The sequence below is a fragment of the Artemia sp. Qi Xiang Cuo genome, chromosome 7, assembly GCF_049724085.1.
Source record: "Artemia sp. Qi Xiang Cuo chromosome 7, ASM4972408v1, whole genome shotgun sequence".
Lineage (NCBI taxonomy): Eukaryota > Metazoa > Arthropoda > Branchiopoda > Anostraca > Artemiidae > Artemia > Artemia sp. Qi Xiang Cuo.
Genome location: NC_142800.1, coordinates 66,101,992 through 66,174,080, shown reverse-complemented (window position 1 = coordinate 66,174,080; position 72,089 = coordinate 66,101,992). Strand labels below are relative to the sequence as shown.

The window sequence follows — 72,089 nt, the reverse complement described above, 5'->3', positions numbered from 1 at the left end:
TATACCCGCTATTATTATCCCTTGTTTAAGAATAATGGTAAATATGTAAATTAAAGCTCAGGAAAAAGGCTCAAATATCTATTTTTTGCCAACAGAAGTTCAAATGGCGGATTAAGTCTCCTCTTTAGGGTCCGCTTTGCATACATACTGCCCTTCTGTTTCAAACCCTGAAGAAGTTAGGTCTTGTCTCATAAATACCCTTTATAATAGCCAAAAAAAGCCTAAGTCTCCTACCACTTTCACACGAAAAAATTTGCACGACATAAAAATATTATCTAACCTCCGCAAAGACCCATCTATTAAAATAGAAATCTTTGACTAAACTGCTAACGGTAACGAACAGGAAGTGCTTTAAAAAAGGGTGAGAGTTAATTATAGGCCTCGCGCTGGAGAGCCTTATGTCAAACCAGAGCGGGTTAATAACAACAGCGACGGATGTCTCAGTTAGAGAAAAGATTACAATACAGAAAGTCTAAATTTATCGAGAAAGATAATTATTTCTAGTTGCGAGAATTATCATTGTAAAACATTGGGGGAGGGGTTAGGGTTTTAGGTTAAAAGGAACTTATTTTATGTTTTCTAGCGAGTATAAAGATTGCATAGTGAGGTGTGGGGAGGGGGAGGGGGGACTTATATATACTGGAGGGTGACCAAGGAAAATAATTTTATTTTGAAAATAAAAATGTACTAAAACAGAACTTACATGGTAAATTGAGGTTGCCAATGCTTCAAGCTCATCAAAAATATCCATTCTTGTTATTTGAACTGTGTCAAAATACTTTCAGATAATTTAATCACAATGCATGCCCGTTATATACGAAATCTCAAGAGTGAATTGTTATGTAACGGGTAAAATCATATGTAAGCAAGCCTCTGATTGGCTGAGAAAGGATATGTATCGGACTCGCTGATTGGATGAGAAAGGAAACACGTGATCTAACTGTTTCCTATTCCTGGAAACTCTTAACATTCGCCTCGAGCATGCACTTGGCCAAAACAACAACAACAGCAAATAAATCGACCTTTGGAAATTTAGGTCATTGACCCACTTCGATTATGCAATCATTCTCCCTAGGGAGGCTATGCCCATATATGGTGTAGGGTCACGAGTAGCGCCCCCCTTTCTACTGTTAGTTTCTATGCATACAAATATTGATGTCGCAAAATCTGAGCAATTATTAAAAAATCAAATTGAACAAAATTATCATTAAATCAAAGATTCAGCAACAGGGATAGATTGCAATATTTAAATAAATTAGGTTAAACTTTGTAACAACAATGCAATGTATTTCCAGTTCAATGATTTCTTTTATCGGGAAATAAAAAGTATGCATGCACCTTTATCAGATTTACTGGCGAATATCTATGTAGAACACCTTGAAAATTGGGCTTAAAATTCATATTCATTTAAACACATCTACTGGGGACGTTATATGGATGATGTAATATCATTCTGGAATTAGAGGGAAGATGACAGAAATCTCTATATTGACAGAAATTTACAGTTCAATCTATAAATTGAAAATTCAAATAAAATATCCCTTCTCGCTGTAGTAATTATTCGTAACAACATTAAATTAGATTTTACTATTTACGGAAAACCCTCAAAAAAACAGATATCTTCATTTTAAATCTAATCCCTCCACACAATTTCAAAGATGTGTTGTTACTCCTCTAGTAGATCGTGGCCTAAACATTTGCTCTAAGTTTTATGTCATAATATAATTAAATTTTGTTAGAGTTAACCGTTTGAAAACGGTTATCCCGTCATGTTTATTAATAAAACAATTTCCCGCCGACTAAGAAGACACTCTCTTAAAGTCAAAGATCCTTTATCATGTGAAGATCCTAGCAAGCCTTCAAATATAATCTACCTTCCGTACATTCCAAAAGTTATTACGAATCTAAAAAATGTTTGCAGACAAAATGATATGTATATAGTCTTCACTAGTATTTTAAAAATTATGAATTTCCTAAACTCTGGTAAAGATAAAACCCCAGTTACTCGCCAAAGAAGGTTGTTTATCGGATACCATCTGATTGCGGTAATTACTATGTGGGTAGGTAAAAAGTAAAGAAGGTAAAGAACACGGCACTCGACTTTACAGTCCCTACCAGCGGTGCTGTTCTCCGTTTCTTGGCCCTTCAGCCAGGAAGTGCAATAGGGGGCTGGGGGCCAACCATCCTGTGCTTTCGCACACCCTTCCTTCTTACTTTCCCCAGATTTCTCCAGGTACCCATTTAAAGTTGGGTCGACTTAGGCTGAGCTTACAGAGTCACGCCACTGACCCCCGTCCCAAACCAAATAACTGGGTACACCAGGATTCGAACCCTCGACTTCTTGGACAAAGGATCCTAAATCCAGCGTACCAATCCACTATGCGGGTAAAGCCCATAAAAAAATATAGAAAAACGCCTGCGACAGCATAAAGATGATATAACCACGGCCTTAAATAGTGTTCATAATTATTTTGATTCTACTCTAAAAAAACCATATTTTTGAAAAGCCCATCAATGCAATATTTTTTTTTTAAACGCCACCCTCATTGGCAACGATTTGGGAATTAAACAAGTTGTACGTGAGGCAACTGAAATTAAACTTAAGCTAAATAATGATGAGTTTTTAAATAGGGATATGAGGTAGTATTCACTCAATGCTATATACAGAAATTTAATTAAAAATGCCTTTACAAATTATATTTAAAAACCAATAGCCAATACCGATGAACCTATTACAAAAAGACCTTTTAGGTTAGCTGCTAAAAAGGCAAGAATAAAAAGGCAGCGCGCTAGCGCTGCCTAAGTAAAGAACGATGGGCACAATGTGTTGTTTTTTTTTTCTCCATACCCGGGCACTTCGTATCAAAGGAGTTGTCGTAGAAAGTTCGAAAAGGGCTCATTCGATTGCAAATTGGAGCGGCTAGTGCCCTTTTTAATAGTCGAAAGTGATTGGAGGACAACTAGCCCCCCCCCACGCCCATCATTCCCCAAACACATCCAATCAAAATTATGAAATAGTCATTTTGTTCAGCGTAGATTTCTAGATAGAAAATATCTTTTTGAGGAGGACACCCCCCCCCCCCCCACAACCCTCGAGGCAAGGGTTTAAAGTTATGCCCTGGGGGCATATAAGGTTTTTATAGAAGGTGCTTTCGTAGAAACTTCAAAAAAGGCTCATTCAATTGTAAATTCAAAGGGCTAGTGCCCTTTTTAATAGTCGAAAGTGATTGGAGGGCAACTAGCCCACCCCACGCCCATCATTTCCCCAAACACATCCAATCAAAAGTTTGTGATAGCCATTTGTTCAGCGTAATTGATTTCCATATAGACAATATCTTTTTTGAGGAGAACAATCGCCTCCAACCGAGAGGGCACGGGTTTTAAGTTATGCCCTGGGGGCATATAAGGTTTTTATAGAAGGCGTTGTCGTAGAAACTTCAAAAAAGGCTCATTCGATTAGAAATTCAAACTGCTAGTGCCCGTTTTACTGTGACTAGCGCTTAGCGCTAGTCACAGTCTAAAGTGATTGGAGGGCAACTAGCCCCCCCCCCCCCGCCCATCATTCCCCCAAATACATCAAATCAAAATTTTGAGATAGCCATTTTGTTTAGCGGAGTTGATTTCCAGATAGAAAATATGTTTTTGAGGAGGACACTCCCCTACAACCCTCGGGGCAGGGGTTTTAAGTTTTGCCCTGGGGGGTATATGAGGTTTTTATAGAAGGCGTTGTCGTAGAAACTTCAAGAAAGGTTCATTCGATTGCAAATTCAAAGGGCTAGTGCCCTTTTTAATAGTCGAAAGTGATTGGAGGGCAACTAGACCCCCCCCCCCCCACGCCCATCCTTCCCCAAAATACATCGAATCAAAATTGTGAGATAGCCATTTTTTTCAACGTAGTTGATTTTCAGAGAGAAAATATGTTTTTGAGGAGGACACTCCCCCGCAACCCTCAGTGCAAGGGTTGTAAGCTATGCCCTGGGGACATATAAGATTTTTATAGAAGGCGTTGTCATAGAAACTTCAAAAAAGGCTCATTCGATTGGAAATTCAAAGGGCTAGTGCCCTTTTTAATAGTTGAGTCATTGGACGTAACTAACCCCCTCTCACGCCCACCTTTTCCCCAAACACATCCAATCAAAATTTTGAGATAGCCATTTTGTTCAACGTAGTTGGAAGTTATGAAAACTAGGTCTTTGAGGATGAAAACCCCCCACAGCCCTTTGAGCAAGGGTTGTAAGTTATACCCTGGGGGCATGCACAGTTTTATAGAAAGCGCTGTCGTAGAAACTTCAAAAAGGACTAATTTAATCATAAATTGAAACGGCTTGTGCCCTTTTTAATAGTCGAAAGTAATTGGAAGGCAACTAACACCCCTTCCATGCCCACCATTTCCCCAAACACATCCAATCAAAATTTGGAAATAGCCATTTTGCTCCACGCAGTTAAAGTTCAGGAAATTATACCTTTGAGCAGGACACTACTCTCACAGTCTTCAGAGCAAGGGTTATAAGTTATGCCCTGGGGGCATTTAAGTTTTTACTGAAATCTTTATCGTAGAAACTTAAAAAAGGGCTCATTCGATTGGAAATACAAAGGTCTAGTGCCCTTTTTAATAGTAGAAAGTGATTTGAGGGCAACTAGCCCCCCTCTCTCGCCCACCTTTTCCCCAAACACATCCAATCAAAATTTTTAGATAGCCATTTTGTTCAGTGTTGTGGATTTCCAGATAGAAATTATGTTTTTGAGGAGGACACTCACCCACAACCCTCAGGGCAAGGGTTGCAAGTTATGCTCTGGGGGCATACAGGTTTTTTTCTGAACGCGTCGTCGTAGAAACTTCAAAAAGTGCTCAATTGAAATGGCTAGTGCCCTTTTTAATAGTCGAAAGTGATGTAAAAGGGCTATTGCCCTTTTAATAGTCGAAAGTGATTGAAGGGCAGCTAACCCCCCTCTCACACCCGCCATTTCCTATTTTAATTTTTCAATTTTAGTTTCAAAGGTTATATTTTATTGTAAGTTTTATTTTATTTATATGCGTCGTTTGCTTAGTATATATAGAGTCGAAATATTCTTAAGATTTAAACAAATTTCACTGTCTAAGGCATATTTCCTGTAGTTTTGCTTGTTGTTGTTTTTAGGATGGAACGGCGGTGTGGGCTTCGTCGTTATCCACTTATATTTCAAGACACTGCTTTTCATTTAGCCAGTTTCTTTTCGATTTTCGAGGCTTGCGAAACTCTAACAAAGACGAATATTAGAATATCATTTAAAACAAATCATTTTATTTCTTGAATTTAAATTAGGACAGGAAATATTATTTTATCGTTGGATAAATTATAGTAGAAACAAAGGACAAGAACAATGGGGAGGATATTTAGACTTCTCCCTCCTATCTTGCATAAGGGGAATGGGAAGCTTTTTTCCGAGGGATTTCTCAGAACTTGGCAAGGGGACGGGACTGTGGACGAAATCCACAAAAAACCCTGGCATTTTGGATTTTCTCAAACTCATAGTTTTTGACTGGCAACACTAAAGTTAATGAATCCTGAATCTTTTGGAAACAGCCTCTATTTTCTGTCCGTTTTTAAGTTTTGATGTTGCTCCTTACTTTCAGTTTAAGAAACTTTTTTTATAATTTAATTTCTGATCTTGGGGAGCTAGGCACGGTTGAAGTTGTTTTCACGTAAAAATACCCTCCACCTCTTCTATAGAAAATCCCCCCCCCCCTCAAGACAATTCCATTCCTGTCAACTTTTGGAAGGTGTTTCTTCATTTTTCGATAATCAGGCAATTTTCTCAAACTCATAACTTTTGACTGTCAACACTAAAGTTAATGAATCCTAAATCTTTTGGAAACAGCCTCTATTTTCTGTCCGTTTTTAAGTTTTGACGTTGCTCCTTACTTTCAGTTGAAGGATTTTTTTTTTAATAATTTAATTTCTGATCGCGGGGGGCTAGGCACGGTTGAAGTTGATTTCACTTAAAAAAAAATACCCTCCACCTCTTCTATGGAAAATTCCCCCCCCCCCCTCAAGACAGTCCCATTCCTGTCGACTTTTGGAAGGTGTTTCTTCATTTTTCGATAATCAAGTAATTTTCTCAAACTCATAGCTTTTGACTGGCAACACTAAAGTTAATGAATCCTAAATCTTTTGGAAACAGCCTCTATTTTCTGTCCGTTTCTAAATTTTGATGTTGCTCCTTAATTTCAGTTGAAGAAACTTTTTTTATAATTTAATTTCTGATCGCGGGGGGCTAGGCACGGTTGAAGTTGTTTTCACGTAAAAAATATCCTCTACCTCTTCTATGGAAAAATCCCATTTATTTTCGATTCTGAGTATTTTTGGTTTTCCCTCCAAAATTGACCCCCCCCCCTCCCCTGCCATCAGAAATGGGGGAAGGAAGGGCCTCTGAGCCTTGCCCTTGAGGCAGATCCCGTTTATTTTTGATTCCGAGTATTTTTTGATTTCCCTCCAAAATTAACCCTCCCTCCCCTGCCATCGGACATGTAGGACCGAGGGGCCTCTGAGCCTTGCCCTGGAGGCCTATCCCGTTTATTTTCGATTCTGAGTATTTTTGGTTTTCCCTCCAAAATTGACATTCTTTTGATTGGGTACATTCTTTTGATTTTTCAAAGTTCATTTTGGATTTCTTTCGTTGAAATGCAAGAGTTGGAATATTTCAGTAGTGTTTTATCATGGTTTACCTTGTCACAGTTACATTCTCTTAATTTTTCAAAGTTCCTTTTAAATTTTTTTCGTTGAAATGCAAGAGTTGGGATATTACAGTAGTGTTTTGTTGTGCTTTGCCTTGTCACAGCTACATTCTCTTGATTTTTGAAAATTTCATTTTGGATTTATTCCTTGAAATGCAGGAGTTGGTATATTTCAGTAGTATTCTATCGTGTTTTCATTATCACAGGTACATTCTCTTGATTTTTCAAAGTTCATTTTGGATTTCTTTCCTTCAAATGCAAGAGTTGGAATATTTCAGTAGTTTTTTGTTGTGCTTAACCTTGTCACAGTTACATTCTCTTGATTTTTCAAAGTTCATTTTGGATTTCTTTCGTGAAATGCAAGAGTTGGAATATATCAGTAGTGTTTTGTCATGGTTTACCTTGCCACAGTTACTTTCTCTTGATTTTTTAAAGTTCATTTTGGATTTCTTTACTTGAAATGCAAGAATTGGAATATTTCAGTAGTTTTGTGTCTTGGTTTACCTTGTCACAGTTACATTCTCTTTATTTTTTAAATTTCATTTTGGATTTCTTTTTCGTTGAAATGCAAGAGTTGGAATATTTCAGTAGTGTTTTGTTGTGCTTTACCTTGTCACAGTTACATTCTCTGGATTTTTCAAAGTTTATTTTGGATTTCTTCCTTGAAATGCAAGAGTTCAGTAGTGTTTTTTTTTGTGCCTTACCTTGTCACAGTTACATTCTCTTCATTTTTCAAAAGTTCATTTTGGATTTCTTCCTTGAAATGCAAGAGTTCAGCAGTGTTTTTTTTTGTGCTTTACCTTGTCACAGTTACATTCTCTTGATTTTTCAAAAGTTTATTTTGGATTTCTTCCTTGAAATGCGAGAGTTGGAATATTTCATTAGTATCTTTTCGTGGTTTCCTTGTCAAAGCTACATTCTCTTGACTTTTCAAAGTTCATTTTGGATTTAATTCGTTGAAATGCAAGAGTTGGAATATTTCATTTGTGTTTTGTTGTGCTTTACCTTGTCACAGTTACATTCTCTTGATTTTTCGAAGTTAATTTTGGATTTCTTTCGTGAAATGCAAGAGTTGGAATATTTCAGTAGTGTTTTGTCGTGGTTTACCATGTCACAGTTACATTCTCTTGATTTTTTAAGGTTCATTTTGAATTTATTTCATTTAAATGCAAGATTTGGAATATTTCAGTAGTGTTTTGTTGTGATTTACCTTGTCACAGTTACATTCTCTTGATTTTTCAAAGTTAATTTTGGATTCCTTTCCGTAAAATGAAGGATTTCTACTATTTCAGTAGTGTATTGTCATGGTTTACCTTGTCACAGTTACATTCTCTTGATTTTTCAAAGTTCATGTTGAATTTTTTTCGTTGAAATGCAAGAGTTGGAATATTTCAGTAGTGACTTGTTGTGCTTTACCTTGTCACAGTTACATTCTCTTGATTTTTCAAAGTTCATTTTGAATTTCTTTCGTGAAATGCAAGAGTTGGAATATTTCAGTAGTGTTTTGTTGTGCTTTACCTTGTCAGAGTTCTATTCTCTTGATTTTTCAAAGTTCATTTTGGATTTCTTCCTTGAAATGCAAGAGTTCAGTAGTGTTTTTTTTGTGCTTTACCTTGTTACAGTTACATTCTCTTGATTTTTCAAAAGTTCAGTTTTGATTTCTTCCTTGAAATGTAAGAGTTCAGTAGTGTTTTTTTTGTGCTTTACCTTGTCACAGTTACATTCTCTTGATTTTTCAAAAGTTAATTTTGGATTTCTTCCTTGAAATGCAAGAGTTGGTATATTTCAGTAGTGTCTTGTCGTGGTTTACATTGTCACAGTTACATTCTCTTGATTTTTCTAAGTTCATTTTGAATTTCTTTCGTTGAAATGCAAAAGTTGGAATATTTCAGTAGTGACTTGTTGTGCTTTACCTTATCAAAGTTACATTCTATTAATTTTTCAAAGTTCATTTTGAATTTCTGTCGTGAAATGCAAGAGTTGGAATATTTCAGTAGTATTTTGTTGTAGTTTACCTTGTCACAGTTACATTTTCTTGATTTTTCAAAGTTCATTTTGAATTTCTTTCGTGAAATGCAAGAGTTGGAATATTTCAGTAGTGTTTTATCGTGGTTTACCTTTTCACAGTTCATCTTCTGATTTAATACATGCAATAAACTGGCTAGTTTCGATAACCGGACAATTAATTTTTTTCTGTTTTTTATCACAAACAATTTTCAATGTCTCCAAGGCAGAGCAATTTCTTCATAAATTCCACTATTTGATGCCCACCTCCGGCACACAGAGACAACAAACACAAAGAGTCTCTTGGATACACAATACAGAAAATTAATTCAGGAAATTATATAAAAAAAAAAAAATTAGATGGGGTTGCGTGCGCGCACGCAACCCCGTCTAAATTTTTTTTTTATAATTTCCTGAATTAAATATCTGTATTGTGTATCCAAGAGACTCTTTGTGTGTGTTGTCTCTGTGTGCCGGAAGTGGGCATTAAATTGTGGAATTTATGAAGAAATTGCTCTGCCTTGGAGACATTGAAAATTGTTTGTGCTAAAAAAGAGAAAAAAATGAATTGTCCGGTTATCGACACTAGCCAGTTTATTGCATGTATTAAATCAGAAGATGAACTGTGACAATTTAAACCACGATAAAACACTACTGAAATATTTCGACTCTTGCATTTCACGAAAGAAATTCAAAATGAACTTTGAAAAATCAAGAGAATGTGACTGTGACAGAGTAAAGCACAACAAAACACTACTGAAATATTCCAACTCTTGCATTTCACGAAAGAAATTCAAAATGAACTTCGAAAGATCAAGAGAATGTAACTGTGACAAGGTAAAGCACAACAAGACACTACTGAAATATTCCACCTCTTTCATTTCAACGAAAAAAATTCAAAACGAACTTCAAAAAATCAAGAGAATGTAACTGTGACATGGTAAACCGCGACAAAACACTACTGAAATATTCCAACTCTTGAATTTCAAGTAAATAAATGAAATATGAACATTGAAAAAATCAAGAGAATGTAACTGTGGCAAGGCAAACCACGACAAAACACTACTGAAATATTCCAACTCTTGAATTTCATGAAAGAAATTCGAAATGAACTTCAAAAAATCAAGAGAATGTAACTGTGACAAGGTAAAGCACAACAAAACACTACTGAATTATTCCAACTCTTGCATTTCAACAAAAGAAATCCAAAATGAACTTTGAAAAAATCAAGAGAATGTAACTGTGACAAGGTAAACCACGACGAAACACTACTGAAATATTCCAACTCTTGCATTTCACGAAAGAAATTCAAAATGAACTTCGAAAAATCAATAGAATGTCACTGTGACAAGGTAAAGCACAACAAACCACTACTGAAAAATTCCAACTTTTGCAGTTCAGGGAAAGAAATCAAAATTTAACTTTGAAAAATCAAGAGAATGTAACTGTGACAAGGTAAACCACGATAAGACACTACTGAAATATTCCAACTCTTGCATTTCAAGGAAGAAATCCAAAATAAACTTTTGAAAAATCAAGAGAATGTAGCTGTGACAAGGTAAAGCACAAAAAAAAACACTACTGAACTCTTGCATTTCAAGAAAGAAATACAAAATTAACTTTGAAAAATCAAGAGAATGTAACTGTGAAAATGTAAACCACGATAAGACACTACTGAAATATACCGACTCTTGCATTTCAAGGAAGAAATACAAAATAAACTTTTGAAAAATGAATAGAATGTAGCTCTGACGAGGTAAAGCACAACAAAACACTGCTGAACTCTTACATTTCAAGGAAGAAATCCAAAATGAACTTTTAAAAATCAAGAGAATGTAACTGTGACAAGGTAGATCCTACTAAGAAACTACGGAAATATTCCAGCTATTGCATTTCAACGAAAGACGTCCAAAAAAAACTTTGAAAAATCAGCACCACTTTACTATGATAGTCTAAAGCATGTCAAGACACTCCTGAGATATTCCTACTCTAGCTTTACACGAAAGAAATTAGCGATGAACAACTAAAACGAAGGAGAAAGTAAATGTGAAAAGGAAAAGCAAAATGAAACACTACTGAAATATTCCAACTCTTGCATTTCGCGAAAGAAATTCAAAATGAACTTTGAAAAATCAGGAGAATGTAACTGTGACAATGTAAACCACAACAAAACACTACTGAAATATTCCAACTCTTGCATTTCAAGGAAGAAATCCAAAATGAACTTTTGAAAAATCAAGAGAATGTAACTGTGACAAGGTAAAGCACAACAAAACACTACTGAAATATTCCAACTCTTGCATTTCAACGAAAGAAATTCAAAATGAACTTTGAAAAATTAAGAGAATATAACTGTGACAAGGTAAACCATGATAAAACACTACTGAAATATTCCAACTCTTGCATTTCAACGAAAGAAATCCAAAATGAACTTTGAAAAATCAAAAGAACGTTAGTGTGATAAGGTAAACGCCAGCACTCATAAACGATCCTTTTGAAATTCTGCTAACAACATCGATGTTCAAGGTAAAAGTTTTAATCAGAAACTTTTAGGATATCGAGTGTCCTTACTGAAAAACTATAGAATTAAGAAAATAAATAAAATTTATCATACGACCTAAATTATTTCATCAGATACACCAGCACTCATAAACGATCCTTTTGAAATTCTGCTAACAACATCGATTCTCAAGGTAAAAGTTTGAATCAAACACTTTTAGCATATCGAGTGTTCTTACTGAAAAACTACTGCATTAAAAAAATAAATTAAATTTATCATACGACTTAAATTATTTCATCAGATACACCAGCACTCATAAACGATCCTTTTGAAATTCTGCTAACAACATCGATGTTCAAGGTAAAAGTTTGAATTTCTCAAACTCATAGCTTTTGACTGGCAACACTAAAGTTAATGAATCCTAAATCTTTTGGAAACAGCCTCTATTTTCTGTCCGTTTTTAATTTTTTACGATGCTCCTTACTTCAGTTTTAGAAACTTTTTTTTATAATTTAATTTCTGATCTCGGGGGGCTAGGCACGGTTGAAGTTGTTTTCACGTAAAAAAACCCTCCACCTCTTCTATGGAAAATACCCCCTCCCTCAAGACAATCCCATTCCTGTCGACTTTTGGAAGGTGTTTCTTAATTTTTTGATAATCAAGCAATTTTCTCAAACCCATAGCTTTTGACTGGCAACACTAAAGTTAATGAATCCTAACTCTTTTGGAAACGGCCTCTATTTTCTGTCCGTTTTTAAGTTTTGATGTTGTTCCTTACTTTCAGTTGAAGAAACTTTTTTTATAATTTAATTTCTGATTACGGTGGGCTGGTTACGGTTGAAGTTGTTTTCACGTAAAAATAACCTCCACCCCGTCTATGGAAAATTCCCCCCCCCCTCAAGACAATTCCTGCCCTGTCGACTTTTCGAGTCTATTTCTTCATTTTTCGATATTCAGGCAATTTTCTAAAATCCATGGCTTGTGACTGGTAACGCGGATGCTATTGAATCCTACATCTTTTGGAAAACGCCTTTATTTTCTATGTATTTTTAAGTTTTAATGTTGCTCTTTAAATCCAGATGAAGAAACTTTTTTTTTATAATTTAATTTCTGATCGCTGGGGGCTGGGCACGGTTGAAGTTGCTTTCACGTAAAAATACCCTCCACCTCTTCTATGGAAAAATCCCATTTATTTTCGATTCTGAGTATTTTTGGTTTTCCCTCCAAAATTGACCCCCCCCCCTCCCCTGCCCTCAGAAATGGGGGAAGGAAGGACTTCTGAGCCTTCCCCTTCCGACTGATCCCATTTATTTTCGATTCGGAGTATTTTTGGTTTTCCCTCCAAAATCGAACCCCCCCCCCCTCTCCCCTGCCCTCAGAAATGGGGGAACGAAGGGCCTCTGAGCCTTCCCCTTGAGGCAGATCCCATTTATTTTCGATTCTGAGTATTTTTCGTTTTCCCTCCAAAATTGACCCCCCCCCGCCCCAGCCCTCAGAAATGGAGGTACGCGGGGCCGCTGGGCCGTCCCCGTGTGGCCGATGCCATTTATTTTCGATTCGGTGTTTTTTTGGTTTTCCCTCCAAAATGGAACCCCCCCCCTCTCCCCTGCCCACAGAAATGGGGGAACGAAGGGCCTCTGAGCCTTCCCCTTGAGGCAGATCCCATTTATTTTCGATTCTGAGTATTTTTGGTTTTCTCTCAAAAATTGACCCCCCCCCTGCCCGCAGAAAGGGGGGAATGAATGGCCTCTGAGCCTTACCCGTGAGGCATATACCATTTATTTTCGATTCTGAGTATTTTTGGTTTTCCCCCCAAAATTGTCCCCCCCCCTCCTGCCCTCAGAAATGGGGGAACGAAGGGCCTCTGAGTCTTCCCCTTGAGGCAGATTCCATTTATTTTCGATTCTGAGTATTTTTGGTTTTCCCTCCAAAATTGACCCCCCCCCCCTCCCCTGCTCTCAGAAATGGGGGAAGGAGGGAACGTTAAACTATTTTAAATTGACAACACTGTCCAAACATCACATGTGTATTATACAGTACACAATCACCCCATCTCCCCCAAAACACTTTTCAGTCATTTCTTGTTAAATTTTGTTTTTTCTAAACTATTCTAAATTGACAACACTGTCCAAAACATCACTTGTGTATTATACAGTAAACAATCACCCCATCTCCTCCAAAACACTTTTCAGTCATTTCTTGTTTAAAAATTTTTATTTCAAGCCAATCCTCAATAGGATCAAATTCGCAAATCCTACACTCCAATTCGCAAATCTCATTACCCCTTTTTAACTGCCAATCAAACAATTCTGATTGTAGAGTCCCGACCTACATTCTTATGAAATTCTTATCAAAAACAGAAAAAAAAACTGTTTGACCACATGATTCACTGCCAAATAACTAGTCTGGTAATCTGCCTTGGAAAGCTGCCAATCCTATACAGGCAAGCAAATTCAATAGATACTTACTACTTCCGGCTCCACCTCCTCAGAAAGATCCTCTAGACAGTTCAATCCCGCTGAAAATTTACCCCGGAAAATTGTCTTTAACATATTCACATGTAATAATTGAATCAACAAGGAGAAAGTAAGACAAATAAAAAGAATTTCGTATAGGGATTCTGGCAAATTCCCCCATCGCAAAATTTTCCCTGAAAAGTTTATCCCCGTCCCCCAGAACTTCCCTCTCCAAGGAAAATTCTCCCCGTGGAAAATCCCCCAGCTGAATATTCACACTCCTTCCCCCTAACCTGAAATGTATCCATACTTCCCAATAACAAATACCATACGTAATCACTGGGCAAATTTCATAACTAAAAAACCTTTCCCCAGGGACTTTGGGGGGGGGGTAAATTTATCTCTAAAGGCATAGCTTTTGGACCTTTCAACTATGCTGAACAAAATAGTTATCTCAAAATTTTGATCAAAATACTTTGGCGGAAAAAGGGGGTGGGGGAGGGCCAACCACCCTTCAATCTTTTTGGTCACTTTAAAAGGGCACTAGAAGTTTTAATTTTCATTCGAATGGGCCTTCTCCCGATATTCTAGAACCACTGGTTGGATACGATCACCCCTGGGGAAAACAAAACAAACAAATAAACACGCATCCGTGATCGTTCTTTTGGCAAAAAATGCATATTCCACATTTTGGAAGATTGGAGCTTAAAACATCTACAGTAGGGTTCTCTGATACACTGAACCTGATGGTGGGATTCTCATTAACATGCATTGGCTTTTAGTGGATGTTTTCGTCTTTTTTCGAAAATCAGGCAAATCTTCTCAGGCTCGTAGCCTTCGGTGGGTAAAACTAAACTTAATGAATTTTATATATTTTGAATCAACATAAGAAGCCAATTCTTTTGATATTTCTTTTTAAAAAGAGATTCCATTTTTTTTAGTTTCAGTTACTATTGGGTCGCGTCGCTCCTTACTTACAGTTCGTTACCACGAACTGTTTGAGAGATGTGACTAAAAAACCATCCTTTTTTGACAAAATGAAACACTATAACTCATTTCTAAGTTGGTAGGCCTATAATCATTTGAGGACTAAAAAACTATTCTTGAGATCTAGACAAAACTAGTAGCAATGGCTACAACAAGGCCTCATAGCATCTGTAAAGAATATGGAGCCCTCCCCTTGAAGGTTCAAGTTAGTCAAATACACTTTTAAATTCAGGGGACGTCTCTCACTTTGCATCGTCTATTTGACACCCTTAGCAGCCAGTCATATGGCATATACTCAACTGTCCGCCTTAGTTGAATTTGAAGTGTCAAAAAAATTTTACTACTACCACTGCTACTGATACAAGCGGCTCTAAGTAAATTCGTTCAAATCCCTTGTAGATATGTGTTTTTGGATATTTAGTCTAGAGATATATTTGTAGGTACGGTAACACCCCAAGTCAAATTCAGTTCAACAAGCAGTCATGCCTCATGATATTACATTGAATTTTCTAGAGAATATAATAAAGGATATTTTATTTATTCTAAATTAAAGTAAAAATGTAACTTTGATTAATTGAACAAAATTATGACTAAGCTCCAGCTTTTTTAGCCATTGCTAAAGCATTCTCATTGGAAATCATTTGAAATTCCTGGAACCGTTGTGAAATCCGTTGATTCAACTTCAAATATTTCTCAGCACAGTTGTTGGCACAAGCGTCCTGTAAAAAGAAATAAAATAGTTACTACTGATCTTTTTTCTGTAGGCTCAAACTATTTTGAGTATAAGTACAGTTTTACAAAAGACAAAAAGAGAGAATAGTCAATCTAAACTAATTTTAGGGCTTATCTCAAACCAATTACAACAATTTCGATTTTGGTATCATTCGAACCGGAAAAAAATTCTCTGCAGTATATAAAATAGCGGTCAAAATTGGTCGTGGCGAATTTGATGTTTTTTCGTCTTTTCTTCTAAAAATAACGACTTAGAAAAATTAACTTGCACTTTTAAAAAGTCGGTAATAGGAAAATCTGGTAAACAGATCACGAAAATGGGCTCAGTTCTGTGTTTTGACCATCCCTGAGTCGTTCCCCCCCCCTCCCCCACACACACAGACATGTGCGATATAAATCGTGCATTAATGTACGTTGAATATTACACGAAGTCGAATCCATGCAGAGAAAATTTACACTTTCTATGCTGAAATGCTCGGAAAAAGTCGTGTCCTAGTATCTTGCATATTTTGTCAACAACGCACACCCAATCAAATAATCATGTATGGTTTCCCACATATCTCTCAATTGTCCGGCATCTGCAATGTTCTTCAATGTTCTTGGTGAGAAATTATTCAGTAGATGTGATGATGCGCAAGAAAAGACTGACCCTTTTTGTCGACTTTCACTCCTTTCGACTTCTTTCGAGTTTGAAAGAAATGTAAACAGTACGCGTACTGATCAATTTTAGCTTCTAGTTAACTTTTTAGTTACGTACATTCAGGATACAAGGTAGGTTTTGCCAAGCTGAAACCAGAGCATAGCTAAACAATGAAAGGACGTGATGGGTATGTTTTACTATGAGCCATCAAAAGTAAGAAACATTTTATTGTAAATAATACTGTTTCTCTACTAAAATGATTGAAATGTACGGGGGATAGCCGCAACTTTGTAATTATACGAACTGCATGACAAGAATGTTTTCTGAAGCTGTCAAAAGCATCTGAAGATATTGGTGTTATTCACACTCCAAAGCAAACAGCTTCTAAGGCACGTGCAATCCGGTTTTACATAAGGGAGTCGGGGTTGAACCAGATACTCCCAATTATTCAGACACCATTTGATGAAAAATTCTACAAAAATTAGTAAGAGTACCATCTAACCTTCATATCTCCATGAAAAATTCCTAGTTTGGTTGATTGATCTTTTCAAAAGTTAAACTGCAAAAACTGCTGTAGGTAGGTCATTTTTTCTGGTACCTTTGACCTTTATCGTAACCTTTGACCAGCCGTTGTGATGGAAGTCCATGAAAATTATTGCTGCAGAAGGAAATGGAAGTAGGATTGGTTAGACTATGAGTATTCTATACCCTCTTGAGTTTTGTCGATGCCATTGGATCTTTGACGGGTGAATCTGGATTGAAAGAAATTTTTGAATTGATGTTCGCTTCCGATATAGTTTCTCATCTTCAAAGTGGTATGGCTATTTCTCGAGCACTGCGATCCCATACCATTGTAGACACAGCACTTCACTAGACTCCGACAAAGGGACTTGTAGACGAGGATCCAGATGCAGAACTTGAATTGAATACAGAACTTGCATTGAATACGGTTGTGCTTAGCAAAACCAAAAACGTTTTTGAGAAAGTAATGAATGGACGAGCTTCTCTTGAACATATCTCCCAGTCTTCAAGTCTCATGAAAGTCAAAGCTTCTCTGTCGGCTCTTAAATCAGAGAGACGTCACGAGACTCGAACAGGAAAACTGTAGATCTAATACATGGACATGGTTGCCATTCTTCGAAATTTCCTCAGAGATGAATGGAATTTCATTAACAAACAGTTTCCAACACGCTCCTTTACCTCGCAGCACCTGGTCACAACAACTACACGAAGTCGGCGAGGCTGTACCTACAGCAGATGAACAGACTCGAACACACAAGCTAAACACTTTTCCAGTCATTCAAAAAAGGCTTGCACGCTGTGAGAAGATCAGACAGATTTTTGACCGGTTTATCTATAGATTTGGTCATAGAACAAGAACTGATGAGAAGTCTGAAAACGGCAACCGGATTGACAAGAGGTAGAGGAATGATGGAGGTATAGAAACTTCAGTGGGTAATGGACCGTCCAGCTTGTGCTCACATTAATCTTCTGATGTAAGAACTGACTGATGTTTCGTATCATACAAGCGACCAACACAAAGAGTTTGGTATTTCAAGGCAGCAGAGGCACTGCAAAGACACACAAATAGTTATTCACTTTGTCGAGCAGTCACCTCCTTTCGAGGGTGATCCGCTATCACTTCAAAGCCCTGCTACTGGCATGACTGCTGCAGAAAACGAGAACGCCGACAAAGCTGTGGAAGTCGGGAAGAAGATTCTTGACGGAATGGTAGGGAAACCTCTGAAGAAGCGTTCATTCAAACGGAAGGATCAGGGAGTCCTTATGACGCCGAAGCAGAACGATGGGAGAGAAAGCCACCGTGTGGGCCCTTCATTGCTGTTTCAGCGTTTTATAGCTGTATCCAAAAAAAGTGAATATAGACGAAGAATCTTCATTTGAATATGAACTTTGCTCCTACCCTGCGTCGCTTTTTTGAAAGTGAAAAAAAAACAGAGCTAGCAAAAGCTATCAAGCGACTTTCAGAAATTGACACTATTGGGGAAAATCTTAGTCTGACTTGCACCTACGTCTTAGAAGGGGGCGCTTTGCTTCACAATTGCCCAGAAATGAGACTGACCACCAAAAAAGAGGAATTTCTTTCGTGCAAAAATAATAAAGCCCGTTTCGGCAATGTAATTTCTGATTATGGCAAACGTCTGAGAAGCATCCAAGCTAAACCTGATGTTAACTTGCTTATTGTGCTTACAGCGGATGAGTGTTCGAACACTTGGGACACTGTAGTTATCGGTGACGATACCGACTTGTCGGTGTAGTAACTTTATCATTGTATTCCTGAGCACTATAAGGTATACCTGCACAGTGATCCTAAGGCAACCACTTCAGGTGCAACTTGGGACATCGATGCCATTGTTAAGAAGATTGGACTGAAACCTGCAAACTACTTCCTTGGGCTTAAACGGCTGAGAGACAACGAACAGTTTAGGAGAAATGCTTCAACATTTTCTCGAATTCATGTTTCCAACGAAGGGCTTAAGGCAACGAAAGAGGATGCACTTTCTATATTGTACGGTGGAAAATCTATTGACAACCTTGATAGTTACTGACATTGAATCTTTCAGCAAAAATTAGCAACGTATACAACTTTCGTCCATCCCCAAGATTTACCTCCTACTTTAGCAGCAGCAAGATTTCACTGCTTTTGAACCCATCTTAAAGTACAAGATTCAATTGAGCTTCAGAGCCCTGCCCTTGATCCTGAGACTCCCGAACGGCATGCTGTACCCTATCCTCACGGATCTTCCAGCGGCACCAAAAAAAAATTCTCACCGTCGTGAAGTGTGGTTGTCTGGGATCCTGTGATAGTGACTGGTACAGCTGTCATCGAAATGGCATCGAATGTAACATTACTTGAAAAATCTTGCAAAGGGAAGTGCTCTAATGCTCAGGTCCAAATCGAAGATGAAGAAGACATGTGATCAATTAAATAAATGTGACGGATCTCCAGTCCTTTTGCAATTTCAAGTTATATGTGATTTTTTGTTCAAATTCAAATCAATGATTTAGCGAGTTGAGAGAAGTTCCTTATTAGATTCTAAGAACTCGGAATTTTCATGTTTAGTATGGAGGGTGGGGGGGGGTCGGTAAATTGACATTGACACGACTTCTTTTCTACATTAGCAGTCCAATTTCTTTCTGTATGAATTCAACTTCGCGTCATGTTGCTCTCAGACCTATATCGAGGCTTGATTTATGGACGGCCGGGGGGGGGGAACTGAACATGAGCGTTCAAAACAAAAACAAGTTACATATTGGTGATTTATGTACCAGATGTACCTATTACCAACTTTCTATACGTGCAAACTAAGTTGTTTTTAAAAGTCGTCATTTTAGAAGAAAAGACGAAAAACGGTCAATTTCGCCTCGTCCGATTCTTAATATGTTACAGACAATTTTTTGCCGGTTCGAATGGTACCAAAATCAGAACTGCTGCAATTTGTATAGAGTTAAACCTTAAATTGACTGTACTAGAATAATATCCTACACCTCTGTGCTAAAACATGAGTTTTATTTCCATTTGCTTATTTTAGTAACAGATTTTAATTAGTCAATCACGTGAATTCTTATTTATTAGTGCTTTTTCAAACCCAGATTCGTGTAAAAACCAGGTCAAACAAAAAGCTTGCATCAAACGAATTATTGGATATAAATCGTTTAAAATCTGATTGGATCTCCTGTTTTAAGTTTTAAGCCAGTATAGTAATTAAAAAGTTTTTCGCTGTTTAATTTTCCCTGTAAGTAATTTTCTCTGTTTCTCTTCTGTTTTACTCTTCAAATTTAAAGTTCATTGGATTTTAAGACTGTAGAGATTCCAGGCTTTTGACAGTGGTGGTTTTGACTAAGATACGAAATCAAACAAGTGACCTGGAAAGCAAAATTATTTGGTACGCCAGCATAATTAACAGTATTTTTTCAAATTTGAATTTTTCAGTTCCAAGACTTATATTTACTCTCCACAGTATTTTTATGATACTAGATACATCTTCTTATATTTTTGACATCTTGAGAAAGGCTTTTGACGTGACAAAGACCACTTTGTAATGAAAATACAGGTTTTTACAGTATTACAGAAGTGTAGACGTATCAGTGTCAGAAATAGAGAGAATACAGAGTTCTATGATATCTGCTGACATCTATGACAGCTAGGTTTTCAACACGACGAAGACTACTATGAGGTAACATGGCTGGTCATGACCAAAAACAGAATTACACATGTAACTAGTAAAAAACAATACAATAGTTAATTTTACACCAACATAATAACAAACTTTTTCCGATCAGAATTCTTCAGATCTGTTATTCAGTTATTCTCAGATCAGTTATTAGTACAGTTTTATCTGACACTAGTGGAATTACGACAAAATTTAAATTTGCTGTTGCCTCGCATTCAGCACAGAGAAAGTTCGAAAGATGTTTGCTTTTCTGCTAAAAAGATGACATAAAGGGGGTTGACGGAGGATTCCCAGGCCAAATTTGCGTCTCAAATCGCAAACATTGAAAATAATTGAAAACTTCCGATTTTAACAAGATGCCATCTGCCTATACTTGTGTCCAATTTTTTTTTCAGATATGTACCACAACAAAGAAGTTTTCAGATCCTCGAAACTTACAAAACGGTGTTTCAAGGGAACGAATCTTTGTACTAAACATCGATTCAATAAGTTCTAACGATTAAAACTTGCTGAAAAAATTGCCCAATACATAAATAGCAAGCCAAAATCTTGGTTTTTAAGGAGAAGAATCAAAAAAATCTTCGCAAATATTCCTTCTATAGGCCCAATAAAAAAGACTATCAAACAGTTCGTGGTAACGAACAGCATAGTAAGAGCGACTCGTCTCAATAGTATTCGAAACTCTAAAAAACGGAATTTTAATATCAATAGCTACGTCAGAGAAATTGGATTTTTATGTTGATTTTAAATATAAAAGTTTCATCAAGTTTACTCATATCCATCAAAAGTTAACGAACCTGAGAAAATTTGCCTTATTATGAAAAAAAGGGAAAAACACCCCCTATGAGTCATAAAATCTTATCGTATTAACCCAGAGGTCCTAGAATTTTGCGAGCGGGCTTATTTGAACAGAAATTGAAAGTTCTAGCGCCTTTTTTAGTCAAAAAAACAAAATAAATTAAAAACAGAATCACTTTTTGCAAAAAAACTGCATTTTAGATGTCTTTTCATGTTTTCAAAAATATTTGATTTTTGAGCAATCATAACCATATATGAAGTAATAAGTAACGTGACGTAAGATCTAACACAGGTTGTGTACTAATAACCATATACGACGTAATGAGTGACGTTACGTAAAAATTGAAAAAAACCATTTTTATTTTATTTTAGTTTTAGTTCATAATCAATAAAGTTATAGACTGCAAAAACATTTATGGTATCTGAGCAATAATTTTAATCTTGCAATTATAGTAAATAACGAACTCTAGTTCACTGTAATTATAATAAGAAACAAACTCTAGCCTATAGTAACTAAAATATTAAAATAAATAATTAGATAAAAGCTCGATTTAGTTCATTAAAACTGGGGATTATATACGTTTCATCGGTATCATGGTTATAGAGATAGCTTAAATCTAGTACAGAACAAACCATGGCATAGTAACTAAAAACCTTACTAAGAGCTGTGGTTCGTCCTTTACTAGGTTGCACCTACCCCTGCAACCATGATGGTTGTAGCATCTGGTTGTGACGTCACACATTTTTTTAACAAGTTACATTAAATTTCCTATATAAGGATATTGGACAATGCGGTTCTAATAGTGTACCCCCTTTTTTGATCTGATTTGTTAGATAAAATCCGCTCGTTGTGTGATTTAGCTTACAGGTTTGAACGCAACCAGTTATAAAATATCAATAAGGAGGCCAAAAAAACAAAAAATTGCAATTATTAAAAATGATGATTTGATATTTGACAAAGGATTGCAATAATTCTAAAACATTAAAAAAAAAAGTTTCAAGCTTAGTACATATCGTTGTTAGAAATCGGGGAAGCTTCAATAATCAAATATTTTTGAAAATACTGCAGTATGAAAAGACATTAAATTGCGTATCATGAACAAGATTGATGAATGACGTCATAATCTTAGGTTGTAACCATATATGAAGTAAAATTAAATTCAATATTATATATTAGCAATAATGACATCAGTATATTTTTACACATTTTCACTTCAGAATCACTAAATTAATTATGCAAACTGCAAAAATATTTATGGTGTCTGGGCAATAATATTGATTTTTTAATTCAAACTAGAGAAATACGTTAAAATTTTAAATTAGGTTTTTTTGTTTTTACATCCAGGTTGCAGCGGTAGCTTCAAATTAGTTTTAAAATAGAATAAATTTTTACGAAAACTGCATATTTCATGTTAAAGATCGATCAATGAAGTCATAATCGTAGGTTGTAGCCAGGTCGTCTCTTACTATTCCAATATAAGAAAAAGCCATAGGCTTTTTCCTGTTTGCCAATCAAAAACGAATAGAAATTAATTTTAAAGATATTTTCCACAAAAGAAGTTTTTCAAAGAAAAGGAAAGAGCTACATGACGGTTTGAGCGGCAGCTGCAACCTATTAAAGAACGAACCACGACCCGTAGTAACCAAAATTTAAAAAACGTATTTAAAAACAAATTGGCAGGTGAGAAAAAATTAACATTTCTAGCTGATTCAGGAATTATAACCGTTATCTAAATTAGCCTTAACAGTAAATGTTATTTTGACAACAAATTTAAGGGAATTTCTAAAAAAAACAGCCTGAAACACCAAACAACGACGTCGGAATGAAACAAAACTTCCAGCATTGGAATGGCCAAAAACCTCATTTATGAAATTTACAGTCCCCTGCAGTCCCGCTTGAACAACAAGAAAAATTACTTTTCTGCACGGGTAGCACTGATGTGTCCTCTTTTTTCTTTTCTTTTTTTCCATTGCTCGCAGGACACTGGAACATCATAGAGAGCTGTTTAAGGGCCCATTTTGAAGAAAATTGCTACGTACTTAAATTGCTCGTGGTTAATAAAATAAAATATTGAAAAAAAATCAATTTTCACAAAAACTGCATCTTCATATACAAGACAATGCATGACGTCATAATCGTGAATTACAACCATAAATGACGTTACAGTAAAATTATGTGATAACCTAGGGTAACAAACTGGGGTTCGTTCTTGGGGTTACTAACCAAAGTTCTTGGGGTTCGTTCTGCAGTTTGTTCACATCACTGCTTCCCAAGCAAAAAAAGTGATTTTCCTTGTTGTTCAAGTCATGGAGCTTTTAGTTTCATGTTTTCAACCATGGCAATTCCAATGGTGTACTTTTAATTTTGGTCCCATTTGGTTTCAAATTAATCAATTTTTCGGCCTTCACTAGGTTGCAGCTATCGCTGCAACCACGATCAAGTTACGAAAAAGCCGAAGGCTTTTTCCTGTGCGGGATATATAGCCTATAACAATTAAAACTAAGACGAGCGGAAATAAAGTCAAATAGAAATTCAAGTGTAACCGAAATCATAATCCAAACCAACAAATAGGTGAAACCCAAGACTAACATAAATTACTACATATAACAGAGTCAAACTTAGAACTGACGGAAACTACCACAAACACGAGTACGGCTACCCCCCCCCCCCCCCTATAGTTCATAAAGACCAAAACGTCATTTGGACTTATTTTAAAACTAAATACATTTTAAACGTTTTCTCTTTTATAGCGCTAATAAATTCATAATTGCTGAGACTTTCGGGAATGAATATGAATATACATATTAAATTGTCAATCTGCATCCATTAGTTAATTTCAGTAATTTTGGTTACACGAATTTTTTTTCTTTTTTTTTGTTGATTTCATGACAAATAAAAATCCGCAGCTTGAAATAAAAATTGCTTGACTGATGAATCCAATGATATATTTCTTGTTTTTTTTTTTATTAGAATTCTCTGTCGCAGCAGAACATTGCAGGGATAACTGTTTTCCCTCTAATAAAATTGATGCTTCACAAGCCTGGACAGTGATAAGGTTTACATAATCGTGACATCTACAGCATATCAGGTCGATGTCACCTATTGGAAGATCTGTCATATATTTTTTGATGAAAACTTTAAGCGTTATATCAGAAAAAGCAAGTGCATAAATACTCCTGATCAGTTTCTGTACCAATAGAGGCATAGTCTTCTTTATGCACGAGCAGTAGCAAATACCGAACGAATACTCAACTACATTCGAATAATGAACTGAAGAGTTAGAATATAGCTTTTGGGGGCTACTGACTGTTATATAAAGATATAACTAGGCTATGAAAAATTTACTGCTAGCTTACGTTTGTTTCTTCTTTGGAGGAATTTTTGGCTTTCATTTGCTTTATTTAGGAAGATTGAGGCATCTTATCTGCTTCCTTTCCACCTTCTGTGGATGCTTTGGAATAAGCCTTATCTATGACTTATTGTACCTGCCCTACTACGTCCAGGAAGCCAATTTTGGCGCAGAATTCCAAACAGACTGGCACACATTGAAATCACAACATAAAAGACCTCCAATAAAATTCATTAAATTGATTGCCCAGTTCGTGGTTGGAAATATTTGGGAATTTGCCGTAGTGTTTGCATTTCCTGCCGAATTTTCCCTGCTTCAATGGCTTGGACCTTTAGCTTGTAGTCTGGGAATATATATTGTTGGCGACATAGGACTTGAAACTGGTGACCTATTAATACCTACGGTAGCAGCTTATGTTCCTGCTATTTTACTTGGTTCGCCAAACAATTCTCTGATTTTAGTTTCTATATCATCTTGTGTGGCATACGTTGTGTTTTCTCGACGCTGGAAAAACGAGATGGCCTCCGAAATGACTTTAGTTAATCTTCTGTGTCTACTTCTTACTCTTGTTATTTGCATCAATTGCGTCACATACGGGATTAATGAGATCAAGAATAAGTTCACTCAAACCGATACTCAAAATTTTTTTACTATTCAAGATTCTATCGATCAAGCTTTAAACATTCTGAATTTGGAAAAAGACGCCACCTGTAAAGCAATTAAAAAAGCGTATAAAGAACTAGCAAAGAGATGGCACCCTGATAAGATAAGAGACAGAGAAAAAGGGACTGAAGGAAAGTTCGTTGAGTTAAGTGGTGCTTACGAGCTTCTAAATCGTCACGTTTGTAAAGTACAAAAAGATTACAGGGATGAACAAGCCCCCCTTTCATGATAGTATTATATTTAAGAATTGGGCAAAATGCACAAATTACAGCCCTGACCCAAAGAGTATGGAGGGGTTGTCATCCCTAGGAGCAGAGTTATTGGACCTTCCAACAATGCTGAACAAAATGGCTGTCTCACAATTTTGATTCGACAAATCTGGGGCAAAAGGGGTGTGATTTCCCTCGATCACTTTTGACTCTTGCAAAGAGCACAAGAACTTTCAATTTCCAATCGAATGAGCTCCTTCTGAAGTTTTTTACGACACCCTTCTATATGAAGTGCCTTGATGAAAAGAAAAAAAAGAAATAATCCATATGGCCCACTTCACTCTTTAGTTAGGTAGCGCTGCAGGGCTTTTTATGATTTTGGTTTAGCAAGTAGTAAATGGCAGCTATTGAAACATAAGGGACCTTGACCGTGAAATGTTTTGACCAAAAGGGGGTTTATTGGACTGTGGTATTGTAACAGCTACAAGATCTATTTGGTTAATTTCGACAACACCTCAAGTTCCGTAAGCTTGTCAAAATTAAGACCTTTGGCATAAATAACTAAAAATTTAGAAAATTGAAAACGATTTGAGAAACAAAACAGTTGATGGCTTTGAGTATTTCCTGGGAAGCGCTTCAATTTTGGGACCTTAGAATTAGAAAGGCGGGGTTTAGATGCGTTGCTGAAACGGGAAGTGTTGGCAGACAATGTCCATGAGTATTTGTTCCAGGATTGTTTTGATTTTTAAGGAACAAAATTATTATTGGCGAGGGAGCCATTCGAAAGGAAAGTTTCCAGAAAGTTGTTGGGGAGAGGAGGACAGGGTGGGGACCTTCCGTTTAGTAAGAGTTTGATCCCTTGAGATTCCTTCATGAAAATATATTGCAAGTAACTCCAAAATAATACATAGATCATATTCTGCATATGAATCATTGATAGCCATGCTAATCACGACATCATTTGTGTCTTTATGAATTCAATAAAAAAAATCAACTGAAGTAATGAGCAACATTAGAACTTGAAACGAACAAAAATTATTCCGTACATTGGGGAAGCTAATAGAGACGCTTTGGTCCCTTCCGGACACATCGAGCTATCCAGCAACTGTAATCTCTTTTCTGGGGGTCGATAACACATTGCATTGGAGCATAGGGGATATACGAAAACATTGTATAGGGACATACGGGGCATATGGACGCATTGCATTGGAGCATAAAGGAGTTGCTGACAGATTGCATTAGAGTATAGGGGGGAGGGGGGCATAACACATTGCATTAGCGCATAGAGGGGTTTATAACACATTACATTAGAGCATAGGGGGTTTTATACTACATTACATGATATATATAATACAATAAATAATACATTAAATACATTATAATGCATTAAAGCATAAGGGGGCTTATAGCAAATTGCATTAGAGCATAGGAGAGGGTTTATAACACATTGCATTAGAGCAATAGGAGGTTTATATCAAAGTGCACTAGAGCATAGGGAGGTTCCTGACATATTGAATAGGGAAGTTTTCATGACATTGTAGAGGAAGATAGTGGAGTCTTCACGACATTGTGCATGCTATTCCTGACGGCATTTTCTTTCAAGTATTGATTACATACAGAATCTTACCCCATCCACATATATGGTTCCTGAATATTAGCCTCATTAATCTGAGATATATTTACCCCCCCCCCCCTCCCTGTTTAGCGAATAAACGATCTACCGGATTTCCCTTACCCAGCTATTGCAATCTTTTTTTCTGATCGCATTTAAGAGGTTCTCTAGCTCTTTCCGGATAGTGTACCTTCCCAACGGGAGTTCAGGGGATCTATAGCTTTCCATGGTTAGTATACCTTTCCGATGGGATTTCAGGAGGTCTCTAGCTCTCCCTAGATGGCGTACCTTTCCCGCGGGATTTCAGAGGGTCTCTAGCTGTCTCAGGAAGTTGTATCTTTCCGATGGGACTTCAGGATATTCCTCACCACATTGCACGAGACAGGAAATTCCTCACCGAATTGCACTCAGAGATAGGCTAGTTTATACTAGCCGTTTTGCCCCACTGTATTTCCAGGTCGTTTTGGCTATTGCCGTTTTGCTCAACTCTACTTCCAGGCCATTTTGGCCATGGCAGTACTTCTAGGACGTTTTGGCTATGGCAATACTAGCCGTCTTTGAACACAGCAAGATAGATAAGAAAATTACGAGCAAGATTGCATCCCAGGCCACTTCTTTACTTGTCAAACCTGCCACAAGGGGCGTTTGTGGCGCTAGTATAGCAATACTGGCCGCTTTTTTAGTTCCAAAGCCTTGCGCTAGAAGCGTTCATGACGCTAGATGCTTTTTATAGCTACTTTTATGTAATACAAACAGAATATTGTCTTACCATATCCACACACATGATTTCTGACCTTTTAAGTCATTAATATGAGACCCACACAGAATTTGCCAATGAGTGCAATGTACCAATGAGTGCAATGCAAACCTTAAGTCGTGTGCTACTAGAACAACACTTTCTTTTTGCCAGTTCAGCCTTCGTTAGGATATTAGCTACAACACTAAGGGCATCAACACACCCATTTCTATTCTGAAAACCAAACTGGTATGGCGGAAGGCTTTATTTTTCTTTTTATTCCTCAATAAAAAGCAGCTCAAGCAGTTTACAGTCAACTTGACAAAAGCAGCTCAAAGAGCAAGTGATAAAAGCGTTATATAGCGACAAAGACTACACTGCCTCTCCATCATAATAGCAAGCAGCTAGAAGATACCACATTGAATTTTTTTTTGTAAGACACCGGAAACTTTTCTGCCACCTGGTTTTCATTCCTAATAGATATCGCCTCTATAGCTTCTATGATCGAACTGTTCATAAACATCATGAACTATATCCTTTTTTTGAGTCATCAGGTCCATCTTTCACCAGAAAACTTAATATTATCTTGGCTTGCTTTTTACTTTAATCTTTTATCTGAGTTGTTAGATGATTATTTTTTAATTTGTAAGCCGTGCTTTTAATTAAATATTCCCTTAAGTTACTTATCACTTTGTTCTGTTATGTGGGGTTCATTCATGATTCATTATGGATATTTTTTAACGCTTTGTTTATATAAATTTTTATATTCTCCTGCATTCTTTTTTTTACCTTTAATTCCATATTTTACATGATCGTCAAATAATATCTTGATTCTATTTTTACTTTCATTTTTTATCGGGTTTTCCATGACAATATTTTACAATAAACTTTGTTTTAGTTAAATATTAAACTGATTACGTTAAATACTACCTTAAATTTTGGTTTCACCCCTTGTTTTGCGGACTTTCTACCACCCTTTTTCTTTACAAAAATATATGTCTCACACTTAGGCGTGTTGTCTAGTATTTTCTTATTTTGGAAAATTTTCTACATGAGTCGCAGGAATTAGCGAGTTTAAGGCCGGCAGGGGTAAAAATAACACTTATTTCTTAAAAAGCACATTTTAGGGACACGGTGACGCGTGTTAGACCCACAGAGGGGGATATAGCTAGACTAAGGTTTCCCCTATGAACTAAGACTATTCAAAAAATTCCAAGTTACTGATTTACACCAAATCTCCTTATTATTATTATTAAGAATTTACTACGTTATAATTGCAATAAATCTGTTTTTACAATTAATTTTGCCTTGGACCTTGGGTAAAGCAAGGTTAAGAGTTATAAGAAACACTTATTTCTTAAAAAGCACATTTTAGTGCCAGGGTGACGTGCGTTAAACGCGTGGAGGGGGGATATACGTAGACTAGGATTTTAACTGTGAGCTAAGACTATTGTAAACGTATAACCAGGGTAACTTAAACATATTTATTGATCAAACTTAGTGTTTCATTTTTTTTTATTTTTTTTTAATATTAGTGTTTCATTTTTTTCATTTTTTTGCCAATTTTAGGGTTTCATTTTTTTGTTTTTTTTTTTAATTTTAGTGTGTTATTTATTTATTTTCAGTTTTAGTGTTTAATTTTTTTTTTTTCTTAGTGTCTCATTTTCTTTCTTTTTTTAAGTTTGTGTTAGGAAAAGACGTATAATTTAATTTAAGAATTTAAGAACTTGTTTCTCACGGCAATGATTAAGGACATAGTGGAGCCCTCACGGCATTACATTGGAGCATAGAAGGCACCTCGGTATATTGTATTGGGTCACAGGGGGCTTACAGACATGTCGCATGAGGAAATATGGGGCATACTGACATACTTTACTGAGAGATTGGGCTTTTTGCTTAGGGACGTATACATCACCACCTCTGACTAGTTTATTTCTGGAGATCTACTTTTTTGGCAAAATCTTTTTGACTTTGTTATGGTTAGTCAGTTCAGCTTTAGATCTATTGTTATATTATATTATTCTTTATTCTTCTATTAAAATTTTGTATCTTTATTAGCTGTGCTTTAAGTTACGTTACTCCCTGCCTTACATGTAGCCTTGGTCTTTTATGTAGGGTTTTTCTATGATTTAATTTTCATATTATTTTAAGGTGTGTGTTATATTTTCATGTACCGTCTTTATATTCTCGCAATCTATGCTTAACATCTTGTCTGCCACCTGGTTTTCATTCCTAATAGATATCGCCTCTATAGCTTCTATGATCGAACTGTTCATAAACATCATGAACTATATCCTTTTTTTGAGTCATCAGGTCCATCTTTCACCAGAAAACTTAATATTATCTTGGCTTGCTTTTTACTTTAATCTTTTATCTGAGTTGTTAGATGATTATTTTTTAATTTGTAAGCCGTGCTTTTAATTAAATATTCCCTTAAGTTACTTATCACTTTGTTCTGTTATGTGGGGTTCATTCATGATTCATTATGGATATTTTTTAACACTTTGTTTATATAAATTTTTATATTCTCCTGCATTCTTTTTTTACCTTTAATTCCATATTTTACGTGATCGTCAAATATTATCTTGATTCTATTTTTACTTTCATTTTTTATCGGGTTTTCCATGACAATATTTTACAATAAACTTTGTTTTAGTTAAATATTAAACTGATTACGTTAAATACTACCTTAAATTTTGGTTAAATATTACCTTGTCACTTTCATATTTTATATAGGACATGATTTTTTGTTGATATTCAAAAACCGTCTTTTAAGCATTGCATATTTTTACATTTGCTTTTTCTTGACTCTTTTCACTCGTCCGGGTCATCAAACCTCTCAAAAATAGTGTGATGTCGCTTTTCTTCGTTTGCTATGATCGCCAGCTCAAGTCCTTCGTCCTTGCAGATACACATGTGTATCTATCAACTTTTCCTTGGTAAACTACAAGGAAATATGTCCTCTCGCCTCTGGTGCTCGTAGATACGCATATGTATCTATTGACCTTACTAAACTCAAATACTTTTTTTTTAAACCAAACTTTTAAAACTGACAAGATATTTATACAGTCACCATTTTTTTAAAATAGTTTAAATGCGTTAGGATCATCCGGATAGTAACGCCGGATGATGCAATATCATCCGGGCAAATGCCACTTTTATCGTGACGTCAAATTTATTGTTTTTAGATTTTTTCTTGAATTTTGTAGAATTCATCACCGCTCTTGTGGCTTCCAAATTATTCTGCAAAAATTTCACGTTTGTTGCTTGAATAGTTTAGCTGCAAATTCAACAGAAAAATCAGTGCACTAACAGAGATACGCAAACAAACTTGATTTTATATACATAAATTGATACATCTCTTTTTTTTGTCAAAGATCAGCGCAATCACCACCAGCAAACAATTCAAAATTCAAAATATGGAATAGAGATTAAGATTCAAGCTACGATCGAGCGTGACAAATTTTCTAGGAAAAGTTTGTTAATTTACTTACAAAATATATTAATCGTTCACTCAGAAATTACTTCTTGTTACTACTGTTTAGATTTCCCCATAACATAAAAGAAACTAAGCTATCGTAAAATTCCATATAGAGCTCGAACTCACTTGGAACTGCACACATTATGGACAAAATCTGCGTTATAAGAATACGTAATTTTTTAAAATAAATAAAACTAACCTCCTTGTCTCTGACTTGTCGAGTTGTGAAGTCCCAGACACAATGGTTGAAACACATTTCAGATAATTTATTGTAAGAATACAAGAAGTCTTTGAACTAAAAAAAAAAGAATAAAAACAGTCAAGATGAAATAATCATTATGCAAAAAAAAACTAATAAAATGGCTTGATTGAACTAAAACAATCTAAATTGAACCAAAACTGAGCTAAAAAAAAGATCAACTTAAAAAGTATTAGTTATGTTAATATGTAGTTTGGAATATTCCCTCGCATTTGGTCGTCTATTTTTTTTTAATTCTCCTTTAAATTTTTTTTTTTTTTTTTTTTTTTTTATTAACTACCTAACATGGTCGGTAGTTTTAAGATTTTTAATTTGAACCTCTTGGGAGGGTTTAAAGAGGGAAGTTTTACATTAAGATGGAGAAGGAGCGTGCGCAGCTCTGTTGGCCTCACGCGGCTTGGTGCTGCAGTGAGCCATTAATAGCAGCAGGGGTATTGATGAGCTTGCTAAAAGACAAACATACCATTTCTTTGATCTTCACTCTTTCCAAATGTAATAATCACTACCGTCACAAATTATATTTTGAATCTTTAAAGAGTTATCAAAGTATACAGCGACACAAGACTTCTTATATTTTTGATAGTTAAGCAAAGATAAGAACCTACCACTAGATTTAAAAGTCAATACGCTGTTGATATTTGACTGTCACCTACTTTAAATCCATGTATATTTTGCAATTTAATATGATAAAACTTCTTAATTTAACTTCAAAATTTATTTCTGTTTCTTCTTTGCACTATCTTGAACTTCCTGATTGCGCTTCTTAAACTACTGACGATCTTGAAAAATGGCGAAAAAGAAAAACAGCTAAACTAAGATGTTTATTATAATTGGCCATAGTAAATCCATGTATTTGGAATAGGAATTGTGTATTATTAATTTAGCATTGAAATTTGAATCGAATGTTTGGTTCAAATTGAACATTCGAATGTTCTTTGTCTAGTTTTAACTTATAGTTTTACTACCAAAAAATAATTATAATAATAAGGAGCAAGTTTTCACCTTAAAAATTTAGATTTAAAGTTGCGATGGAAGCAATTATTGCGTTTGGAAAGAGCGCTGAAAGGCTCAAGAATGATATACTAATCTTATAGCAAATAGATTAATCTGAAAAAAAAACATTGAATCTACTACCTTTCAGCGACCATGCTACAAATAATGTGTTGACTTTTTATTGGCTTTCCTTGAGCATATCATCCTATACGTTTTGTGTAATTAATTTTATTATGCAAACAATGTTTGATATTTTCAAATCTGGTTACATTCAAATTGTCCAAACTAGCTTTACGTAATTTTCATTGGTGATTCTGTCCAGAAGATCCAGAAGATGTCAGAGAAGAAACTTGTTTTTTCGCATGTCCTTCTTCTTTATTGAGAGGTGTTTCCGGCCCCATTTTGGCATAGAATTTTCGCACGTGCAAGTGCTCACTCAAAATTTAATGAACGGTAAATTTGATCAAATTTAATTGTTCCCTCGGCATCGTAAAGCTAAACGACGGTCTGATCTCGCAAGAGTTTTCCCACGTTCGATGTTTCCGTCGGTTTTCGAAGTAGAAAGCCTCCCTGAACGTTGTTCATCTTCAGCATTTTCTCTGCCTTCCAGAAATGTGCCAGCAAAAAAACATGAGCCCGGGGTATAGAATGCTTCCCATAGACATGTTTTAACTTTCAAGCGTCAAACTTCTCGAGGCTTAACACAAAATTTAATGACCCAACGTACCTCTAAAATTTTGATGTTCAATTTTGCTTGATGCACAACGAAACCACAACTTCACTAAATGCAGTCTCAAAAATCACGTAGCGAACAGACGGAGTAGAAAGTAGAAACTTGAGCTGAGCTATGGGTGGGTTCTGATACATGTGCTCTCTCAAAAGCAAAAGCACAGGGTTGCACGATCGCTTGCAGTATGGCCAGTCTCATTACTTTTGTGCCACACTTTGCACATAAATATAAATATAAGAAATTTTTCAATGCTTAACACGATAATTATCTTTATTGTGGACAAATAGGAAAAGCAGTTCTTGTATTAGCTTCCTGGATGTTAACGCCTTATGTTAGCACTAGGATTTGACCTAGGGAATCAAGACTGAAGATAGACATTTTACATCACTGAAATGAAACTTCCGTACATACCTTTTCAAGCTTTTTAAAGGGAAGGCTCTTTATAGGAACTCCAAATATCATCCCTCAGGACAAATAAATCCCTCAGAACAGAGAGAGACCATGTTCAAAACCCAAAGTTTGGTGGAAGGAATAACAATTTCGGCGCATAATTCAAATTTAAAGTAAACCCCATTGTTCATTACGTAAGACTCCTAATAGTCAGGGTATATTTAATCAAATTTTCAATTATCTTCAGAACACTTGTCGTCCTTAGCGGTTTCAATTTGAAAAAAAAAATTAGTCGATATTCGAAACACATTGTGTTTTCAGTAAATGCTGATTACGCACACTATTTGAAGAAAATAACAAGGTGACTGTTATTCAAGGTGACTTCTACAGGCTAGTTTATATCTGTTTCAAGAGTTTTTCCGCATAAAACAGGTTTTGTGCATAATCGTCAAATTACAACATCAAGAGTAAACATACAGATTTGACTTGCTCAGCTGCTTGCTTGGCTTCATCGTCTACTGATGATTGACTTCCTCCAAAAATCATTGCGCCTGAAACAATCACAGAAGTAGATAACACATATTATTTTAATCATAAAAAATTAATCATATTTTAATTACGAGAAAAATTATTCATAAATTGTCATAAAATTTAACCATATTTTAAAATTTAATAAAGCAAGAGTTTGAAGTCTATACTTTAAAAATATAATATACTTAGGCTTAATAATATTATTGAAAACACTTTTATAGAATATCAATTAAAAAATTATTAATAAAATTATTTAAGCATAGGTAAATCTTTGACACTTCAAAAATTCGCAAAAATTATGTTCTCTAACTAATGTTTTGCCGGAACATTTAAGCAATATTTTTGTTCGTTTAATGAAAATCTCGGTTTTAAAAGGTTTAATTAAGCACGGCCCTAATGAAAAAAAAACTTTTATTGACAATTTATTAAAAAGAAAATATTTCCTTTTTTTTCATCAATATTTGATCGTAACAATAATCAAAACAATTTTCTTGTGACTCGCTTGAAAAAAAATGAAATAAAAGAAAATCGGCTAAACATACAAAACGACTGATACAATTTTGAAACTTTTTATGTGCAGGGTTGTTGCTGAGACAAGAAAAAAATCACTAAGCAACATAAAAAACCCACTAAACTAATGAAAACCACATTGCAAAACAAGAAAAAGGTAGAGTCATCTTTGTTCACCTGATTTTCTGAATAATTTATTTTTTGACCCACTAACAATTATAAAAAAGTGGAGTAACAAAAAAATAAATAAAAAGTAAAGACATACAAAACAAAACACATGCAAAATTTATAAAGCTTTATGATAGAATTCAAGGACAAGAACTATACATGCACTGATAACAGGAATGAAGCAAAACTGTGTAGTTTTTCAGTCTGCACAAGAACTGATAACAGGAATTACGGAATACATTTATTCTGGAGACATTGCAAGCCAAACAATATCCCTGCGAGATTTCTCAGTGGGTGTATATTAGTCGGATTTATCAGTATGTGTTGCCCCTCTTTTAACCATTGTAAGTGAATCACGATCAACTATGCTTCATAATTTAAAATTCAGCTCACAATTATTCGACGCACTGACACAGTTCTTATAGGAATTAGAAGCTAACTGCACCACAAAAATTAAAGCGTGGAACTGTAGAATTGGAGGTTAAGAGGCCCATAAAATATTTTGGACAAATCTTGGGGCTTCCCTTAATAGATGGCGTCACATCTGAAAGTTGAATAATGAGATAGAATTAGTTTTAGGAGCCATCAATGGAACTTAAATCTTAATGAATTTTAATGAATAGCTAAAATTAAATTTTATTTTTAAGATCAAATTGGCCGGATACGAGGAAGGAAAGTAGAGCATAGCAAGCAGTAAAGGAGTAAAGCGTAAATCAAAAAATAATTTGGTCTGCAGCCAAAGCAAAGGCGTTATGTTACAGAGCGTTTCATAGAACTGTTCAAGTGTTTTAGTGTTTAAAGCAAAGCGTAGATTAAAAGGGATAAAGTCTGCAGCAGCTCCAAAACGTTAGGCTACTGAGCATTTAAAAAAACGTTTGTAAGTGTTTTAGTATTTCACATAAAGAGTAAATTCAAAAGCATATTATAAACAGGAGCTCCAAAGGCATTATTTTACACAGTCCTTTGGGAGGGAGGGGGATCGAAAATTTGTTTTGGGTTATTTGGATTGTACCCAAACATTCCAGTAAATGACAAAAGAGAGTAAAACACATTTACAAAAAACAGAAGATCTAGATATATTGAGGACCATATAACAGAGGCGACAAAAAGATCAAAATTATCAATAGAGCCTGTTAATTAGAAAAGACGTTCTTAACATCTAGGTTTATTTATGTGCTGGAGAGTGGTCAGAATTCACTATATGTTCAGTGACCTCTCAGGGGTAACGTAGCAGTGGCACGTGAAATCAATAATAACAGTTAATATTGTGTTCGTCAGTGTTGGTTGCGCTGTCAGTGTTTAATGGTAGTTGTATATTGGGTTCTGCATATTGTTTTCAATCAAGCAAAGAGTACTTATTTTTGAAGCTTATTTGGAACGTAAATTGTATGCAACATCAAATGAAAGGTTCATGTTAGAGTCTCCACGGGCGTCTGCTCCTTCTAAAAGTGTTGTGCAGAAAATGATTACTAGATTTAGAGCTACAGGTTCAGTCACTAACACCGAACATGACTGCTTAAGAACAGTTTGTCCACCAGAACTTATTCAACCAGTTCCAGAGACTATGCTAAGAAGTCCGAGGAAATCAAGCATGACATCTATTTTCTCAACTAAACATCAAGCCAGAATATGTTGATGTAGTTGCACATGCGAGTATACAAAGTAATGCTTGAGCCCCATCATAGTCAAATCTATCGACAAGAGCCAAGATTTACGGAGAAGTAAGCGAAGAGCCAAACTTTATGAAAAATATTCGCCATCAAAATAAAAAGACAAAAATTCCAAAGATAATTTGCAAACAAACTGTTTGATTGATTTTTTAGCCTGAACACTTAGAAATTTTTCTTTGTCATAAACTTGCTCGCAACTTCAGATCTTTTGTTGAATGTAAATGTGACAGTCAAAAAGGAGGACATGAAGGATAATATCATTTTTAATAGAAAAGGATAGACATTGTGTTAAGGTATTTACATTTAGATATTTACATGTTGAGATTTTTACATTTTGGGATCGTTTCCGAAAAATAAATACAAGCAGTTCTTATTTTAGTTTGGGGCAGTTTTTAAGTTTATAAACCAGGAATTCCCGTTCCCTCTTAGAAAGTAAAAATATAGAAAATGTACAAACAGTCTTAGTGCTCAGAAAGATTATAGTATTATTTTGATAAAATATTGTTTCCCTGGTATGTCGCCCAGGTATGCTATGCTGATGACACGCTGAATCTCAGCCAGACGCTTAACCGCCTTTCAGAAATATTCTCATGTCTGCACTCCAATTACGAGAAAGTCGGTCTGAGATTTAACTCCTAAAAGTCGGAAGTCTTGCTTTACAATTGGAAGAATGGCCCTCCTGCTAATGTCACACTAGGTGATTGCTCAGTAAAACCAGTTGATATAATATTATATCTGGGGCTGCCAATAGGTACCTCATTACAGCATACCCGCTCCCTCCTGATCTCACATCTTGAATGGCAAATTTCCAGCTCCTATGCTTTGATTATTAAATCTACTCTGAGATTTAACCGTCCACTATTGGCAAGAATTTACAATGCTACCGTTTTTTGACATATATTACGTGTGACCCCTTTTTGGAAATTATTGGCAAACCGTGAAAAGTCTAAAATCCTCTCTTTGTTTTTCCGTTTTGCCAAGTACCTACTAAAATTGCCACCATGGACAAAAAATTGTTTTCTGATTCGGCGCTACAACCTAGCTGACCCAAATCTCGCTGTTCAGATACTTATTACCCGGCAAAAAATAAAACCAGTATTTTTAAAGCATGAGTGGGCAAATTTGATTGTTTAATTTTCCCTCTAGTTTCGCTTTTTTTTTCTCCTTTCAGAGGTTGTTGTCTTTGCTGTTATATTCGAAGAAGTTGTTGTTTTTGTTGTTATTTTTGAGTAAGTTTTCTTCCTGTTTCCTCTTTTCGTGCTATTTTGTATACTTTTTAAGAAGTTGTTGTTGTTTTTGTTGTTATTTTTTGTATGTTTCCTTTCTCTTTCCTCTTTTCGTACTATTTTGTACGCTCTGTCATTGTACATTTACTGTATACGACGGGTTTTCAATATATTATTATTATTATTATTATTGTTACAACAATGCTTGATGTAAGAATTTCCCATTCAACAATCATTCCAAATATAATAATTACTGCTATCAGAATTGTGTTCCAGCCCCCCTTCCTCTCCCCTCTTTTATTGTGCCTACAGTGGCACCAATTCACAAAAATGTTGGGGTGTGGTGAGGGGCAAAAGGTATTTTTCAAAAGCTAAGGAGGGGGCAACTTTTTCAATGAAATTACCAAAAAAAGGTTTTTTCAATAGAAATACAAAAAAAAGTTATTTTCAAAGTCTAGGGGGAGCAAGTATCCCCCTCCTGAAATTGTGCCACTAATGTCTGAGTCCTGGATATAGTCCAAGGCTATGTAGAAAAGTTCTCTGATCTTGTGGATTTGCATGATTTTCTCTACTTATTTTTGTTATGATGCCAAAAAAAAAAAGAACCAGAAAATCAGAAGAGTTTTGGAAATAACCAAAAGTTATACCTATGCTTAAACGGGGAAGTTTGGCAGGGCGGGGTGCCATAGTGATTGTATTTACGAAACAAAATTGATAGGAAAAGGAGGTAAATGTTGGGTTTTCTTGATTAATTCGCTAGCTACATGATGAAAATACCACTCAATCCACCTTTTAATGCCAGTTCCTAATGTACCAATTGCTACCCTTGAAGATGTGTCCCCAACTCTCCTAATAGAGCTAGGGATAGCCATGGGCTACATACAAAACATTGCTAACTTGGTCAGTTTGCATTATTTTTCAACAACAATTGGGCCATAATACTAATCTGAAAAAAAAACAGCAAAATTGTGCAGATAGCCTAGGTCTAAATCTAACCCCATTAGTGGAGGGGTTAAGGTTTTCCCCTTGGTAATTCCGATGGTGTTTATTAGTATACTTGGAAACAGCTTTAATCTGTGCATTAAGCAGTATGTTCAGTGACAACAATAGGGGGGGGCATTCCCCTCCCCCTCCCCCTAGATTTTGAAGAATGCCTCTTTTTGTATTTGATTTTGAGAAGAAAAATCAAAGAAAAAGTAACCCCTCTATAGCTTTTCAAAAATGAGTTTCGTGCCCTATTGGCACCACAAGTGCACATTCATCTTTTAGCTAGCAAATTATTTGTAAAACCAAAAATTTACCAAAACATAATAGGCTAGTGTATTTCCTTTTTTGATTTCTGAGCCCTGTGTTATACTAAAATATTACCAAAGCGGCACTTATCTGCCTAAAGATTCTCTGAGAAAATTATGCTTGTGTTGAATCCCCCCCCCCCTCCCTCCTAAACAAAATCATGTGATCCAAAGGCCATGGAGGGTGTACCAAAGTTCACAATTTTAAAAAAGAAAATAAAGAGTCAATTCTGAAATCATATTGAATTAGATGATTCTGTAGTCTATCCTCGAACACAAATTTTCAGCTCTTATCCCCCCCCCATAGAACAAATAGTGATTTCAAATTTCTTTTACTATTTTTGCATTCTGAAACCCTATTTCTATACCGTAGATAGCGCTGACAGTAATGTCTAAGAACCTTTTGGTTTTTTTTCAAAAATAACATAGGCTAAATCACATGTCACAATGATTAACTACCCTGGAAAATTATCTTAAAACAATATAAACATCACTCACTTGATAGTAATTAGCAAACTTCAAGACGTTAACAAAAATTAGCGGGCAAAAAATTTTCACTATTCTTCAAAAGATATTTTTAGATGTCGCTAGAGTGCAATAGAAGGAACCATTTAACATTTTTCAAAATTGAAAAATCTTTCAATATCGTTTTTGGGACGCTTAGAATTAGAATTCACTCTCCACTTCCTTTTTGTTTTTACAATTTTATTATAAATTTTGAAAGAAATTCCTCAACATTAAACTCTCAGGTTGAGCTAAAGAAGGAAAGATTATTTAAATGGAAACATGACAACACGTCATTCGGATGTGTGTGTGCAGGATTTTAGGGTGGAGTTGAGAGCATAAAAACCTGGAAAAAAAACCTCAGAACATCTGTCTCCGGGGCAACTTAGCTAAACCAAAAGGAAGAGGTACTAATGGTTGTGTTTCTTTATTAGTGAGGCTGAACCGATTAAACAGGTCAATTTTTTAAAAATAAAAAAGATTTTCATTTCATAAATCTTAAAAAAGTCAATGCCTATTCGGTAGTAAAGTGTGTCCACGGATCACACTTAATATTGGCACCAACGATTTTGCATAAAATACGTTACATAAATGCCACGATATAACTGTCACCGGGCAGAGTTCTGTGAGTATTCAGGCCAAATTTGAGGTTCTGAATGCGTCGAATGGCCGAAAGTGGTACCTTTTTTTACAGCGAGTTTTTGTTTATGTAAAAAAAAACGAACTATAGCTTGAGAACTATACTACAGAGAACCACCTCTGAACTGCTACGACCCACTATCCTCAGGAAAAAAGAAACTTGGAAGATTTTTAGGGTATGTTGCATTTGATGATAAAATTTTCATCAGCTTTATATATATATATATATATATATATATATATATATATATATATATATATATATATATATATATATATATATATATATATATATATATATATATATCAGCTTATTATATATCAGCTTATTATACAGAATAAAAACCACTTTCGGCACATAATTCAAATTTAAAAGTAAACCCTAGTGTTCATTACGTAAGACCGCTAATAGTCGGGGTAACTCCCTCGCGACAGGATCGGGCAGACTGTTGAATTCCACAGGTTACAGCCTTGGGTTAATGGGGCGATAATTTCGTATCATGAATGGTCCCATCTGCGACCATGTCTCCGGAATCTGCCAATCGGCTCAAGGTCAGATTTGACGGTGTTGAGCCAAGTTCAGCTTTCCCTCCATGCCGTTTCCTCCAATCAGGCGCTGGTTTGCGGCGTAGGCTTTGATTTGTAAAAGTTTCGGCCGGTCTTCGGCAAACATGGCCGAAAAAGGTCATAGTTCGCCAAACATGGCCGAGCGGCGTCGAATGATACTTTTGATGTTGTATTTCTGGTCACATCGTTGACGGATGATCGTATTTGGGACGATCCTCCTAATCATAATGCTATACTAATATAATCCCAGGAGTTTCTTTCATTGCTTTTTTACATATTTGTTGCTTCATTTAAGTTGTTAAGTTTCTGAAGCTTCTCCAAATACTTATGAGAAGAAAACTATAATGGAAAAAGGGATTAATTGAAGTCTCATGTTTTCGTTATAAATTGCTCACTTCGTTTATAGTAATCTGATTTTCATTTGTGAAATTTGGAACTGACAAAGGGGAAGAGGAAGGGTTACTGATTATTTCTATTCGAAATTCATGTTTTAGAGAGTTTGAGCACTTCTTGGAAGAAATAATACCCTTAGATTCTAAACTCTAAACTTATAGTGCTGAACTGGGTTCATCAATAGTTGGCTTAACTATCGTTAATTGTATCGACTCAAAATTTCATTTATAAATTTGTTTTAAGTAAGAACAAAAATTTAGTTTGTATTCAAACCAAAATAATAATAACAAAATAATAATTTATTTTCTTGTCCGCTTAGTACAAAGAAACAAGGGGAGTACAAAGAGATAAATGGAAAAAACAAACGTAAATACAACATTAACTACTGAACAATCATAGGCAGCGCAATAGCGCTGCCTAAGTAAAGGACGATGTTGCCACAATGTATTATTTTTTTTTTTTCCTCCATACCCGGGCACTTCGTATCGAAGGAGTTGTCGTAGAAACTTCAAAAAGGACTCATTCGATTGGAAATTGGAGTGGCTAGTGCCCTTTCTAATAGTCGAAAGTGATTAGAGGGCAACTAGCCCCCTCCCCACGCCCAGCATTCCCCCAAACACATCCATTCAAAATTTTGAGATAGCCATTTGTTCAGCGTAGTTGATTTCCAGATAGAAAATATGTTTTTGAGGAGAAAACTCCCCCACAACCCTCGGGGCAAGGGTTTTAAGTTATGCCCTGGGGGCATATAAGGTTTTTATAGAAGGCATTGTCGTATAAACTTCAAAACATTCGCTTGGCAATTCTAATGGCTAGTGTCGATTTTAATAGTCGAAAGTGATTGGAGGGCAACTAGGCCCCCCCCACACGCCCATCATTCCCCCAAACACATCTAATCAAAATTTTAAGATAGCTGTTTTGTTCAGCGTAGTTGATTTCCAGATAAAAATATGTTTTTGAGGAGGAGACTCCCCCAGAACCCTCGGGGTAAGGGTTTTGAGTTATGCCCTGGGGGCATATAAGGTTTTTATAGAAGGCGTTGTCGTAGAAACTTCAAAAAAGGCTCATTCGATTGTAAATTCATAGGGCTAGTGCCCTTTTTAATAGTTGAAAGTGATTGGAGGGCAACTAGCCCCCCGCCACGCCCATCATTCCCCAAAACACATCCAATCAAAATTTTGAGATAGCCAGTTTGTTCAGCGTAATTGATTTGCAGATAGAAAAAATGTTTTTGAGGAGGACACTCCCCCACAACCCTCGGGGGCAAGGGTTTTAAGTTATTCCCTGAGGGCATATAAGAACGATGTTGGGACAATGTAACATTTATTATTTTTTTCCTTTAGAGCAAGGCACTTCGTATCGAAGAAGTTGTCGTAGAAACTTCGAAAAGGGCTCATTCAACTGGAAATTGGAGCGGCTTGTGCCCTTTTTAATAGTCGAAAGTGATTGAAACGCAACGAACCCCCCTTCCACGCCCACCATTTCCCGAAACCCATCCAATCAAAATTTTGAGATAGCCATTTTGTTCAGCGTAGTTGATTTCCAGATAGAAATTATGTTTTTGAGGAGGACACTCCCCCACAGCCTTCAGGGCAAGGGTTGTAAGTTATGCCCTGGGGGCATATAAGGTTTTTATAGAAGGCTTTGTCGCAGGAACTTCAAAAGGGCTCATTCGATTGGGAATTCAAAGGGCTAGTGCCCTTTTCAATAGTCAAAAGTGATTGGAGGGCAACTAGCCCCCCTCCCCTTGCCAATCATTCCCCCAAACACATCCAATCAAAATTTTGAGATAGGCATTTTGTTCAGCGTAGTCAATTTCCAGAGAAAAATTATTTTTTTGAGGAGGAAACTCCCCCACAGCCTTCAGGGCAAGGGTTTTAAGTTATGCCCTGGGGGCATATAAGGTTTTTATATAAAGTGTTTTCGTAAAAACTTCAAAAAAGGCTCATTCGATTGGAAATTCAAAGGGCTAGTGTCCTTTTTAATAGTCGAAAGTGATTGGAGGGCAACTAACCCCCCTCTCACGCCCACCTTTTCCCAAAACACATCCAATCAAAGTTTTGAGATGGCCGTTTTATTCAACGTAGTTTTAAGTTCTGTAAATTAGATCTTTGAGGATGACAACCCCCTCACGGCCCTCAGGACAAGGGTTGTAAGCTATGCCCTGGGGGCATATACAGTTTTTATAGAACGCGTTGTAGTAGAAACTTCAAAAAGGGCTCATTCGATTAGAAATTGAAATGGCTAGTGCCCTTTTTAATAGTCGAAAGTAATTGGAAGGCAACTAACATCTCTTCCAAGCCCAACATTTCTCCAGACACATCCAATCAAAATTCTGAGATAGCCATTTTGTTCCACACAGTTTAAAGTTCAGGAAATGACTACTTTTGAGCAGGACACTCTTCCCAAAGTTTTCAGAGCAAGGTTTATAGGTTAGCCCTGGGGACATATAAGTTTTTATTGAAATCTTTGTCGTATAAACTTGAAAAAGGGCTCAATCGATTGGAAATTCAAAGGGCTAGTGCCCCTTTTAATAGTTGAAAATGATTTGAGGGCAACTAACCCCCCTTCTCACGCCCACCTTTTCCCCAAACACATCCAATCAAAATTTTTAGATATCCATTTTATTCAAAGTAGTTGAAAGTTTTGGAAATTAGGTCTTTACGGATGACAACCCATCCCCCCCCCCTTCCACAACCCTCAGGGCAGGGGTTGTAAGATATGCCCTGCGAGCATGTAAGGTTTTTATAGAAAGCTATATTCTAAAAACATCAAAAAGGGCTCATTCAATTGGAAATTGAAAGGGCTAGTGCCCTTTTAATATTCGAAAGTGATTGAAGGGCAAATAACCCTCGTCTCACGCCCACCAATTCCCCAAACACATCCAATCAAAATTTTGAAACATCCGTTTTGTTCAACGTAGTCGGAAACTTCTGGAAATTAGGTCTTTTAGGATGATTACCCCATCAGAGCCCTCAGTGCAAGGGTTGTAAGTTATGCCCTGGGGGCTTATAAGGTTTATATAGAAAGTTGTTGTAGAAATTTCAAAGGCGGTTCATTTGATTGGAAATTGAAATTGCCCTTTTTAATTGAAATTAACCCCCTTACACGCCCACCATTTTCCCAGACACATCCAATCAAAATTTTGAGATAGCCGTTTTGTTTAACGTAGTTGAAAGTTCTGGAAATTAGGTCTTATAGGATGACAACCACCCTCACAGCCCTTAGGGTAAGGGCTGTAATTTATGCCCTGGGGGCATATAAGGTGTTTATAGAGAGTGTTTTCGTAGAAACTCAAAAACGGCTCTTTCGATTGGAAATCGAAAGACCTAGTACCCTTTTTAATAGTCGAAAGTGATTGGAAGGCTTGACATTTTTATAGTAAAGATCGATGTGGGTATAATGTATTATCTTTTTGTTGTTGTTTAGACCAGGGCACTTTGTATCGAAGGAGTTGTCGTAGGAACTTCGAAAAGGGCTCATTCGATTAAAAATAGAAAGTGCTGACGCCCTTTTTAATAGTCGAAAGTGATTGGAGGGAAACTAAACCCCCTTCCACGCCCACACTCCCATTTGACTTTATGTTTAAAAACTAAATATTGTCTTAAGATTAAATCAAAATGCTTTGTGTTAATGCTAATTCCCAATAAGGCATCTCAGCAGCATCCCAAGAACGACTGAGGGTATTATGATCGAACTTTCGGGACTGTTTCTGCTCTTAAAATTTAACCAAATCAAAATAGCGTAAGTGTATCCAAACTATGAAAGAAAGTAAACAGATTTTTCTGCGAATGGTATCAAATTTTCCATTTCAGGTCAACTAGGGGAGGTATGAAACTAAATTAAACACTACTATTGGTGTCCAGATTTTTAAGAGGGTGTATGTTGTTAAAAATTGCTGAAATTTTTCTCCAGCATACGAATAGCAGGCCAAACTATAAACTCTTTGAAAAAACGAAAAGATTTAAAGTACTATTTTCTTTTTCTCTGAAAAGACTATGTCAATATAAAACGAACAGAATTTAATTTAAAAAAAATTTTCCACAAAATAAGTTTTCCAGAGAAAAGTAAAGAACTCCATTAAATAAAAAAAGAGCAAAAATAAAATCAAATAATCTACCAAGCGTGAAACTACCACAAATCAGCATCGATAAATAAATGAAACCCAAAACGAACAGAAATTATAATAAATAACCGAGTCAAACTAAATTAACATAAGTTGGGATCAAAACCCCTATGCCTTCCTAAGGCCAGAACATAATTTGGACTTTACTGAAAAAAATATAAATGTTTTTACTTTTATAACTTTAATAAATCAAATAATATTAACATTTTGATTACTAAATGCCAGTATATGTATATTAAACTGAACTGACAATGCACATTAATTTGTATTTTTTTAGAGCCCAACTTATGTTAATTTCTGCTCGTTTTTAGTTTGACTTGGTTATTTATTGTAATTTCTGTTCGTTTTGGGTTTTATTTATTTATTGATGCTGATTTGTGGTAGTTTCACGCTTGGTAGATTATTTGATTTTACTTTTGCTCATTTTTCGTTTAATGGCGTTCTTTACTTTTCTTTGAAAAACTTATTTTGTGGAAAAAGTTTTTTCAATTAATAAAATTAAACGCTAAGTAGACGGGTCTGCTGATTAATAGAGCCAAGGCTAAAAGCTGGACTCTGGACAGGCCTTTCACTCTTCTGTAGCTTAATGATACATTTTCAGGGTGATACATTTGATACAGGGTGATACGAAAATGATACATTTTCGCTCTTGATGTAAGCGAAGTAAGCGGTAAGCAAAGTAAGCGGTCGCGTAGGACGCCGAGTGACAGAGGCGCCTTGAGCAAAGGGTGCCCTATGTGGCAAAGGGTGTCACAGACGCCTTATTTCCCAAAAAAGAGAAGAACACCCCCTAAGTGTCATAGAATCTTAATGAAAATCACGCCATCAGATTCAGCGTATCAGAGAACCTTATTGTACAGGTTTCAAGCTCCTATCTGCAAAAATGTGAATTTTTTTTTTTGCCAGATGAAAGATCACGGATGCGTGTTTTTTTTTCTTCCCAGGGGTGATCGTATCATCTCAGTGGCTCTAGAATGTCGCAAGAGGGCTCATTCGATCTTTCCATGGAGGTATTTTTAATGAGGGAAGCGATTTTTCTATGCAGAGGGCGCCGGATTTCCCAGCGTTATTTAAAAAACGATCAGAAATTAAATTGAAAAAAATAATTTTTTCAACTGAAAGTAAGGAGCAACATTAAAACTTAAAACGAACAGAAAATATTACGTGTATGAGGGGGGTTGCCTCTCCTTAATAGCCCGCTATTGCGCTAAACTTTTTTTTAATTTCTAAAAGAGGTTATTATTTTGATTAAACAGCCTTTGTGATTCTTTTAATCAGATATATAATTAGTGAGTAGCCATTTTTGCCCGTCTTAGGTGAGCTGTCGTGAAGTGACGAAGCTAAGGCCTTCTAATTTTGGTTTTTAGTTTCTATGGTCAATCTTTTAATCGTGAGTTATATTTCATCGCTTGTTTTTTCAATCTTTCTTCTATTTAGCCAAAATATCTACTTAAGTGGACAACTATCTACATATATAGGCCTACACCAGACACCAGACCCCATCCGAATCAAAGAATAAAGGACCTTTCATTTTTTTTCAGCATTACGTTCTTTCCTTCAAACTGGTTTCCACAGGGTTTAGTAGGGGAAGGCGTCAGGACATCGACACGTCAGGACCACTACCGTCAGGACATCAACAAAATCCGTCATAAAATTGACAAAAAATCCGTCAGAACATCGACACGTCAGGACATCGACACGTCAGGATATCGACAGTCACAATCGCTAACCATTAGAACGTTGACAGTCAGAACATCAACACGTAAGGTCATCGTCAGTCAAAATCGCTACCCGTCAGAACATCGACAGTCATAAAATCGACACGTCAGTTCATCGACAGTCACAATCACTACCCGTCAGAACGTTGACAGTCAAAAGATCGACACGTCATAACATCAAATTTTTTTCCATAATGAAAATCTGTCACAACCACTAGCCGTCAGAACGTCGACAGTCATAACATCGACACGTCATAACATCTAAAATTGTTTTCATAGCTTCTAAAATTTTAAAACTTTAGTTTTTTGGGGCTTAGGAGGGAAAAGGTACCTAGGTTAGGTTACGTATTTAATAAATGCTATGCTTTACCCCAATCCCCCTGATGTGCAAATATTTAGTCGAAATTTGTTTCTAAACTATTATATACTTATCACTATTACATAAACTTATAAAAAAATTTACATAATGAAAATCCGTCAGAACCACTAACCGTCAGAACGTCGACAGTCATAACAACGACACGTCACAACATATAAATTTTTTTTAGATGTTATGACGTGTCCATGTTATGACTATTGACGTTCTGACGGGTAGCGATTGTGACTGTCGATGAACTGACGTGTCGATGTTATGACTTTCGACGTTCTGACGATTGTGACTGTCGATGAACTGACGTGTCGATGTTATGATGGATTTTCCTTGTCGATTAAATGATCTTTAGTCCTTGTGACGGTTAGATAAAATGGTAGTACCCCGTTTAGTAGCATAGTAGCTCCACTTAACACCTGGTGTAAATATAACCGTTAGACGAAAACGAATCTTCTCATTGACAAAAATAGTTGAGTTTATGTTTTGTAGGGCTAAAAGGACCCTTCAATTAAAGAAAAATAAAATTAAAAAGAGTAAAAAAAATATTGAAAATAAAAAGAATTAGAAACAGAAAAAAATTTCCTTATGAAAAATTTATGAAATTGGACAACATACTTTCCTTGCTGATTATACTTCTCAAGGACAGTTGCAGCTGCGAGAATTATAACAATTTCAGGGTAACTGTTGGTTGGTGCCATTTTTTCATATTCAAAGCTTCTACGAACAACTACTGTGATTATTGTCAATGCTAATTTTCGACTTACGTTATAACGAGATTGTATTCCATTGTGAAGGGAGCAATTTCGAAATGAAGGGATAGGAGTGTTAGATCTGTAACACGAAGCGTAACAGCGTTAATATTAAGCGTAACGTAAAGTCTTACAGTTTTCAATGTGAGGCATCACTTTAAGACCGATTTTACCTCTAGTTGCAGAGTTTTGCTGACCCACAATGATGCACAAGTCCTTGAATCCTCAAACTCAAACCTCAAACCTTGAAACCTCAATAACTAAAACTCAAAACAACGAGAAATTACAATTAAAGTATAAATGAAACCTAAAACGGAACAGAAATTAAATAAACAATCATTGCAAAAAAACATACAACAGGTACTAATATAAATGAATTAATAAATCTCAAAACGAGTAAAGCTTAAGTTGAATATGCAAATCAAGCTTGAAACGAACAAAAATATTTTGCTATTTTGGGATAAATGAAACCCAAAACGAACAGAAATTAAATAAATAATCATAGCAAACAAACAAACAATAGTTATTAATATAAATGAATAAATAAATCTCAAAACGACTGAAACTTAAGTTGAATATGCAAATCAAGCTTAAAACGAACAAAAATATTTTGCTATTGAGGCATAAATGAAACCCAAAGCGAACAGAAATTAAATAAACAATCATAGCAAACAAACAAAGAATAGTTCCTAACATAAATGAGTAACTAAATCTTAAAATGCGTGAAACTTAAATTGAATGTACAAATGCAGCTTGAATGAACAAAAATCTCTACAAAGAAGCGTTTGGGTTTTGCCTCCTTCTTTCACTGTAAAAATGTAAGACCTACTGCGTCACTGGCTCTTTACTGAAAACTATGTGTCTTGAACAGCCTTGAAAAGTACAAATAAAATCAAACTGAATGTATGATATATAATGCTATTAATCGTTGAAAGATCATCAGTTCAAGATTTTATTTCACTGTAATTGGATTTTCATTTTAAATGCTGCAATAACTGGAAAAGAAAAGAAAATTCATTTTCAGTCAATCACCAATGACGTATAGGCTTTAGACTTTAGACTAGGCTTACAGTTAGGGAAGGGGGCAGTATCCAAACTCTTGCTTGTAGTGAAGTTATATTTGTCTTGAACAGTCTTGGAAAGAACTAATAAAATTAAACTTCAAATTTGATATATAATCATATTAACCACTGAAAGCTCATAACTTGACTTGACTTAAGTTCCGTCCGTCCTTGAAGGTCGTCTCAGGGCCTCTTTCCTTTTAATGCCGTGGATGTGCCTTCTGTATGCCTCACGGTCTTCTGCTAGGTGAAGAAGGTCCGAGAGGTGGTGAGGTGCAAAGTTTTCCTTCCACCTTTTTGGGGGACGACCAGGAGGACGAGAACCGTGAATGTGGCCTTCGAAGGTGATTTTCGGGGGACGGGACTGACTCATCCGTTGCACGTGACCGAGCCATCGAAGTTGCTGGAGCTGGATCTTCCTGAGAATTGTTTGTTGTATTATAAGGGAATCGAGAAGTTTGACGTTTGAGATTCTATCAAGGTAAGTGATCCCGGCGATGCGGCGGAGGCACTTAGTTTCAAATGCTGCGAGTCGACGATTGTCATCCACCTTCAGCGTTCATGTTTCACATGAGTAGATTGCGTAGGGGATGATCAGGGTATCAAAAAGTCGTGTCTAAAGCTGCAGAGACAAATCCTTGCTTCGCCATATGGGCATAAGGGCTTTGAAACTGGAACTCGCGAGGACAAGACGTCTTTTAATGTCTTTTGAGTGACTGTTGTCGCTGGTGATCAAACTACCGATGTAAGGGAAGTGGTTGACCCACTGGATACTCTCTCCATGAAGTTTCAGGTCTGGCTTAACTGTCGCTACGTCGCTGATGATCTTAGAGGAGTTTGTGACCAGTTTATCGATATCCTCTTTAGATAGAGTTATAGGAGTATCCAAAGGAAGGCCCGACATTTGAGTATATTGTTCCTCGATTTAGGTCTGGTGGGTTTGAGGGTCTTTGAGAAGATGCGTGTTGAAACGAGCGGGTCTCTTGTTCAGCTTTGCAAAAGATTTCAGGCGTATCTTCAGTGCAGACATGACCAAGGAATGGTCACTGTCGAAATCGCCACCTGCGAGGGTAACAGTATCTAGCACAGATGATTTCCACCGCCTAGAGACGAGCACGTAATCAATAAGATTGCGGGTTTTTCCATCCGGCGAGGTCCATGTCGCCTTACGACGATCTCTATGTTTGAAGAGAGTATTGGTAATGGCCAGATCGTTTTCTCTGCAGAATTCAATGAGGTGTTCTCCCCTCTTATTAAGTCTTCCAAGGCCAAATTCACCCATAACATCTTCGTTTCCAGCAGAAGCGTTACCAACAATAGCATTAAAGTCGCCAATGACAACAACAAGGTTTTTTTTGGGAACTGCGTCAATTAAGCTTTGCAGTTGAAGGTAGAAATTGTCAGACTCTTCATCTGGTTTCCTGCAGTCAGGAGCGTAGAGTTGTATGATCATGATGTTGGTTGTTCATCCTTTCATTTGTATCATAATCAACCGTTCTGACACAGGCGTTACGGAAATCAGGGATCTTCGTGACTTACTCGACATCAAAAGCCAACACCTTGGCGATGGACGCCATCGGTTCTCCCAGACACTATCAGACTAGTGTCGCCGGTCCTTTCTTTGCCATTGGTAGGGAGGTATGTTTCTGAAAGTCCCAAAATATCCCATTTATATCGGTTTAGTTCATTTAGGACAAGATCTATTTTGCCTTGTTTAGCAAGCGTCCTAACGTTCAGGGTTCCAATAGATAAAATCAATTTAGGGGAAAGCATAGCCTCCGGGGTCGGAGTTGTCAACGTTGTTTCCATTCACGAGATTCTCGGTCGTCAGATCATCGGTTGCCCCGGACGCGGTAACTTCGTCGGTTGCCCCAGACGCGGTAGTATTGGTTCTCGTTCTTGACCGTTTGTACTTCATAGCTTTAAATAATAAAGAAGGTTTCTTGCCTAATTTCAAGACAGCGGTAAGCCGCTCCTCTCCATCCCGAGAAGGGGCCGGCTATATCTACTACCGATAATGCGCCCTTCTGGCGTCATGCATCACCTGCAATTTTCCCATTGCTGGTAAAAGGTTTGTGACTGGCAGGACGTATCCATAAGCCGATGGTCCCTGCCCAGTGCACATCAGAGGGGCCTTCCAACTTCTCCGCCTGAATTTATGGCCCCCACACGTGGGTTTTCCAGCTATATTTCAAGACCTCCAGAGACCGGGTCCCCCTTGGTCCACGCCTCCCTACCAGGAGGTGCCCTGCATATCTACAGGAATTTCCCCTATCCGCCGCCTGGGGATGCGCTGAGTGGCCTGGGGGAGGTCCCTACTGAGAAGTTGAAAAGCTCATCAGTTCAAAATATAATTTTACTGTAATTTTTAGGTTTATTTTCAATTTTGTACTAAGTACAAAAGAAAATATTGGTAATATAATTTGTTTTCAGTAAAGCGCCAATGACGCAGTAGGTTTTAGACTTTTACAGTGAAAGGAGGCAAAACCCAAACTTTTCTTAGTAGAGATTTAATATATAATGATATTAATTGCTGAAAGCTCAACAGTTCAAAATTTAATGTACTGTAATTTTTATATTTATTTTCAATGTTGTAATAAGTACAAACGAAAATATTTGTAATATAATTCGCTTTCAGTAAAGCGCCAATGATGCACTGGGTTTTAGACTTTTACAGTGAAAGAAGGAGGCAAAACCCAAACTCTTCTTTAAATAGATTTTTGTTCGTTTCAAGCTGGATTTGCATATTCAATTTAAATATCACTCCTTTTAAGATTTATTACTCATTTATAATAGTAACTATTGTTTGTTTGTTTGCTATGATTATTTATTTAGTAGCTGTCCGTTTGGGTTTCATTTATGCCTCAATAGCAAAATATTTTTGTTCATTTTAAGCTTGACTTGCATATTCAACTTAAGCTTTACTCGTTTTGAGATTTATTTATTCATTTATATTAGTACCTGTTGTATGTTTTTTGCTATAATTGTTTATTTAATTTCTGTTCGTTTTGGGTTTCATTTATACATTATTTGTAATTTCTGGTTGTTTTGAGTTGAAGTTACTGTAGGTTTATATTTTTTCTGATCTTAAGTTTAATGCTTTTAATGGCTTTTAATTCTCTTTACAAAACTTCTTTTTCGGAAAGTTTTTTTAATTAATCTAATGAAAAATTCATTGACCGACTATATAATAGCTTTGTGTAATTATACGACATTAATCATAAAGTAATGAAGCGTCAAATAAATCGAGTCAAATGAATGAAGCTTAAAAATAACTGTTGTCTTTGTAGTCGCTTATTTTTTGTTGACTGCACATATGTTCCGGACAAATGTGGCAAAATGGCTTCTGAAACCAGATAATTATAGAGCCCTCAGCTTTGAGCCCTCAGCTCAGAACTGAATCCATGATTTGTCTCAGAATTTTGCCTCGGCTGTATTTTAGCCCTATTCGTGCCAAAATTGAGGTTTTGTGGAAAAACGGTAAGTATTGGTACGCTGCTACGGCAAACGGTCTCTCACTACCTAAGAAAAACACCAGAAATTTCAATTTTTGCTTGATTAAGCTCTTTCCGAACATTCTACGACAGCTGAATCGACACAATCACTGTTGGATAAAAATATATAAAAAAAAAATACAAAAAAAGAAACACACACTGGTGGCCTTTCTTCTCGAGGATAATATGATCTTTGCACATAGGGGTTTGCGCCACCACTCCAGGACAAGGGTGGATCCAGGAATTTTTTAGGGGGGGGGGGAGGGCGCAAAATAGGTTGATCCGATAAACTTGCATTAGGAGCAACTTTAATTAACGCAAACTTGCATTAATTAAGTAAATTACAATACTTTAGACTACGTTAGGGGGGCACCCCCTCGTCCCCTGGATCCGCCACAGCTTCAGGACTCTCAAACATCCTGAATTTGATGCTTTATTCATAACAGAGATCGCGTCCTTTGTTGGGTCTATTTCACTGCTTTTACAGAATTATCCAACTTTTCTTACATAAGTAAATGGTGTTAATTGGAGAGGAACACGTGGCCTCTAGATTTTTTTGCTCCCCCCCCCTCAAGTTTTGGAAAATATTTTTGTATGGTATTTCATTGAAAAATGTCTTTTCGGTGCATTCATTTATAAAATTGAAAAAAAAACTACAAATTTGTTTCCTCCTAGACTTTAAAAATACATTTTGCCTGTCCACCTTTAAATTTCTTTGAATTAACGCCACTAGCCAGCATAAAAGTTAGATTCTTTGGTACTTACGTATTATCTGGAACACATTCAAGGAGTAAAATTAGGTTAATCATAATGAAATATACCAAAATATGATAAAAATATAATACTTAATGACAAAATTATTGAAATTACAACAAGAAATTATGGAAAACAGGCCGTCCAGAACACATTATGTTAAATACCTAATCTAACCACCTCTATATATTAAATATTTAATTAAAGTATACCTGCATCGTAGTTTATTTCACAAAAGAATAAGCTAATTATAACCAGATGCGAGAGAGAAATTCGGTTTACTCAGATCAAACAAAGCAAACTTCTCGAGTGTGTTCTGGATAATACGTATTTGTTACCGATCCTTTTTTATACATATGGCGTTTAAATTTCTGTTTTTCTTAGAGTTTCGATTATTATCGAGTATATTCTTCAGTCTTGCTTTTCTTCGGGTTCTCTCTGGCTGCTATTCGTCATTCGGTTATCAAAAGAATGTATCTCCATAATTATAAATTTTCAGAAGAGCAAAAATAACCTCACAACTTTTTTTTATTTCCCCTCCGATGATCGTAAAACAAAAACGGATTGTTATGTATTGATTTACATATAGATCTGTTTTTGTTTCACGGCAATCGGAGAGAAATAAAAAAAAGTTATGAGTTTTATTTTGCTCTTTTGAAAATTTACAATTATGGAGATACGTCCTTTTAATACCCAACTGACGTATTGCTGTGCGTTCGTGGAAGTCTGTATTCAAATTAATTATCATTAAATAAGTAAATTATTAAACACAGTTGATTAGTTCCATTTATTTACATCTCATATTTTTTTTAAAGATTCAAATTACCCACTTATACGTTATTCATAAAAAGAACTTTGCCCCTTAAGTGTTTTCAAACAGGTTATTCAAGTCATGTTTCTGAATAAGAAAAGCAGCTTATTTAAATGCACTGTCGATTGTGTTACATCCCCAGAGGTCTAAGCACAGTAGGTTGTTAAGTTCTAGCATGTCCTAAGGATATTTTTCGTACGTGTTCTGAATTTTTTTTTATTGGATAAAGAACGTGCATGGATTACAAATCCTTACCACATGGGAATATCCATTTTTATCTTTTTGCAAATAGAGTCTAAATGAGTTAAAATTTATGCTACACCTTTCTTGGCTTTAGTGTAAACATTGATTTTTTTTTGCAACACTGCGCACCTCTGCTAAAGCAAGAGGTGTAATGCTGGATTTTGAGTTAAGGACAGACCTCCCCTAACCTCAAAAAGGAGGTCCAATGGCCAAGTTGAAAATTCTCTTTCTGTTATAAGACGCAGTATTCAAGGGATAAAACGTGATTCCCACAGCCAAAACCTGGTGCAAACATTAGTGGCGTGTTAACGTTAAAATCCGGGGGGGGGGGGGCAAAATTGGAGCCATTTTTCCCAAATCAAATAAAAATACAGTGAAAACGGAAAAATGACTCATGTATTACCATAAAGGAAAAGATATTCTAAAAAAAACTGACCTGTTTCTCTGGATACTTGAATTATGCAGGCTTATTTTAGTCTTGAAAAAACTTTTTTCAGAAACTAAATTTAAGCTGGGGGGGCAAACTGATGCCTGGGGGGCAAATTGATGTCTGGGGGACAAACTGGGGTCTGGAGGGGGCATTTGCCCCCCCCCTGCCCCTTAGGAAATTACGCCCCTTGCAAACATGCTAGAATTACAAAACCTAGTATCCAACAAAAGACGGAGTGGCAAAAGAGGAGACAAATGGCATCCAAAAAACACATCGACGAAATTCTATTTCTTCAACTATTGTAAAAATAAAAATAGAATTGTTCATAAAATTTCCTAAAATAATCGAAAAATGCAGATAGCCTACTAGAAATTAACAGAGGATAGATGAATAGTCCAAAAGTAGACTATAAAATACTTGTAAATTTAAGTCAGGCCTTGGATATACATTTTTTTTATTATCATGCATCATGTGTTGCGCCTTTTCTGCAATGCTAAGAACAAAGGTTTGCTAAAGTGTTTGAATTGGACAAAATAGGTAGTGGCGTCAATTCACGGAAATTTAGAGCGTGAGGGGTAAAATTCATTTTCAAAATATATTGGTGAAGATTTGTCGTTTTTTTCAGTTTTTCAATGAAGATACTGAAGTAATGCATTTTCCAACGAAAGCATCCCTAAAGACCGTATTTTTCAAATTTAGGTGGAAATCTTAAATTGAAATATGTATTATAAAACAAAACTTCTGTTAACGCATCAAAGATCCAGCTCTGTTCCGTCTCCTGTGGGCTTTAGAATGTATGCTAAACTCATTAATCTTAAAATTTGATACAATTCTACTTAAAAAAGTGTCATTTAATAACAGTTTTGCAGGAAACAACTTGAGACATAACAAAAAACTGGTGGTTTTACTTCCTCTTTCTTATTTATTCAATGAACTTATTCAATGCCCATAAAGGATAAAAACACAGATTAGCACAAAAAGATACATTAAACAACATGATTCCCAGAGGGAATCTTATTAAGCCATGGTCAATGCAAATTTTCATGGAAAATCTGAAAAAACATTGAAAATAAATTTTACAAATATTTTCATGGAAAAAGAATTTTTATTCCTAGCATCCTTCGCTTGGAAATGTCACCACACATTACTGTTGGAGCTCTGGTAGATTAAAATACATTAATGACGTTCCATTTATGAATTGAGCTTAGCTTGAGTCGACCAGCTCCAAATGTGTTACCTGGAAAAATCAAAGGAAGGTAAACAGGAGCTGCCTCCGCTCACCCCCCCCCCCTCCACCCCCATTACGCTTCCTGGCTGAAGAGCCAAGATGAAGGGATCAGCGCCACCGATTGTGACCTTATTTATAAATGATTAAACTTCTTTCGTACTTAAAAACTTAAATATCTGATTTTCAGTTGAACTTTTTACGCTCAACTTAAAAGTATAAGCAGTATACCTCTATGTCCTTGTAGTATACCTCTATTTTTATACCCTGGTATATTTTGGAATTCTCAATTTTTATATAATTTTAATAATTTGAATTTTTTGAAGATGTAATTTTTATTAAAAAAAGAGTAGGTGACACTAGATAAATTATGAGATATTTTTAAAGAATTTTTGAAGGTCACCGAGAGCAGAGGAGGTGGAAAAAAAAAAAAAAAAAAAAAAAAAAAAAAAAAAGCCCTAAGCTAGATCCAATAAGTGAGATATCTACCTGCTCTATTCAGCTTAAGTTAGAACTCCTGCCCACAGACTACAATAACATCTTTATAAAACTTTGACATTTTTGTGGTCTTTGGCCCCTCACTCCAATTCTGGATCACTTGATTTTTTAGCACAATCTTAATCTCATTTTCCAAATTTGCATCTATATCCATTGGTCCTCTACCTTTAGTCAAATAAAAGAAGATCCTGTTTTATGTAAAGTGTCTTTTATTTCGAATATCCTAATCGCCAACTTGATTTTTCTAGTTTGTGCCAAAAATTGAAAACCAAAGCACGCAAAATTGTGGATGTTGAAGAAAATATTATTACATTCTTGAATCTAGTACCACAAAATTGCATAAGCGAGCTTTTCTCATCAATTTAATCTTTCTTGAAAAAAATCACAATCACAAATCAAAAGAAACACTTTAAAAAATAATGCATAAGAACGAAGGGCTATAGGAGGGCTTTAATTATATTTTCAAACCAAGCATCAAAACTTAGTTTAAAAGGACAAAATTTGTTTTTGAGCCAAAAATTGTGATCCCAAGTACAATTGACAGCTAGATCACTTTTGGATCTGTTGTTGAAGCGCTACTTAATTTAGAAGTTAACTTCCTATTTTCGATTATGTCAGTATTTAGTCATTTTATCGAAAATTTAATTGAAGCCCGGATTCAAAGATATTTTGACAATAATGCGCATGCTGAGAGCGGTTTTGCCAAATCTGTTTTTCCAAAATCTGACAAAAACGAGTTTGAAAATTTTGACATTTGTATCTCAGAATCGGCTGTATCTAGAGAGCTGACGTCTTACAGCAACATCAATTAGACCATTTGAAGGATTTTATTTATTTTTTTTTTTTTACACAACATAGCGCTTGTAACTCAGTTTTGACAAAAACTGTTATTTTCGGCAAAACCGCTCTCAGCAGGCGAATAGTCTTTCGAGGCCAACTCAGCATGGTAATCGTAAGCAATTATTAAAAATAAATGAGATTGAAGTCCTAGCCCACACATCCTGATTAGCATGGCTTTTAGGGTATTTTTCTTAAAATTCCCTAAAAAGATTTATAGCAAAATGTAGGCAATTCCTCACCCCATTACTTAGGACATTTATGCGCCATCATAAATTTTGAAATGTAAACAATCTATGTGAGGGCTAGTTCAAGGAAAAATGTCTCCGTTTATTCTTTCTAAAGTAAGACCAGCCTGGTGAAGTTTGTCTTGAGCAGCATTATCGCGGCATTAGCAGCCTTAACTGGCAAAAAAATGAATCCCATGTCCAAAGAAACTGGGAACCATCTTCAAAATTAAGGGTGATATTCGCTTATACGCATATAAATTATAAAATACAATAGAAATAGTCCGTTCAGGCACCTACGCAGGTGGCGGGAGGGGAGAGCGGATAGAGGGCGATTGGAAGGATTGGGCCCAACAAGACTACGCACTTTGATGGCGGTACCATCAAAGTGAACAAAAAAGATTACGAAATTAAAAGCAAATTTGATTTTTTGACAATAAGGGATAAATTATGAATTATTTAAATAATTGAAAATATATTTATTTTAATTTTGCATTGCTGGATGAGATTTACTAATGTGTTTATTATTATTTAATATATATATTTTACGATATAAAATACTGATTTCCGTAAAAGTTCATGTCAAATTTATTATATTTAGTATCTATAGTCCTATACTAGAGAGATTTTGCGCTACGTACGTGAACTACTTTACGTACGTTGACTAATATGCAGGTATATTTTGTTTGAATATTTAATATATAAAGAGGGCCCGCAAAAAAATCCAATCGGGCCCCGTACCTATTCTATCCGGGCTTGGGGGAGGGGGGTGTAAGGGTATGGGAACAATAAGCTATTCAGAGACTAACTTGACTAATTCCATAAAATAGCGAATATAATTGTTTGACATAGATAATTCATTCCTGGTTTTTACTTAATGCGACTCCCGTGGGGTAGAAAAAAATAATTAGAAGGTTTTTCCTGTTTTGGTTATATGCATGAAAATGAAGAACGTTTAGACAGAATTTAGACTTAATTTAAAAATGGACTGCGTCAGTTCGGCTTCGAACAATTAATTATAATGATTTAATGCTCAAAAGCAGCAAGTTTTTGGCTAACCCCCCATGTGTTGCCAGATTCTCAAAACAACAAACCTACAATGTCCTGCGAACAAAGATCAAGTGGAATCTTTCCAGAAATTTCTTTTTGGAGGGGGGACTACATGAGATCTAAATTTTTAACTTGAAGGAAGGGGCATAGAAAGGCAACATCTGGCGTCTAAAATTTTTGTAAGACGTTTGACATTTTATGCCCAATCCAGACAATCAAAATGATATATCTGCAATATCTCAGGAACGGCTTGGGAGATGCAGTTGAAACTTTTTGTGTTGCTCAAATTTTGTGTTGGGGTGGAGGACGGCTAAAAAAACTGAATCTCCTTTCCACCTAAACACTTTTCCACTATAAACCCACATAGGAATTAGAGTCTATTCGTGTCTTAGCAGCGAGGTAAATCAATAGACACAATAGTGTACTAGATTATCAAAATAGCGCATCTGTAATACCTTAGGAATAGCTTGGGATAGCGAGTTGACACACTTTCGGGAAGTACCAAGTGGAAGACATAGGGGATGGGGAAGAGGGGAGGGGGCTAAAATGTTTTTATCGACATAACTCAACTTTTTTGCACTGTAAGACATATAGGGTCTAAAATCTATTCACGGTTAAGTAGTGAGGTAAATTAAAACACATTGTGTTAGCAGGTGATCAAACATCGCATCTGTAATACCCTGCGAATGGCGTTAGAACTGTTAGGGAATACCGAGTGGGAACAATTGGACCTCAAATCTTGACTCGGGGAAGAAGGCAAAGGTGGAGGGTCTAAGGGTTTTTATCGCTACGAGCCTCCGTTGGACTAGAATCTATTCCTGAGGAAATAGCGATGTAGACCGAATGAAACCATGTGTACCCGGATTATCAAAATAACATACCTGTATTATCTCAGGAACAACTCAGAAGATACAATTGAAAGTTACAAGAAGTTCTAGGATCCAAGTGTACCTTGAACTTTGACTTAGAGGGGGGGTAGGGGTAATCCAATCTATCAAAATGACATACCAATAACGTTCTGTGAACAAATCTTCGAGATCCAACTGAAGCTTTTGGAGTGCCCGATGGGAAGGGTCAAAACAAATTTATTTTGACTCTGGTAAGCTAGGACTTATTGGGCATATATACTGCGCCAAACAAACAAAACTAAAAGAAAATTATCATGGGTTGTATCTATCTAAGAAAACCTTAAATAGGTGAAACGATGTTTTTTCTCCAGTCGATGTGAATCTTTCAGGGGAAGTTGACTGGACTAAGAAAACATTAACAAGGACAATACGTTTTGGAAGGAAAATGTAGTCATGCAAATTTTAACTAAAAAAACTGTTTTTCTTTACGTTCGATCTGTTTTAAAATTTATACCAGGTAGTCTCTTCAATCAAAACTTCGTTAAAATAACCATTCCTTTTTCTTTTTTTTTTGTAGGGTCATACTCTTATATTATATAATCAATAATCAAACAGTTCGTGGTAACGAACTGTAAGTAAGGAGCGGCCCGGCTCAGTAGTAATCGAAACTCTAAAAAGACGGAATTTTGATATCAATAGATACAGCAAAAGAATCAGGTTCTTATGCTGATTTCAAATATATATTTATATCAAATTTAGTCGTATGCATCAAAAGTTACGCACCTGAGAATATTTGCCTTATTTTAGAAAAAAGGAGAACCCCCCTTAAAAGTCATAGAACTTTAATGAAAATCACACCATCAGATTCAACGTATCAGAGAACCCTACTAGAGAAGTTTCAAGCCCCTATCTGCAAAAATGTGGAATTTTGTATTTTTTACCAGAACAAAGATCACGGATGCGTGTTTATTTGCTCGTTTTTTTGTTTGTTTGTTTTTTTCCCCCAGGGGTGATCGTATCGAACCGGTGATCCTAGAATATCGTGGAAGAACTCATTCGGATATTAAACGGATATTAAAAGTTCTAGTACCATTTTTAAGTGACCAAAAAATGGAGGGCAACTAGGCCCCCTCCCACGCTCTTTTTTTTCCCAAAGTCACCCGATAAAAATTTTGAGATAGCCGTTTTGTTTAGCATGGTAAAAAAATGCAATACCTGTGTCTTTGAGAATGACTTAATCCCCCGGAGTCCCCGGGGGAAGGTTTGCAAGTTATGAACTTTGCCCAATGTTTACATATAGTATTGGTTATTGGGAACCAATACAGAAGTTTTCAGGGGGATTTTTTCTGGTAGTTGGGGTCGGATTTACGTGGGAGGATCTTTCCATGGAGGGAGTTTTTATGGGGGAAGGGACATTGCTGTGAAGGGGGCGCCGGATTTCCCAACATTATTTAAAAAAAACGATCAGAAATTAAATGATAAAAAAAAAAATTCAACTCAAAGTAAGGAGAAACATCAAAACTTAAAACGAACAGAAATTATTACGTATATGATTGGGTTCACCCCCTACTCATTACCTCGTTCTTTAAGCGAAATTCCTTTTTGTACTTTCATCAGAGCTATTTATTCTAATTAACGGCCTTTGTGATTAAGAGGTCATTCTTAAAGAATTGGAACAAAATTTGAACTTTAGCGTAAAGAGTGAGGTATTAACTAAGGAGTGAACCAAGGCCGTACCCAGGATTATTTTTCGGGGGGGGGGGGGTTACTCTAAGGTTTTTTTCCCGGGGGGGGTTACACAAAAAACTAAAAAAATGCACACACAATTTGTTTATATCCATTTTTGTTACGTTTTTACGAGTCAAACAAACATTTGGGGGGGGGGGGGCTCAAGCCCCTAACCCCCCTGGATATCGCCTTGGGGTGAACCCCCTAATATACGTAATAAAAATATACAAATATAGAAGTTCTTTACGTAAGTTATTTCGTAAGTTACGTCAGAACAAAATTTCGAGAAAGCCATTTACCCCAAAAAAGTGAAATTAATATGCAAATTTCGTTTTAAATATTTATGTACGGTGAGCCAAAATCAAAAAACGCTCAGAAATCAAATAAAAAAAACAATTTTATTTTAACTAAAATTGTTAAAATAAAAATATACAAATATAGAAGTTCTTTACGTAAGTTATTTCGTAAGTTACGTCAGAACAAAATTTCGAGAAAGCCATTTACCCCAAAAAAGTGAAATTAATATGCAAATTTCGTTTTAAATATTTATGTACGGTGAGCCAAAATCAAAAAACGCTCAGAAATCAAATAAAAAAAACAATTTTATTTTAACTGAAAGTAAGGAGCGATATTAAAACTTAAAACGAGCAGAAATTATTCCGTATATGAAAGGGGCTGTCCCCCCCTCAACGTCTCGCTGTTTGCGCTAAAGTTTTTTTTTTTGTTTTAAAAAATAGAGTCTGTGAGAAAGAGTCAAACTTTAGCGTAAAGAGCGAGGCGTTGAGGAGGGGACAGTCCCTTTCATATACGGTATAATTTATGTTCGTTTTAAGTTTTAACGTCGCTCCTTACTTTCAGTTAAAAAAAAGTCGTTTTTTTATTTAATTGTCAATAGACGCGAAATGAAGCCCAGAGCTGATTAAAGGAATGCAGCATTGAAAAAAACACGGAGGCTCGAATATATATTGATGGAGGCACGAGTTTAAAGAAGTAAAAAGGCCACAAACTTTGGAAAAAGAAAAATTGTAGACTCAAATATTTTAGAAAAGGGGCCCAGGGTAAAGATAGGGAGCTACGGGTCATGAGTCAACCTGTCTCCAGAATATTGGAGGTTTTAAAATTTTCTGTTCATAGTTAGTTTTTTTCACACTAATTGTTCATTAGTTAATTATATATTGCTATTTCTCATTTCTTTTCATATTTCACATAGTTAGTGTTTTATTTATTTTTACTTTTAAGTTTGTGCCTTCACCAAAATATATTCCAGCGTGCGTGTTTAATGGAATGCTACAAAAATTTAATAATTCATGGGTGTCATATTTGTGTCCAACATTGGAAAAAATATTAATTATTAGCGTATATTAATCATATTAGTGCGATTTTTCGCAATCTCCTATGAAATCAACAATCTGAGGAAGCCAGGACGGTTATTCAAGAAATGGGCAATTTTTAATCATGTGGTTTAAAATAATGGCCCGTTGTTCAACGACGGAAGAAGCAATGACATTTTCCGTAATGACAAAAAAAAAACAAAAAAAAAACAATCACACTTTGTTGGATTGCAGAAAAAAAAACAGAGACACTTTTTGCAATGACATTTTTGGCAATGACCTGAAAACCAATGACACAAAAAAAACGATTGCAAAATGTTATAGGACGTTAACAAACCCGTTAACTAGGAGGCCATAGTCTATATAGGGGCAAATTTAGGCCCATCAGAAGCAGGAAGTCGAATATGATGAAAGATTTGCATAGAGTATTGAAAAGAGAAGTAAAATATTTTTAAAACATGTTTTTTTAGAGAGAGACCAGTGTCATTTCAACTAGTCACTGGGCAAGTGTCAAACAGCCAAGTGTTAAAGAAATATTTATTGATTATTCGCCCTGGACAAATTCAGCGCAACAGATGGATCAGTATATATCAGTCCCTGGTTCGTTGCTATCAGGCCTGGATCGAATAGGTACGGGGCCCGAGTGGATCTTCTTAGGGGTCCTCTCTATATATTAAATATTTAAATAAAATATATCTGCATAGCAGTTTATGTATGTAAACTTGTACGTAGGGCAAAATACTTCTAGTAGAGGAGAGGACTAGTCCGATTAAATTATATAAATTTGACATGAACTTTTACGGGTATGAGGTTTCTATATTACAAGCATATATTATATAATATTGAATACATTAATAAATCTCATCCAGCAATGCAGCTTTAAAGAAAATATATTTTTAAATATTTGAATAATTCATAATTTATCCATTATCATCAAAAACGATTTGCTTTAAATTTAAAAACGTTTTTTTTTGTTCATTATGATGGTAACGCGGGGCCCTTTCAAATGCGGGGCCCGATTGAGCCTAATCGCCCTTTATCTCGTCTTGGTTGCCTTCATTAATAACAGCAAAATACCTATAGCAATATTTTGTGCTTTATATAGAAGTTTGTTTTCATCTGCTCGCGTATTCCAATGGTTTTTCTACTTTACCTGCAATCTATTTAAGTAATAGGTCTATGGAAACTGTTCCACCATCTATTTTCATTCTATGATTTTAATAATTTTGGATTTGCATTAGTAGCCAAATAAATTCACAAGCTGCTTTCATTGGAAGCTTGTGAATATAATGTAGCAAGCACCACATAATACTTCTTTGGTATTATGTGTTCGGGGTTGACACTTCTAGTGATTTATCCCTATTTCTTGTGATTTTTATATTGCCTAAACAAAAAATCACTAAATCAGCACATGAATCACTACATTATTGAAGAAAATCCCTAAACCAATAACAAACCCTAAAATCTAGTGATTTCCTTCTTCGCCGGGTGGCAACCCTGTAGCTGGTCCATAAAAACAAGTATCAAAAGGTTTACCAAAAGTTGGGGAATAAAACTCTGGGCCCGAACTTTCAAGGGACGTAAATGAGAATATAGTTGGCCGTGAACAATCAGTAGTAAAATCTAAAAAACATTATGCCATCTGGGGGGGGGATTAGTTGACTATGATGTCTATTGCTTTGCAGCACAATCATTCGGAATACACCATATGCTCCTCCAAGCTCACATCATGGCTGAAAAAAATATGTCAAGAGTTAAGACAGGATACAGCCCACACAAGATTTACTTGTCTGGGCGTCCCTGACACAAACCCTAACAAAACGGGTTTCAAAAAGAAGAAATACAAGATATTTAGAGAGTAGAGTTGAACTTCTTGTTAAGGTTCACTATTGCGGATCGCGAAAGCTGTTTGCCACGGAAAAAAACGAAAACTGGTTTTGCTATAATAATAGGATATTAATGCCTGAGACCTGAGGCAATGCCTTTTACGGTATGTGGATTGGCTATTGCAACGCTTGTTTGTTGATTTCTAACATCCGGATGTACATAGTTCTTGTCTTAAACAGAAATGGCCTAATCGAAGGTAAAGCTACATAATGAATAATACGGATGAATTACGAAATGATAGAATAAATCTAAAAATAATATTACAGCACGTTCTAAAACAACCTGTTTTTGACCGGGAGCGAATTGACAAACCTTGCGAAAATAAGGTTGCTTTTACAAAAAGTGGCAAGATGTGTTTCCCTTTGTATTCCTCTTTACTATGGTGTTGATTAACTGCAACAGAAAAAATGGCCAACACCTTGGGGAAAATATTGGCCAGAAAAACAGGTAAAACTACGAAAAAAGGTGGGATTAGAAGATTACTTTATTGAAATATTAAACACACTATGCCCGTAAGCCAAAATTGACTTTTCAAAACTTCAAGGAAGAACTCAGTCACGTAAAACGACCGGTAAATTTCAATATTAAAAAACAGGAAATGTTGGGTAGATGCGGATACAGAGCCACCCCATTGATACGTGTCTCTATTGAGGTTATTATGCCCCTGGCTCAATAACTTCTTAGATAGCCATTATTTCAAAACAGTCATACCAATGAGTTAAATTGTAATTTGTGTCCGTGGTAATAGGAATAAATGGCCCCCTTCTACTCAACCTCTGTTTAAATAAGCACTGTTCAACTCAACCCATTTAACTCAACACTCGTTCAACATAACTGCCACTCAACTCAAACCCCCGTTTAATTCAACCCATTTGCACTTAACCTTCATTCAACTCAACCTTCGTGCAATTAAATCGCATTTACCTCGAGCACATTTAACTGAACTCCCGTTTATTTCAATACCTGCAACTCAACATCCCTTTCAACTCAACCCTAATCCAATTCAACCCTCTGCAACAGGTTGGGTAAGATTAGGTTAAGTTTGCTGTGGTTGACCCTTCAAACAAAAAGATGCAAAGCTAATAAAAATCAAATATAGTACGGCTAGATTCATTGTTTTACATTCTTTCCGAATATTATGGTCGCTTTTCTGACAATGCATCCTCTCCCTTGATAGTCCCTGATATTGCCTTAGAATATATAAATAAAAAGAGAAAATACTAAAAAATAAAGTTTTTGCTTTATAATTACATAATGTTTCTATTAATCAGATTATCTGTCTCAGTCCATTATTATCCACATTTTAAATCATTTCAAAACTTATTTTCATCCATCAAACCTTCAATATGTATTTGGAATCTTGGCGGAAACTTTAAACCGGTCAAGAACGCAAGAAAACCGGCTAAGGAGACATGACGTATCACAAGATGCAAAACTACAGTAAAAATATACTGTTAGGCTGTATCCGGGACCCTCAGGGAGGGATGCATTGTCAGAAAAGAAACCCTAATGTTTGGAAAGAGCGTAAAAATAAAGAATCTAATGATACTACTTTTATTTTATTAGTATGTTTCCTTGGATGTGGTCAGCTGCAGTAAATCTACTGGGCCAATATGGTGGCCAATGTCGTCATCGGATACCGGAAAAGAAATATCGCATATTGACCAATTTTTTTTTATATGCAACTTATCCAGAAGATGGTGCCAGATTTCTTCAGATAAGTTTTGCTTTTCAGTCCTTGCAGGCGGAGCGGTACTTGTTAATTAAATGAAACACAGTCGATAAGTTGGCTGAACGTAAGACTTGAGAAAACCGGTTTCATAGCCACAAAGACAAATGACGGGTGACACTATGAACTGAACTTATATTATTTGTGCTTTTTATTGGCACATTAGTGGGTGGGGGGTGTCGGAACCGCTTATGTGTCCGCATTTGTCGGCATACTGGACGATTTTGTCGACACATTTTTTAAATTCCTCATCCAAACTCAAGACCCTAGTTGCGCTCCTATATCCAGTGTGCCTAACATGGATTCCTTAGTAAGAGACCATATCATATGAATGTGAGGTAAAGTTTTCACATTAATATGTGAATGCTTGAAATACAAATTCTCGCTATTGAATTCTGGGTTTCGGATAGTCAATTTCAATAAATGTCTAAACTTATTTACATCACATTTTCATGTAGCCTTTTTGTGTTTATGTGTAACTAAACCGGCTTAAAATATTTTTAATGTCTAAACTAGTACTTTATTTGGTTTAATTGTTTTTCTAAATCTTTTCTAAATAAATCTTTTTTGCATTATTTGGAATCCACAGTGAATTATTGAGGTTGTTCTTTGGTGTGTAATAGACCAGGGAGAAACATGTGAGTATGAGTATGTGGACAGAGAATGCAAAGTTTAAACTTTAGTAATGTTTTTTTTCCGGAGGCAAATTTATCGGCAAATTATATCTAAATCGTATCGGTACGATACCGATATATTGGTATCAGTATCTGAACCCAAACATTTATACCGGTCGGGCCCTAGTTGAGATGCATGGAGATTGAGATTAAACACGGGGTTGAAATAAATGTGGCTGAATTGAATGGTGGTTGAATTTAATGGGGTTAAGTTACCTGCTCAAGTCAACTTAATCCATTCCTAACTGTTAAAGTTCTTGCTTTCTTCTTTTTTTTGTGCTCTAGTGTGTATTCTCCGCCATTTATCTTTATTTTGTGTGCATTATATGATTTAGTGTATTGTTTATGGTTCTTTTATTTTTGTTTTTATTGTATTGTGTGGCCGACAACAAGCTAAGCTTCTCGGGCCGAATAACCGTTTCACGTTTGTATTAGTGCTTTTGTACGAATAAAATGAAAGATTGATTGATTGTTGAATGGGGGTTGAGTTGCACGGGGGCTGAGTTGAATGGGGGCTAAGTTGAATATATTAACATGCCCATAAAATATTTTACTATTATGCCGTTTAGCTGTATCTTCCATACCCTTGGCAATTTTATCCATGGTCTCCACTTCACACCTCCTTACTTCATATTTCAATGCTTTCTGCGCTTTCTTTACATTCCTCATATTTTCACATGATCTATCACTCAGATAATTCTTGTACAAGTCCCTCCTCCTCTCTATTAAACATAAAGCCTTTTCACTAATATTCCTATCTGCGTTCCTAGGTTTCTTCCCAAATACACCATCACCAACTTCACAAATTATTTTCTAAAATTATTCCATCCATCTTCTATATAGTCAAAGTTTAATTTAGTATTCAACTGTTCCTAGAAATCCCAAATATCATCCTGGTGTCTACAAATATCATTACGTACGGGAAGGTAGTTACCCTTCCAATATTTCAGCTTTAAATTAACCCTAGATACTACAAGTTGGGTACCCTAGTATCTTGTATGTATCTATCCCGCCAGTATTTGGTTTAAAATTAATAAAAAAAAAACTTTCCGAAAAAGAAGTTTTTCCAGGAAAAGTAACGGCCATTTTAAAATTAAGACCAGAAGATACAAATACCTGTTAAACTTCAAACTCAAAACGACCGGAAATTACTCCCAAAGAATAAATTTATCCCAAAACGAACAGAAATTAAATAAACAATGATAGCAAAAAAACAAATCTTAAAGCGAGTTACGCTTAAATTGAATTTACAAATCAAGCTCAAAACGAAAAAAAATATTTTGCTATTGAAGCATAAATGAAATCTAAAACGAGATCAATGCAAACAAAATACAAAAGATACTAATGTAAATGAATAAATAAATCTTAAAACGAGTGAAATTTAAATTGAATATGCAAATCAAGCTTGAGACGAACAAAAATCACTACAGACAAGAATTTGGGTATCGCCTCCTTCCCTCACTGTAAAAGTCTAAAACCTACTGCGCCATTGGCGCTTTACTGAAAACGAATTATATTGCAACTATTTTCCTTTGTACTTAATATTGAAACCAAACATTAAAATTACAGTACAATTTTGAACTGACGGGCTTTCAGCAATTAATATCATTATATATCAAATATTCAGTTTGATTTATTAGTTCGTTCTAAAATTGTTCAAGACGAATATAGTTTCACTACAAACAAGAGTTTGGATACTTCCCCCTTCCTTAACTGTAAAAACCTAAAGCATTCAAGACAGATATAGTTTTCAATAAAGCGCCAATGACGCAGTAGATTTTAGACTTTTACAGTGAGAGAAGGAGGCGATACCCAAACTCTTGTTTGTAGTAATTTTTGCTCGTTTCAAGCTTGATTTGCATATTCAATTTAAACTTATTCAAAATTCAATTTTTGAATTTTGTTCAAAAATTGAACAAAACAAAAATTTGTTCAAATTCAATCAAATGAGAGGAGCTGTTTGTACGCGCCGATATAAATTTATATATATATACATACATACATATTATATATATATATATATATATATATATATATATATATATATATATATATATATATATATATATATATATATATATATATATATATATATATATATATATATATATATATATATATATATATCAAATAAAATGACAATCCACGGTCATTTGTTTTTTTTGTGTAAGTTTAAATTGAATTTCTTCAAGTCGTATATTTTCATAGTTGTGCAAAATCCGTATTAAACAGTATCTTCACAGGTTGGGAGATTTTGAGGATTCTGCCACAAATGGTTAACACATTCTTGTGTCCTGAGTTGTTTCTTCATTTGAGTTGCAACTTTGCTCCCAGATGAGCCTGAGATCAGATTCATTAAAATTTGTTTTAGTTCTCAGCTGACGTGGCGTCTGTTGCGTCGTGGTGCTGTCTTAAAAGAGATTTTTTTTTTCACCGGACGGCAACCCTATTCCTCACGCCACGCTTGGAATGCACCGCATGATGTTCTTTAGTTTTTGAAAATTGGCAACGCCCTGCTTTGCAACAGTGCTTAAGTACAATGGAGCTGCTGCTTGAGTCATGATTATTTGTGAGAAGCAGTGCTTCTATTCCGCATGGTCCAGAAAGAAGTAGAGTGAGCCGAAAAAATAGTAGATTGGAAGTAGAAATGGTTTCAAAGATGAGTAGAAAATAAGTATTTTATGCATAAGTTGTTGGAAGAATTTGAACATGAAATTAGACTTCCCGAGGCTCACATAAGGCTTTTTTCAGATGAATGACTTTAACTGTAGAAGTAACACAGAAATAGAAACGGATAAAATCAGATGAAATACTGGCTAGCTGGCAGCCAAATGTGATAGGACCAAAAAACATTTTAAATATTTCTGGCTATAAAGGCGGAATTCACTTCAAAACACTGCTTCGCATTTCAAATCTAAAGGAGAAACATCAGCTGTAGCATCCTGAAGCTGTCACATTAGATTTGACCCGCTTCAAACGCTTTTTAAGCATATCAACAGTGACTATGTGGCAGTGACCGCTTTTTTGTTTTAGTTCACACTTGGCCTGAAGAGTGTTGCTAAGGGTTACACTGGCTAGCCGATTGCGCTTTTCAGTCTTGATCAATTTTAAGAGACTAAATAGTGTTTCTATTTCGACATTTGGAAAATTCAAACAGAAGAGAAATTTGACTACTTTCAGAGCGTTTTCAAACTTTTTACATCGAGTCGTGCTTTTTACACTTACGTCATATTTCCAGAACAAAACTGGGTCAACAATTTCTCAGTCCATGCCATCTGGGGGTGGGGCTAACTAAAGTCAATTATCAGCACTCCCTTTCAATGCTTGCTTTGTTCCACAAAAGAAGCCCAAAGGATGGGAAAAAAGGTTACAAGGTTTTAGCTTCTCCTGGAAAAGCGAAAGACGGATTCACAAGCTCAAAAAACTTGCATATTTTACCTTCAAATGGGAATCTTTTCCTAATTTGAGTTACTGCTTGTATGTAGAATTCCCTGACAATACTCTTGAATTTTTTGCTGCTTTCGGCGAATTGGGTATTAAACATCAGATCCGAAAGACGGCTTTGGCGTTCAGACCAAGATACACCTGGCCAAGCTTAAGGTAGTTTTTTTCGTTGGCCATGTTTACATCCTTGATATTTTTTTTGTCTCCCAAGGTAGGAAGCAGCAAGGAAATTCATACAGAATGTCTTCACTACAGATTCTACTTCTTTTTCCAACTTGAAAAAAAAAAATGGGCGCCTCACTGAAAAAGCGTATTCAATTCGTTGAATATTGCAAGAGTATATTCTACAAACTTCATCAGTACCCGCTTATAGGAATTCCTTATCTTGGATAAAACCTGGTCGTTACCATGCGACAGGTCTTCGACTGCTAAATCCGTCCAGTAAGATTTCAAGGCGTCCCATTGCTCCAGCAGGACTCGTATAGTCTTAAAGTTTGTTGAAAAAAAAAGCCATCGTGTAGGAGCAAGAGCAACAAACTTTCTTTCAGGAACTTGGGTGAATATTTGAAACAGCCCTGGTAATGACTTTGATAAGTTTGTGAGGTTGTCGCATAGGCTGTAAGGCAAATCATGCTCCACTAGGAAGCATGCAATTTTACTTTCAATATCTGTGAGATCTTTCAGTTAACATAGTTTGTGCTAAGATCCCCAACCACCCCCAGCTGAAATTTAGTTTCTCCAAAAATTTTGTAAAAACTAAGATAACATTTCATAATTTAAGCATTCACGGAAATGGGTCAGTTTTCTTTAGTACATCTTTACCTTTTTTATTATTATATGGCTAATTTTGCAGTTTTCTCTGTCATTTTCACTTGATTTGGGAAAGGTTGCTCCAACCTCCCCCCCTCAGGATTTTGTTGAGATCACACAACTGGTTGGGGTACGGATATAGTGCTCTAATAAGGATGTAGTTGCAAACCATGGACTGGATGACCTCTATTCCGTTTTGATTCAAAATACTTGACCAGTTTAAAAATTAAGTTCATGTGTATTACATTTACAAAAATAGTTAATAATCTGAGAAATAGTCATATAGAAGGAACAAAACCGTGATCGAAAAAAAAAATATCCCAGCAGGAATTGAACGCAAGACGCTGATTTGAAGTCCAACGCTCTATTAACGGAACAACGGCTCTAATAATCTAAATTGTTCCGGCTAGTTCTAATCGCTCACTAGCCCCAGCTCTTCCACTTGAGATGTGTCACCAAAAGTGCCGTTTTTAGTGCCGTTTTTAGAGCTCATTAGATTGGAAATCGGAGTGGCTAGTGTCCTTTTTAATAGTCAAAAGTGATTGGAAGGCAGCTAGCACCCCTTCCACGCCCACGTTTTCCCCAAATACATCCAATTAAAATTTTGAGATATATATTTTGTTCAGCGTGGTGGATTTCCAGAAAATTCAAGTTCAAGTTCCATTTATTTCCATGAATAACAATAACAAAAACAATATCCCAAAGGGCTCAATGACTCGTTATTCGGGAAACGACATAGAATAAATGACTAATATTAAAACTTGGCATAAACAATACTAAACAATGTCTAATTTATACATATATCATAGGCAGCGCGCTAGCGCTGCCTAAGTAAAGAACGATTTGGGCACAATATGTTTTTTTTCTCCACCCGGGTACTTCGTATCGAAGGAGTTGTCGTAGAAACTTCAAAAAGGGCTCATTCGATTGGAAATTGGAGTGGCTATTGCCCTTTTTAATAGACGATAGTGATGGGAGGGCAACTAGCCCCCCCCCCACGCCCATCATTCCCCCAAACACATCCAATCAAAATTTTGAGATAGCCATTTTATTCAGCGTAGTTGATTTCCAAATAAAAAATATATTTTTGAGGAGGGC

The 72,089-nt window shown here is 35.9% G+C and overlaps 2 protein-coding genes across 4 annotated transcripts; one reads left to right on the top strand and one right to left on the bottom strand.

Moving 5' to 3' along the window:
• Positions 1-15,179: 15,179 nt before the first annotated feature.
• LOC148950613 (mitochondrial import inner membrane translocase subunit Tim9-like) lies at positions 15,180-65,619 on the bottom strand. Of its 3 annotated transcripts, none has more exons than XM_089091672.1 (4): positions 65,586-65,619; positions 33,926-33,999; positions 31,276-31,371; positions 15,180-15,381 (listed from the first exon to the last, which is right to left on the bottom strand). In XM_089091672.1, exons 2-4 carry the CDS (start codon positions 33,992-33,994, stop codon positions 15,253-15,255), a joined length of 294 nt encoding a protein of 97 aa, XP_088947798.1. In that variant the 5' UTR covers positions 33,995-33,999; positions 65,586-65,619; the 3' UTR covers positions 15,180-15,252. The 3 variants fall into 3 exon arrangements, with proteins under 3 accessions (XP_088947798.1, XP_088947796.1, XP_088947797.1); XM_089091670.1 differs by lacking the exon at positions 65,586-65,619 and adding an exon at positions 48,046-48,177; XM_089091671.1 differs by lacking the exon at positions 65,586-65,619 and adding an exon at positions 39,344-39,475.
• Positions 24,359-25,267, top strand: LOC148950614 (dnaJ homolog subfamily C member 22-like). Its single transcript, XM_089091348.1, has one exon. It carries the CDS (start codon positions 24,359-24,361, stop codon positions 25,265-25,267), a length of 909 nt encoding a protein of 302 aa, XP_088947474.1.
• Positions 65,620-72,089: the final 6,470 nt, after the last annotated feature.

Coding starts and splice junctions, on each gene's coding strand:
- LOC148950614 (XM_089091348.1), top strand. CDS start 24,359: ATGAAAAATTTACTGCTAGCTTACGTTTGTTTCTTCTTTGGAGGAATT.
- LOC148950613 (XM_089091670.1), bottom strand. Junction 31,372..33,925: donor CAGCTGAGCAAGTCAAATCT/GTATGTTTACTC, acceptor TTTTTTTTTTAG/TTCAAAGACTTCTTGTATTC. Junction 15,382..31,275: donor GACAAGTCAGAGACAAGGAG/GTTAGTTTTATT, acceptor TTCTTTTTACAG/GACGCTTGTGCCAACAACTG.